Consider the following 72089-nt stretch of genomic DNA (forward strand, 5'->3'; position numbering starts at 1 on the left):
TCCTATCCCACCCTTACCTGACGTACGCCTCTGCCTCCTCACAGGTTCACTCTATGTCCTGCATTGTTTATGAGACGAGTATTTGTTACGATTCCAAGTGTGTTGATCCTCACTATTGTGCCACTTCAGCTCCTGCTGTGGTTTTCTTTTTGTGCACCCACTTTTTGTTGTCATCGAAACCAATTTCCTCACTCACCACATCATATCATTGATCAAAATAGAGACTTAAGAAGCAAAACTTAGAGAGTAGAATATTCTAGCAATGTATCTATATAATTTTTGAGGTGAAAAGATTGTTCCATCTGACATCTGCTAGCTTTCATCGAAACTTGTTTTCTCATCCACCGCCCAGCAGCGTGGATCCAAGAGGTTCAAGATGCTATACCTGAAGTGCAGAAATAGGTGTGTTATAATGTTGTAACACTGATGTTGAACAATACATTAATCAAATACTGGTACATAACCAGCACAACCTCTTGAAACACTCCAGCAGTTACGACCCTCACGGCTTGACTTAATGACGCCTGCTAGTGTTATGTAAATGATAATGGCACTTTGTCGTTAGCCGTGTTACTCAGTTTGATAGCAAATTATTCCCTGCCCCGAGAGGCGCTTTGACGATTGGTCGCACTAACGAAAGACGCCTTGGTAAATTATTATCGCGTAAAAAAGGATGGACTCGTAGGTTCTCTCTCTCTCTCTCTCTCTCTCTCTCTCTCTCTCTCTCTCTCTCTCTCTCTCTCTCTCTCTCTCTCTCTCTCTCTCTCTCTCTCTCTCTCTCTCTCTCTCTCTCTCTCTCTCTCTCTCTCTCTCTCTGTGTATGTAGAGGCTGAGATACAAAGATCCCTCAGAAGTTACGAAAAACATCCTTATAAAGGCTGAGATGCTAAGGATCGCCCCTTTTAATAACACTGAAAACCTTCCTTAATGAGCGTATACATCAATGGAAATATAACTGAAGCATGGCCATTTGTCTTGGTCTAGAATGGAGGCGTGTCGACAAGAAGTCAAAGGAAACCATAATGAAAACTCTTAAGTTGCTAATTCGTACATAATTCCCTCTTTACCCTGAGGAACACCAATACAGCCACAGGAAGAGAAAGGCGACAGTTCCTTTTATTTTCTCCGCCGTTCTAGTCCCAAACGCCCTTCTTCCCGCCGCGTCGTCAGCACAGAGGCAGCAAACACGCCGTCTGCCGCCTCCAGGTCTCATCACGCTACTTGTCACCCACTTTTTACATGTTAATTGGTTCAGCAGTGTTAATATCGCCAGCTGAGTCATTTCACTATTCCATCTTCCTTTCCCTCGAGGCCCTGGTCGCTTATGGGTCTGGGAGATCGTGTAGGTTCTGAGAGGAGAGGAGAGGAGTATGGGACATTTAGGGTAGAGAGTTCAAGGAAAGAAAAGAAATGAGGTATTGAATTTCCGCACTGCAACAACGTGGTTATATGGCGCCGTATAAAAAATAAATATATATAATCTTTGTGTATAACGTCTGTAATGTTAAAATATATATCATACTCCATTTTATTCATTATTTAGCTGAAAACACTGCTGGTTTCTCCTGTCACACACACACACACACACACACACATACACACACTCACGTTCTGTTAGTACATCTTCCAAGGCATTCTCTCTCTCTCTCTCTCTCTCTCTCTCTCTCTCTCTCTCTCTCTCTCTCTCTCTCTCTCTCTCTCTCTCTCTCTCTCTTGTAACCTCACGACACGACGCGGCACTGAAACTTTCCACATCCCAAAAGCGACACCGGAGGCGATGTTGTAGATGAGTTAATAGTGACTTACAGTACTCAACTTGCAGGCGTAGGACGGAGTTTGAGATGCGTGTGAAGGAAGGGGAGAGACAGGAAGGGGATAGTCGTGGTGGTGGTGGTGATGGTGGTGGTGGTGGTGGTGGTGGTGATGATTTAAGAGTGAAGTAAATGAATAATGACTGCGTGTGCTTAGATAGAGAGGTTCTTTATGGGGTTCTTAATCTGTGTGTTGAGTGTGATGTTTGTTGTTAATCGTCCACACTCCCTTTGTAGTAATTAATGAAAGGAGGAATTTAAGCTAGTTTATTATTAGTATTATTGATACTATTACTACTACTACTACCACTACTACTACTACTATCATTACTACTACTACTGCTACTACCACTACAACCACTACTACTACTACTACTACTACTATCTACTACTACTACTACTACTACTACTACTGTTGCTGTTGCTGCTGCTGCTGTTACTACTACTACTACTACTACTACTACTATGCTATAACTATACAACTTTCAAAATTTCGCCATCGTGCATTTAGAAATTAACCAATAAAACGTCTTTTTCCTAATTTAATGTAAAGCGTTCAAGTTTTATACCAGATAACTAGGAATAGGTCAGAACATCAACACGAGACTGGATTCCCTTCCTCTTATACCTTATACTCTCATCCCTGATACACAGTTATATTTCTTCCCCTTGTACTTAATAACTTCAAACTGACACAAAGCTAAATTATCTCCCCTTTATTTCTTATACTCTTATACCTTATACAAAGCTAATTTCATTCCCTTTATAACTTATACTGTCATCCCCGATACAGAGTTATATTCCCTTTCCCTTATACCTTATACACTCAATACTGACATACGTGCATCGTTGTATTCCATTTTCCTTATACCTTATACTCTCATCTCAAACACAGTTGTATATCCTTCTCATTATATCTTTTACTTTCAATACTGACACGTCTTTCGTTGCGGCAACATCAACACACAAACACACACACACACACACACACACACACACACACACACACACACACACACACGAGTCTTCACGTCATTCACCTCGTCTGCGGGGACTTCGGGTGGTCGTTTCTCAACCTTCTTATTTCTGACAGCGTTTGTGAGAATACAGATTTGGAGGGATTCCCCAGCTCATCCGGTGCAATAAAGTAAACAAAGGAAAAGAATAAGATAGTGGTTGTTTAAAAATATAGCTAAGTGAAGAAAAAGAACTAAAAGGTCGCATAGAAGTAATGAAGTTAAGGAAAAAGAACAGAGTAGATCTGTACACAGGTTACAAATATAAAAGGAGAAAGCGGAGATTGTGTAGAAAGGAAAAACACTAAGAGGTTATATCAAAAAAGAAATCTTAAAAATTGATACTCGTGTAAAAAGCATATAGAGGAAAGTAAGAAGTCGTTTAAAACCAGATAAATGAAGGAAAGGAATAAAACCAATAGGTGTGTTAAAAGTAAAGAAGTAAAGGAGAAGGAAAATAAAAAAGCAAACGTCGCGTAAAAGTAAATTGGGGGGACAAAATGTCATAGTTCATGAGTTAATGTAAAAATAAAATAAATAAAGAAAAAAAAGGGAGGGGGAAAAGGAAAAATCAAATCCTTTGGAAAAGTAAATTATGAAGAAAAATAAGAGATCCGAGGTTGTTTAAAATAACTGAAGGGAAATTGAAAAGACGAAATCGTCATATAAAAAACAGAGAAAGAAAAAAATAAAAATTGTATAAAATAAATAGTGAAAAAATAAATCAAATGTCAAAAATAAAAAAAAGAAAAAAGAAATCGTCGTGTAAGAAAATAAATAAAAGAAAAGAAATGCGAGGAGGTGTAATCATAAGGTCATCAGAGGAAGCAGCGGGCGCAGTGGTGGGTACTCAGCTCGTTACCTGACGGAGGGAGAGGGCAGGAAGAAAACGTGAAGTCTTTTGGCCCATTGGCGGTAATAATTACACGGATGGGGCTGAGGAGAACAGAACACCAGGCATTGCGAGGGACTTTCATCTTTATATAATCCGATCATACGACTCAAGCTACCGTCGCCGCTTGGTATATACTGAAAGTAATCTAAGTAATCTTGACTCAGCGGTGCGATTAAAGTTCAATAAGAATCACGGGAAATTGATGACTCGTTGTAGTGGAGGTCATTTCAAAACAACATCCACTCTGGAGCAGGACTGCGGGCACTGCAGAGAAGGAAGGTTGTTTGTGGTTGTAAGCTGAAGAAGGGATGTTTGGCAGTTTATTTGGAAAAGAGTTATTTAAGAAAGATTGTTTAGTAAAAGCTACTTGGAAAGAGGTATTTGTATTTGTTTAAAAAGGCTATATTGGAAAAGCTGTTTTCGGAGGCAGTTTAGAAAAAGCTTTTTGGGTAAGGCTGTTAAAAGTTGTTCAAAAAAAAAAAGGGTTATATTGAAAAGTCAGTTTTTATTATTATCGTTGCGTGTGAAAGCCATCCAAGAAAACAGAATATAAAATAATAAAAAATATAAATATAAATAAACACATTAAACTGCCGCTCTTAAAGTAAATCGTAAAAGTAAGCTGTATGGGAAAGTAAGGTTACTTGAGGAATAATGCTTGGGAAAGGTTATTTTGTGATATGCTATTGGAAAAGGTCATTTTTCTTTATATCCCTGCTGGATTGTTTCCTCGCCGATGTAAAGGAAGCATAATAATGTATGCGCCTCGTAAGCTGAGTGGCTTACAGCACCATCAGGCACCACCACTTATGACTTGTGTGATTGTATTTGTTGGTGCATTTATCGTGATACGGGAAAGGGAAGAAATGACGCATTATGATGTAAAAAAGCGTAAAAAAAAGTAGTATTCATGACTTAGCGCTAAACTACGATGCTTGTGATTTAATGCTTATGACGCAGAAAAGGAGGAAGAAATGTATAAATGTAGGAAAGAGATTAAAAAATAAAAAAAATAAAGAAGCATTCATGATGTAATAACTCGTAATTAGAAAGGTTCGAGCAAAGAAACATTCTAACTACACCAGGAAATGTTGGGTTTGAATGTCTGAAATGAACTAACGAAGAGACGGATCGCTTATAGAGAATAAAGTTAAAATATATCAACCAATGATGTGAAAGATCTTTATTCATGATTATTATTCTGACATAATCCTTCAAATTAAATTAACATGATGGTCTACGAATAACAACTGAAGCAATGGTGTAAAAAGTGCATCCATATCAACATTCTAACCACGTTCAACATTGTACATGAAATTCAATTAAATGACGGAGATAAGTTGGTACCCCTGACAAAGAGGCTGGATCAGGGTTGCCAACTTGCTTCCACGTTGCAGCACATCTGGCACATCAACAGTTGCTGTGACTCATAATGACACTCCAGATGGCAATACTTGACCTGTTTTGAAATACTCTTGGTGAAATGAGAAAAACTAAATAAAACAAGGATACTAACATCTGTAAACTACTCTCTCTCTCCTCTCTCTCTCTCTCTCTCTCTCTCTCTCTCTCTCTCTCTCTCTCTCTCTCTTTCAGTTGTAGGTTTAAGGCTCACAAAACTTGCAGACCTCATTTAAAGTTCATTATGTACCTTAATCTTGATCTTGGAGCTGAAAGCGGTGCCCTGATGATAATGTGTTGAAGGAGAGCCGGCGGGGATGTTTAGTGCATCATTTGAGTAAAATATATATTATATCTAGCTGCTTGTTTCATTACACATCCCACAGTTTTAGTTTCTTAACGAGATTTGCAGATTAAAAAAAATAGTTCAGAGAGAGAGAGAGAGAGAGAGAGAGAGAGAGAGAGAGAGAGAGAGAGAGAGAGAGAGAAAGAGAGAGAGGGAGAGTAGGGTCAGGGTCAATCTCTTTTCATTAATAACACATTTTCACGGTCAGAAAGATTCGCAGCCATTTATCGAAAAATAAAAACATTCCCCTCCATCGAGAATTCTTTCCTACAGAATGGTGGAGAGAGGGAGGGAAGGAGGGAGAGAGAGGGAGAGGGAAAGAGGGAGCAGAGTCTGAAAGCTGAGCGGGATGGCATGCAAATGTGGAGAGAGAGAGAGAGAGAGAGAGAGAGAGAGAGAGAGAGAGAGAGAGAGAGAGAGAGAGAGAGAGAGAGAGAGGATTGGTCATGGGTTATGAAGGCTGTAGATTGTTTTTTTTTTCTTTTTATTCTGTTGTTTTACTTTAACCTTTCCTTTCTACTTTTTTTTATCTGTTTTCTTCCTTTCCTTTCCGTCCATTTATAGGTTTAAAAAAGGACTAAATTATGCTTATCCGACTTCCTTCGTTCTCTCTCAGCCTGCAGGACCCGTTTTTAAACGATTATTCTTTCGTCTGTCTTATTTTCATACGAAAAAAAAATATATATATATATAATTTGTTTGATTCTCATGGCTGTCCTTACAACTAATAATGCAGAATCCTTGTTAACTATCACTAGAATCATGGAAACCCTTAAAAATTTCAAAAACATCTAACACAGTCTGTGAAAAATAATCGATTTAAGACGCCGAAATGTCTAAGAACACGATCCCAACACTGTGTGGGCTGTGCTCGGAAGTCTGTCATGTATTGCAAACAATGATACGAATACGATATATCGAGTTTCTGTTACCTACGAATTTAGAAGCAATCGGCAATTCATAGAATAATAATAATTTCCCCATTTAGTATTTCCTTACAGGAGTGTTATGTGCGTATCAGTGGCCACAGGGGCTTGATCGAACTGATACTATTGCGTTTGTCATTTGAGCAGCATTCAGGCTTTCGCTGCCTTATTCGTCACTTTTCACTGCTACACAAATATCTTCGATACATACAATAACTTTTTAGACACTTCTTTTGTCCTGAGCTCTCATAAATTTTTCTTGAGTGTAAGAAAACGAAATTGACCATCTGTTTTCTCTCTCACCTCTCCGGCGCCGCCATGCAAACAGCTTTCTTAGTGTTAGGAAGGATAAGGAATGGCGACCACAGCAACAACAGAGTCAAGTCTAGTCCTGCGCATCACGAAACAATTTTTTTTTTTTTTTTTTTTTTAACAGGAGACTATAATCATGAAAGCTACTAAAAGATCAATTTCGCATCAAAACAGCGCCATGTTCTACACTCGCCCACACTCCTCACGCCAGCATAAGGTGACACGTGCTGATGCCATTAATTTTTCCTCCGTCCTACTGACTTGTGAACGAGCGATTAACCCCTGCCTGATGAGGGACTCGCCCAGCCTCGGCAACGAACCCAGCCCTGCCTCTTCCCTCCCCCGCCCACCCTATCACCGTGTAATGAAGCCCCCGTGGCCCTTTTTTCACCTCCCCCTTATCTCTGCCGGGACATCTCAACAAGTATCTTTTGTTCCACTAGAGATGTGAGCGCACAGGAAAAGCATGTATGTCTTGAAATATTTATTGCAGTTTAATTTACATTGAGATTTCAAAACTGGGCTGTAACTCTGATATGCCTCTTTTTTTTTTATTTCAATTTGTATTTGTTCTATCTATTTATTATTTTCTTTATTTTTATTATTTTATATTTTATTTATTATATTTTTATTCAGTTATTCATTTATTTATTTTTATTATTTTCTTTCTTAAAATTTTAATCAAAATCTGACCTGCACCTCTGTTCCTTGAGGTCGCGTGGTTAGAAAACAATATTCTACTTTGAAACATTTACTGTAGTGTGGATTGGATTCAAATATTAAGATTTAATCTTATGATTCCAAATACGAGATGTTTCTCTCTAGGTCTGATTATTTACTCAGCTTCCACTCCCTTTTCAGTACAAGTCATATACTCGTATGAATGTAAATTTTTCCCGTAGTTTCTTTCTTTTTATTCTTTTCAGCTCATTGTCTCTTTTGGGCACTCACTTATATGAGGCTACCATCACTAAACTCACGCTTCATTCCTGTCGCTCCCTCCCGTGTTTTGATGCCTCGCTCTTCACCTGCCTCTGTTTCCCTCCCCTCTCCCATTCACTTCGCTCTTGACAGTGAAATTCGACTCTTTTTCCAGAGTTCACTATAGTCCACCTTCCTAACTTCCATCTCCCCACTTTTCACACACACACACACACACACACACACACACACACACACACACACACACACTGACACACACACACACATCAATATTAAACTGGCGACAATAACAAGTAGAAAGTAACATTCCTGCCTCTGGTATGAAATGTTTGATACATTTTTTTTTCACTCCTTTAAGACTTTAGACTCCTTCAGTAGACACAAATTTCTCTGATCGATAAGAATGGTAGCTATTTTTAACAATGTCAGATATTTTCTTTAAATCCCGTCAAGAGAAACAAAACAATAAGCAACAGACAGCAGATGGGCCTTGCACGTGCAGACCCTTTAGATTAACCTCCCCTGACCCCAATATTGAAGAGAATAAGTTTCCTGCCCCACAGATGGCGTCCCTCCGCCGCCACCAGGGAGCTGAGGGACAGCCAGGCTAGGGGTGGCGGAGGCAGCATTATGTGATCTGTAGTCAACACTGGCCACGTACTGTACTGTGTACTGTGTACTGTGTACACGTACTGTACTGTGTACAGTACGTGACTCAACATCAAGACAGTGGATGGAATAGACACCAAACGTGTATTGAAAAAAAAAATGTAATTAACTGATTAAAAATAAAGTAAATAAACGATAATGATGATGACATCAACAACACAGAATGCTACAGAACGCCTGACTTATGATCTCTCTAAAATTTTTCATTAGGGCAGAGCAAACTTGGTATTGTTCAGTGCGTCAAAAACTCAATTCCTACATCTATCAACTCGACACAAGCTTCCAGACAACTCCCCTCTTCTTCAATGACACTCAACTGGCCCCCTCTTCTACAGTGAACATCCTTGGTCTGTCCTTTTCTTATAATCTAAACTTGAAAATTCACTTATCATCTCTAGCTAAAACAGCTTCTATGAAGTTAGGTGTTCTGAGACGTCTCTGCCAGTTTTTCTCATCCTTATCCGCTCATGCATCGAATATGCTTCACATGTCTAGGGGGTTCAACTTATACCGCTCTTTTAGACAGGATGGAATCATCAACTCCTCTCTAACTGACTGTCTTTAGCCTCTTCCTCATCGCCGCAATGTTGCATCTCTAACTATCTTCTACCGCTATTTTCACGCTAACTGCTCTTCTGATCTTGCTAACTGCATGCCTCCGTTCCTCCCGCGGCCTCACTGCACAAGACTTTCTTCTTTCTTTTACTCCTGTTCTGTCCACCTCTCTAATGCAAGAGTTAACCAGTATTCTCATTCATCCCTTTCTCTGGTAAACTCTGGAACTCCCTGCCTGCTTGTGTATTTCCACCTTCCTATGACTTGAACTCCTTCAAGAGCGAGGTTTCAAGACACTTATCCTTCAAATTTTGACTACCGCTTCGGACCCTGTTCGGGGACCGGTATCTCAGTGGACTTTTTTTTTTTAAGTAGATTTTTGTTGCCCTTGGCCGGTGTGCCTCCTACATAAAAACAACAACAACAACAACAACTACGACGACGACGGTGACGACGACGACGATGATGATGATGATGACAATAATAATAATAATAATAATAATAATAATAATAATAATAATAATAATAATAATAATAATAATAATCTTTAATAATAACTATATATATATATATATATATATATATATATATATATATATATATATATATATATATATATATATATATATATATATATATATATATATATATATATATATATATATATATATATATATATATATATATATATATATATATATATATATATATATATATATATACATACATATTTATTTATTTATTTATTTATTTATATTTATTTATTTATTTATTTTCATTTATTTTTTTTATACAGAGCTGTTTGCACATTATAATTACCTTCTTTAATTTCCGTGAGCAGCAATTGTCCACTGCATACAAATGTTTGTCCTTCAGTCACTAACCACCGGACACACAAACATCGCCAGCGTAGGAACAAAAACACCATAAAAAGAAAAAAAAATGCAAATGAATATTATCAAACAGAAGAATTCAGTACAGAACAATGGCCGTGCAAAGACCACCGAAACCACTGTAACCAATCCTTCGTCAGCTGGTTATGTGCGTCAGCAGGTATTGAATGAAGTCACACAGATAGGGAAGGTGTGGCCTCGCGCAACCTTAACCACTAGACCATACATAATCTCTCCTTGGTGCCGATTCTGCGGTAAGTATTAACACGTGTTTATTTGTATGATTTCCAATAATGTTCAGTACTCGGTCTGTATAGGCGAAATACACAACCCCTAAGGAAGACTGATCACTCTTGATCTACCCTTAAAAAAAAAAAAAAAAAAAAGTAACAGTATAATTTCATTAACATTCGTTTCTGATACTGTATTATACTTTTTTTTTCATTATCTACTTATGTATTTGTAGTAGTAGTAGTACTAGTAGTAGCAGTAGTAGTAGTAGTAGTAGTAGTAGTAGTAGTAGTAGTAGTAGTAGTAGTAGTAGTAGTAGTAGTAGTAGTAGCAGTAGATGATAATAGAAGTTGTCGTAGTAGTAGTAGTAGTAGATTACAATAGAAGTTGTCGTAGTAGTAGTAGTTAGTAGTAGTAGTAGTAGTAGTATAATGCAGCTGCAGTAGTTAGCCTTCTTAACGGCTCCTCTTTATCACCCTATAATTTCACTTCTGCAACATACTGATTCTTTACTCTCCACCTGTCTGCATCCCCACAAATTATAGGCCACTTTTCCTACCTGCTATCATGCCCCAAGCCGAGTCGAGTGGCAGGGCTACACGTGCCCATCACAAGAGGACTGGATCGCCTGAGTGGCACCGCTGCGCCATCTATCCACCGACCGCTCACAACAACACTGCCAACACCTCCACTGGGCTGAAGGCGACAGAAGGGAAGGAGTTGGTACCGAGACCTTAGCATCATGTCTAGCAATGTGTCTGAGAGTTCTGAGGTGGTGGGGTGCCCCGGGGATGTGCAGGATGAGGTGTGCGTGGTGTGCTTCAGGCCCGTCGAGGTGTACAGCGTCGGGGAGTGTGACCATCCTGTGTGCTACGAGTGTTCCACCAGGATGAGGGTGCTCTGTGCCAGGAACGAGTGCCCCATATGCAGGAAAGAAATGTCCAAGGTGAGGTATTATGGTGGTTATTTGTGGGTGGTACTGTAGGATTGGTGTAGGTAGTGGTAGTGATAGTGTTCAGGGTCACGGTGCCTACTTGTTCTGGTCACGTATTTGGTGTTGTTTAAGGTCCGATATGCAAGAAGTAAATGGCCAAGATGATTTGTTATAGGGGTTATTTGTGGTTAAGACGGAGGTTTATGTAGGTAGTGGTGCTGGTGTGCTCAGGGGCATGGTGTGTTCTAGGGCTGGCCATGTAGTTGGTATTGTTTTGAGGATGCTCTGGTTGGAACGAGTGGCCAATATGCAGGAAGAAAATATCCAGGATGTGTTGTTACCGTGTTTATTTGGAGTTGGTAGCAAGGCATTGGTGTAGATGGTGGTGGTCAGACGTTCAGAGCCATGGTACATGTTTTGGTCTTGTATGTATTTGGTATTGTTATGGGAATGTGTATTCAGTAGGTAGAAAGCCTGTGCTTATTTCTCAGTATGGGGTTTTGTAATTCTGGGTGTATGTCATAATCACTGACAAAAATATCTTGGTTTATTCAGAGACATGTCAAAACATTATGCAATATTTGTTGTTGTAAGTTATGAGTTACTAGTATGGATTTTCAGCATTAGCAGGTATTCAAGTGATTGCATAATGTTTACTTGTTGATTATGTAAGACCTTAGTATCATGTTACTAACCAAGGTCACTTATTACTTTCATGTCCATAGAGTTCCAGTGTAACAAATATCAGTGTTGCAAGTGGCCAATCTTGTCCGCCACTCTGAGGTCACTTGGAACATCACAGACTGGCTGGAGTAGTAGTAGTATTTTGGTAAATATTATCATGTAGATACTAATTCCTTATCTATATCATTATATAGATTTTGTCATTCCAAGGTTATTTATTTATTTATTTATTTATTTTATTATTTTTATCTTGATTTTTAATGTTAAGGAGTATATAGGGAACAAAGTCTCCAGTATAAGGTTGTTCATGTCAGGTTTGATTTCATCTTAAAATACCAATAACTTTTTTTTTTTTTTTTTTTTTTTTTTTTTTTTTTTTTTTTTGTAGGAAGGATACTGGCCAAGGGCAACAAAAATCCAATAAAAAAAATGCCCACTGAAATGCCAGTCCCATAAAAGGGTCAAAGCAGTGGTCAAAAATTGGTGGATAAGTGTCTTGAAACCTCCCTCTTGAAGGAATTCAAGTCATAGGAAGGTGGAAATACAGAAGCAGGCAGGGAGTTCCAGAGTTTACCAGAGAAAGGGATGAATGATTGAGAATACTGGTTTACTCTTGCGTTAGAGAGGTGGACAGAATAGGGGTGAGAGAAAGAAGAAAGTCTTGTGCAGCGAGACTGCGGAAGGAGGGGAGGCATGCAGTTAGCAAGATCAGAAGAGCAGTTAGCATGAAAATAGCGGTAGAAGACAGCTAGAGATGCAACATTGCGGCAGTGAGAGAGAGGCTGAAGACAGTCAGTTAGAGGAGAGGAGTTGATGAGACGAAAAGCTTTTGATTCCACCCTGTCTAGAAGAGCAGTATGAGTGGAACCCCCCCAGATATGTGAAGCATACTCCATACATGGACGGATAAGGCCCTTGTACAGAGTTAGCAGCTGGGGGGGTGAGAAAAACTGGCGGAGACGTCTCAGAACACCTAACTTCATAGAAGCTGTTTTAGCTAGAGATGAGATGTGAAGTTTCCAGTTCAGATTACAAGTAAAGGACAGACCGAGGATGTTCAGTGTAGAAGAGGGGGACAGTTGAGTGTCATTAAAGAAGAGGGGACAGTTGTCTGGAAGGTTGTGTCGAGTTGATAGATGGAGGAATTGAGTTTTTGAGGCATTGAACAATACCAAGTTTGCTCTGCCCCAATCAGAAATTTTAGAAAGATCAGAAGTCAGGCGTCATGTTTGGCATGAGGAGGTTGTTAGGTGGCAGTTAGGGGACTGTACAGTGGCTAGGGAAAATCTTGTAATATAGTCAAGGCAGGGTGACACAAGTGGTGGATCCAACCATTGTGGGCCAAGTTTATTATTTCAGTTAAAAACATAATTGATTTTACTGAGAAATATGTATCTTATTAATTTAAAGTATATCAGAACCTATCAAAATGAATTAATTTAATTTTGAAATTGAGAATGCAATTTAATCAAAAAATTACTGGAGTGAGAGATGCCACGTTGCACATTATTTCATGTAGCAGAGTTGCATTAGTTTTAAGGTATTTTGTCAGCTGTCACTTCAGTGTACTGAGTGTAATGTGGTGTCAAGGGCCTAGTGAGAAATAGAGAATGATGATAAGGATAGCAACGGTAGCAGTGGATGGAGGAAATATTGCATTGTAATCTCTCAGAATTTTTATGATTATTCTTCACACGTGCATTTCAGATAAATCACTGTTCTCTAAAGGTATATTTTTTGTATAGCACTAATTTGGTATAACATAAACCATTCATCTAACAGTATCACCATGCTGTCTGTAATTGCTCTGTATTATGCAATAAACAATATGTCTTAAATAACAACCTGAATTCACTGTAACAACTGCCAGATGTAGCAGACTTTTTGGATATAGCATCCACCCTCCTTCCCATTTAGTTTATTATATCAAGGGTTTATTGTGTTCAAAATGTAGAGACCCACATGATGTAGTGAAGAATCATCAAGGTTTTAGGTGGTCTTGCCAAATGTAATATCTCTCTCTCTCTCTCTCTCTCTCTCTCTCTCTCTCTCTCTCTCTCTCTCTCTCTCTCTCTCTCTCTCTCTCTCTCTCTCTCTCTCTCTCTCTCTCTCTCTCTCTCTCTCTCTCTCTCTAATCCTTAGCCTGCCTAAACAATATTTTCTACTTCATTTAGTTATGTAGTTATTTTCCTTTGGCAGATTCAGAGTACTCACACCATGTTTTAACTGTATCATTACCATGTAGAAACTGATTTTACTAAGGATCACATATTTTGATGTTATAATGCTTATCCTTCTCACATTGCTCTTGTGTTTATCTCCAGGTGGTCTTCACAAGGGAAGTAATACCCTTTGCCAGCATCCAGACCCGAAACATGCACTATGAACGTCGATATGCAATATTTTTTGAAAACGAGGGAGTCATGAGAGCTTATGACTCCTTGCTGGAGCACAGGTGTAAAGCATGTGATGACATGCCAGTGTTCAGGAACTTCACCCAGCTTAAGGACCACATGAGGAAATATCACGAACGCTTCTACTGTGAGCTCTGCGTCGACCACTTAAAGGTACCTAGTTTTCTGATAGGAATTCAGTATTGAGATATAAGTAAATAGCAAGTAAGCTTCTTTATGGATACACCAGGCTTAAGAAATTGAAAGTTTTAATTATATCTTAAAATTCTGAATCCTTTTGTATTCACTCACATCTCTCTGTGTGTCTGTCTGCAAAATACCTCAGAATGTGATCAACAGATTTCATTAAATTATTTGGAAAGGAGAACCTTGGGCCAACAAATAATTATATTGAATTTAAGTTGGATCCAGATATGTTTGGTACATCAAGCTTCATCAGATTTCCCCCCCTGGCACATGTCCATGGAGATCATTTGCAACATTAAAATATTAAGTGAGTTTGGAAAGTGGTTGCCTTCATATTGTATAGCACTGGTGTGTCTTCTTGTTTAGCACTTGTGTGTTTTCTTGTTTCCCTTTTTTTCTTTTATTATATTAATTTCAGGGTGCTGTTTTGTAACCTGTTTTTATATACAGATGAAAAATGGTTACCTAAGGTATTTTTAGAATATCCTGATGTTTGAAATTTCAGTATACACATTTGTGTGGTTCTGTGCAATAAATCCTAAACATTTTCATTATAATTGTAAAAAATAGTAATACAAATTAGATGTATAGTCATGATTAGAAGTAAATAAACCTGTCACACTCTCCCACTGTATGTAACGTTTTCAGTCAGTTGTAAGTCCTCTGATCTACTGACAGTCACCTTAAAGAAGCTGGCAGTGGATAGATTCTTAGTAGATTACAGGATTTCAGATTGAAGGAATACACTAAATTACAATGAAAGTGAATGTGGTAAGCCACTGACTATATACATATGTGCAAAGCTGATGTTACATTAAAACTTTTATTGCTATAGTGACATTGATAAGGGCTCAAATGTGGGTGTTCTTTATTTACCCTTTCTTTGTATGGGTCCATATGCTAAAATTTGATGCTTTTTCTTGGAGACTTTAGATTTTGCTGGGTGTGGTGAGCGGCACCAAATGCAGTTTTAGAACAGCCAGGATGATAGTCTAATTACTTCTGTGATGATTCATTCTTCATTGAATTTCTCTTGTCAGTTCTGGCATTGTGACTGGTAATATGTACTCTTAGGATGCTCCTATGTCATGACCTTGGTGATTGGTAACATGTATTCTTAAGATGTTCCTATCTCATGTTCCTGATAGGCTTAATTAGAGACTGCATTAGTTTGAAATTACGGTTGATGTGATGCTGATTGACTCTGGATGGGTGACACTGACAGTGTTACTTTGAACTGTATTTACCACAAGCTAAGCTGATTTAGGAGCTGTAGCCCAGCCCTCCTCCATCCATGGGCAGCTGATTGGTGGACTCTTAATGTTAGTGGTATATCTCTGATTTATTTATTATTATTATTATTATTATTATTATTATTATTATTATTATTATTATTATTATTATTATTATTATTATTATTTATTATTTATTTTTTTATTTTTTTATTTTTTTATGCTTAAAATTCATTCATAACTGGTGGCTGATCTTTATATGTATTCTGTATCTTACTGAAGGGTGGTGCTGGGTTGGGAATCTATCCACCCTGATACATTTTTCTGTGTGCCAATTGGTGATGGGGATATACAGGTGCAGTGTGAATTTATTTCTTTGAGGTGGCTGGATTTCCTCAAATGAATAGCGAATGGCACCAGGCATAGCTCAACTGTGGATAAGTTTTGTCGGGGGGCAGGGGAAGGTACTCAGAGCCTTGATAGTCTTGACTGAGACAGGAATTTGCAACCCCAGTTTCCACTTGACATTAATCCTTCATTTGCATGGACTAACATAATGCCAGCGTCAATCTCTCTTATTTGGGCTTGCCTTGGACATAATTGTTCCAGTGTGTTTCTCAGCTGTCCTTGAGTAAGATGTCGGGTGCTGCCTTGTGGAACATTATGATGGCCATCAAATGTAGGATAGAAATAGAAAATATTTCACCTTATCAATTAGATTTAGCCAAAAACAATTTTCAAAAATATCAATAGAAAAACAGTAATAATATCAAAGTAATAACCCTTTAGAAAATCTATCAAAACAAACGTATACTAGTGATAAGGATAAGAAGTATTTTCAATAAATTGTAATATTTTTATATTGTTTTTGTACAGGATATAAAATGAAATAAGATAAAAGGCCAATCAAACATTAAAAATATGTTTTTCCATGATTTGCACTAACTGTTACTGAAAACATTACAGCACATTGCAGAAAAAAATAAATAATAAGACATGTATAGAGAAGCAATGGTTTTATGTGTAAAATTATCATCTGAAGAGTTGATAACTTGCTGGGTGCAGACAGAGACACAGGCAATGTCTCCAGTGGCTGTTCCACAGAGCATCCACTGTTTTGTGAACTTCATACTTCTTGCTCGATTTTTTTCAGCAATATGCTGTAATTATCTCAGCGACTTACAACATTGAATAGACTCATGTCTTATTTTGTTTTACATTGTGTACAAAAGCAATACACAAATAGTAGATTTTATTTGAAAGTAATACTTGTTGTTACTTGAATTATCACTTATATATATTTGTATCCACAATTTTTCTTTGAGGGGTTAGTACTTTGACATTATTATTATTTTCATGATGACATCTTTAACATTTTATTAAGAGCAAGGTTCAGTAATATGACTTAAAATATTTTAGTCTAGAAATTTATGAAAATGACAAATTTTATGAGAAAAGCATTGAGTTGCTCCCAGGAAAGGGGGGAGGCAGGAGCATGATGCCTAGGTCAGGTCACCTGCAGGGATGGTAGTCAGTAAACACAAGCTGTCTGCTGTATTGCTTTCTAATATGGATAACTTTTTTTTTTTTTTTTTTTTTTTTTTTTTTTTATGTAGGATGAACACTGGCCAAGGGCAACAAAAATCCAACAAAAAAAATGTCCACTGAAATGCCAGTCGCATAAAAGGGTCCAAAGCAGTAGTCAAAAATTGATGAATAAGTGTCTTGAAACCTCCCTCTTGAAGGAATTCAGGTCATAGGAAGGTGGAAATACAGAACCAGGCAGGGAGTTCCAGAGCTTACCAGAGAAAGGGATGAATGATTGAGAATACTGGTTAACTCTTGCGTTAGAGAGGTGGACAGAATAGGGATGAGAGAAAGAAGAAAGTCTTGTGCAGCGAGGCCACGGGAGGAGGGGAGGCATGCAGTTAGCAAGATCAGAAGAGCAGTTAGCATGAAAATAGCGGCAGAAGACAGCTAGAGATGCAACATTGCGGCGGTGAGATAGAGGCTGAAGACAGTCAGTTAGAGGAGAGGAGTTGATGAGACAAAAAGCTTTTGATTCCACCCTGTCTAGAAGAGCAGTATGAGTGGAACCCCCCCCCCCCCCCCAACATGTGAAGCATACTCCATACATGGAAGGATAAGGCCCTTGTACAGAGTTAGCAGCTCGGGGGCTGAGAAAAACTGGCGGAGACGTCTCAGAATGCCTAACTTCATAGAAGCTGTTTTAGCTAGAGATGAGATGTGAAGTTTCCAGTTCAGATTATAAGTAAAGAACAGACTGAAGATGTTCAGTGTAGAAGAGGGGGACAGTTGAGTGTCATTGAGAAGAAGAGGGGATAGTTGTCTGGAAGGTTGTGTCGAGTTGATAGATGGAGGAATTGAGTTTTTGAGGCATTGAACAATACCAAGTTTGCTCTGCCCTAATCAGAAATTTTAGAAAGATCAGAAGTCGAGCGTTTTGTGGCTTCCCTGCGTGAAATGTTTACCTCCTGAAGGGTTGGACGTCTATGAAAAGATGTGGAAAAGTGCAGGGTGGTATCATCAGTGTAGGAGTGGATAGGACAAGAAGTTTGGTTTAGAAGATTATTAATGAATAATAAAAAGAGACAGGACAGAACCCTAAGGAACACCACTGTTAATAGATTTAAGAGAAGAACAGTGACCATCTACCACAGCAGCAATAGAACAGTCAGAAAGGAAACTTGAGATGAAGTTTCAAAGAGGATAGAAGCTGTAGGAGGGTAGTTTGGAAATCAAAGCTTTGTGCCAGACTCTATCAAAAGCTTTTGATATGTCCAAGGCAACAGCAAAAGTTTCACCAAAATCTCTAAAAGAGGATGACCAAGACTCAGTAAGGAAAGCCAGAAGATCACCAGTAGAGTGGCCTTGACGGAACCCATACTGGCGATCAGATAGAAGGTTGTGAAGTGATAGATGTTTAAGAATCTTCCTGTTGAGGATAGATTAAAAAACAAAGACACAAAGACAGGTCTCTGACACGGAAGCAGTAATCATTCCAAGGATTTAAGTATTTAAGTATAAGCTTTTCAAATAACAGCATAAATGTAAATTTTTTGTTTAAACAAAAAAAAAAAAAGGAAAATCAACAAAATACCTCCTCAGGTCCCCCCAACTAGCAGAGGCAAAATGCCAGAGGCACTTTCGCTTAGGGGGATCCTGAGGAGGGATTGGAGCGATAGGACAAGATACAGATATGAGATTGTGATTGGAGGAGCCCAACGGAGGAGAAAGGGTGACAGCATAAGCAGAAGGATTAGAGGTCAGGAAAAGGTTGAGAATGTTGGGCGTATCTCCAAGACGGTCAGGAATACGAGTAGGGTGTTGCATCAATTGCCGTAGGTCATGGAGGATAGCAAAGTTGAAGGCTAGTTCACCAGGATAGTCAGTGAAGGGAGAGGAAAGCCAAAGCTGGTGGTGAACATTGAAGTCTCCAAGAATGGAGATCTCTGCAAAAGGGAAGAGGGTCAGAATGTGCTCCACTTTGGAAGTTAAGTAGTCAAAGAATTTCTTATAGTCAGAGGAGTTAGGTGAAAGGTATACAGCACAGATAAATTTAGTTTGAGAGTGACTCTGTAGTCATAGCCAGATGGTGGAAAACTCAGAAGATTCAAGAGCGTGGGCACAAGAGTAAGTTAAGTCATTGTGCACATAAACGTAGCATCCAGCTTTGGATCAAAAATGAGGATAGAGAAAGAAGGAGGGAACAGAAAAGGGGCTACTGTCAGTTGCCTCAGACACCTGAGTTTCAGTGAGGAAAAGAAGATGTGGTTTAGAAGAGGAGAGGTGGTGTTCTACAGATTGAAAATTAGATCTTAGACCGCAAATGTTGCAGAAGTTAATGAAGAAAAAGTTGAGGGGGGTGTCAAGACACTTAGGGTCATCGACAGAAAGGCAGTCCGACCTGGGGACATTTATAGTCCCCTCCCCAGATGGGGACTCCGAGGCTGGTGTAGGATTCGCCATGATGATTTTCAAATTTTTGAGTGAAGGGTGTGTGTTATTAGGTGCTTGTAGTTTTGTGTGGAGGAAGAGAGTTGTCTTTAGAGGGCAGGCTGTGACTGCCCCCTTGTGTTGTGAGACACAAAGGGAAACGTTCAGTGAGGTCACAGCTGGGTTTAATGATAAGTTCACAGCACCCCCTGAACAGTGCTTTAGACCTCTTTGATTAAACTCTCTTCACAATGTGTTTATAGTTGTGAGATGGTTCTTATTTTCTGTCAGTTTTATTTTAATATGGGTTCTAACTCAAGATTGACTACTAAACTACTTAGCAGCTTACTCACTGACCAGCAAAATTTCATTGAAGGTTCCTAAGAGAAGTTTTGTTTTGTTTTGTAGATTTTTACTCATGAGCGACGGTCATACTCAAGGTCACAGTTGGCTCAGCATCGCCGCAAGGGTGATACTGACGACCGCAGCCACAGAGGTCACCCACTGTGTGAATTCTGTGATGCAAGGTTACATGGATAATGATGAACTTTTCCGGCACTTAAGGCGGGATCACTTCTTCTGTCATTTTTGTGATGCTGATGGTTCACATCAGTATTATGAGTAAGTTATGCTAGTTAAATAATTGCACTATCATGTATTGTGCTGGTTTGATGATCTCTTAAAACTGAATCATAAGCTGGTTATCATTATCTTTCTTTTTGAAAAATTTAAAAAATTACATGAACCCTTATTCCTTAGTGACTACAATGCATTACGGAAGCACTTCCGAACCGATCACTATCTCTGTGAAGAGGGAGACTGCCAAGAGGAGCGGTTTACATCAGTGTTCAGAACCAAACTTGATTTACAAGGTAAGCAACACAGATAACTCCACTGTACAGTAGCTTTTTTCTAGTTCTATTCTACATTGGATTCATGCAGTACTGATGTAGGTAGTAAGCCTTAGATGAGACTTCCATCAAAAGTCAGGCATGCATTGTGATATATGATTTTGGCATCTGCTTTACTTGCCTCACTCCTTTAGGCAGGGACTGAGTTTGCTCTCTCTCTCTCTCTCTCTCTCTCTCTCTCTCTCTCTCTCTCTCTCTCTCTCTCTCTCTCTCTCTCTCTCTCTCTCTCTCTCTCTCTCTCTCTCTCTCTCTCTCTCTCTCTCTCTCTCTCTCTCTCTCTCTCTCTCTCTCTCTCTCTCTCTCTCACACACACACACACACACACACACACACACACACACACACACACACACACACACACACACACACACACACACACACACACACACACACACACATATCTGCATAGTGCTGTTCCATGGTACATGAACTTGAATTCTTTTCTTCTTTTACCTCTTTGAGTAAGTCTTATGCTATAATTCCATATATTATTTTGTACTCTAAATTGATTAATTTTCTGACTAATTTTTCTTACCAAACTGACCAATAGTTATTTTCTTTCTTTTCCAGCTCACTGCACTCAGAATCACAGCCAGAACATGACCAAACAGGCAGCAAGACAAGCACGCACTGTGGATATTGAGTTCACTCTCAATCCCCGGCCACAGGACAGCCACCGGCAGGAGGAGCGAGGGGGACGAGGCAGCAGAGGGGGCAGGGGGAGAGGAGGCAGAGGTGGAAGGTAATAACAACTAGTTTTTATTATAGATACTCACAAATTATTATGCAAGTCTCTCTCTCTCTCTCTCTCTCTCTCTCTCTCTCTCTCTCTCTCTCTCTCTCTCTCTCTCTCTCTCTCTCTCTCTCTCTCTCTCTCTCTCTCTCTCTCTCTCTCTCTCTCTCTCTCTCTCTCTCTCTCTCTCTGTATTCATAAGTAATCCACAGTTTTCAGCTGGTATTCACCAATTATCTAAGATAACATTTTAACATTTGAGAAATTATTGAACCTTTTCAAGCACCATATCCCAACAACCAGCTCACATGAATTATAATTGATGCAATCATAAACCCTGAAAGTTAACATTTTTAGCATGACAAAAGTAAATATTTTCTTTGAATTTGCAGAAGAGATAGAGAGAGAGACTTTGAAGACCAAAGAATAGCAGATGAAATTGATAGCAGACCACCTCCTAACCAACATCAAATAGATATAAACTGCGTACAAGATTTCCCGTCATTAAATAGCAATGGCCCAGGATCAGGAGGTGAGGCTGGTGGGGCCAGTGGCTCAAAGTCAATGGCCACACATTTGGCACAGCAAAACAGATTTACAATAAGGGCAAGAGGAAGAACAAATCTTTTAGAAGAGGAATTCCCATCACTTCGATCAGGATCCACAAGTGTCACAGTCAGTGCTGCCTCAGCTACATCTCAGTCTCCTTCATCACCCACAACATCAGTTCACCTCAAAGTTAACACTAAAAAGCCTTCCCGTGATGCTCAGGGATCCAATTCTAGAAGCAGTAATGTTTCAATACAATACAACCGCACTGTGCCTGCTGCAACTAATGAGGCAAAGACTCCATCCTCTGAAGGAGAGAGCAGCAGGGGAACAGGACCCCAAATAGGAGTTATATCACACAGCAGCAATATAACACTTCAAAGCACAGGGAGTGGTAAACCCAAATCAAAAAGTCCAGAAGAAGATTTCCCAGCACTTGTTACTCCAAAGACAAAAGTTATTGGCCAGTCCTCTGGTGGGTGGGGAAGTGCTATGACTCAACCATCTAATAATGTACCAAATAAGGTGACCACAAAAGTTTTTACAAATGATTTTCCATCTTTAGGACCTTCTTTAGGTGCCCCATCCACAGCCACATCAAAACCAGGTAAAAAGTTTAATGCAAAGGACTTCCCAACCTTAGCTCCTAATAGTGATAGCCAAACACACATGCAGAATTATCACGGACATTCTAGTGTCACGATACCAGTGAGTAATGCTTGGACGCACAGTGTAGAGCACATGCCCAAGCCATCGGAACCTAATGAGAATTTAATAGGATCGAAAGGTAAAAAAAGAAGAAAGGTCCCAATAAGCCTGCAACGCAAAGCACCCAAGGTGGCAGTGGGAAACACAGCTCAGAGTAGCTTAGCAAATGGCACCAGTAAGCCTAAAGCAGCACCAAAGAAGAAACCTTTGGGGCTCCACAATATATTTGATGACAGTGATGATGAAGAAGCTCCAAAAATTGACTTGTCCATGGGGAAATTAGGTGATTATGAGTCTCTAGCTCCACAACAAGGTTCTAATGTTAAAATGATCACTCAAGAGTCACTCACTCAAGAAAGAAAGAAATCAGAGCTGAAAATTGGTACCTTAAAATCACCACCAGTAATGGACAGTGACGAAGCCTTTCCCTCACTGGGAGCAGCCACTTCTTCCCCCTTGACAACTTCCACTTGGTCATCACCTGCAAAAAAAATCAGCACCCCCAGGATTCTCAGGAAAGCCCCAAGGTCCCTCCAGGCTTTAGTGCCACAGACATGACTTTCACCAGTAGCTCAGGGGGAAAAGTTCGCCATTTCACCCACTTCAGAAGGTGCTGTGTCCACTGATTTTACACAGCAGCCACGACCCCCCTCATCATACTCATTTGCCCGTCCTCCTGACTTTGAGCAGCGTAATAAGAACTTGATCAGGACAATCCAGAACGAGTGCCAGGGAGAAGAGGAGAAGTTTGCTCAGTTCAAGCACTTGGCAAACCAACTTAGGAGTGGAGAACTGTCAGGCCAAGTGTACTATGAGTCCTGTAGGAGTATGATGGGTAAGGACACCTTCCTCAAGATCCTTCCAGAGCTGCTAGTACTTCTGCCAGACATAAAAAACCAACAGGTATGTTTGTGTAGCAAGCAAATGTTGTGCATAAGTACCTCTATACTTCAGAGGGATGGTTGGACAGTGGATGAAATTTTGCATAGAATGACAAACTTTATTACTAAAAGCAAAAAACTTGAACAAGCAAGGAGGGACTGTTTGGATAGGAAGAGGTGGAGGCTTCTCTGCTGTGGTTATCCCAGCAGGGGGTCAGAGAATAAGATCTCTATCTCCTTGAGTGAATAATAAATAACAGATATCATGACAGATATACAATAATATTGTAATAAGCCAGACAAGTGTTAATTAAGACTGAGTATGTTTCTTCCTTAGAGACACTTCAAAAAAGCCTAGTTAACTCCTTGACTACTATGGATGAAAGAAAATGTTCTGTTGCAAGTTTAGAACATAATTTCAAAAGACATGACTGAAAATGGAGTGAACAATGGAGTGGTTTAAATCTCCTGGTGTTTGCTGCTTTATTTTGCCTCTGTACACTGCCTAAGGTTAGCCTAAATGAAGTAAAAACTGTCATGAGCAGTCAAGGGTGAAAGTGTTCCGTTCCATGCTGACTATTGAATTATGTTTTTTATTCCATTCAGGAAGTACTGGGGGCCTATAGGAAGGTTGATGGTGGACGGGGCTGCTCCACCCTCTTTGCCGTGTGTGTAGTGTGTCGGCAGGTTCTGAGCCAAGGGGACTTTGCCCAGCACATGGAGTTACACGACAATGTTGCTGCAGACTTTCCCTCCTTGTCTCAGGCTTCATCTCACATTCTGAAGAAGTGATGAAATTGATCTCAAACTTTGGAAATGGTGAGCAGACAAGACTGTGGGAGGAAGTCACAGCTTGACTAGGAGGTAGATCATTGTCAGTGCTGGTAGATTACTCAAGTCATCTCTCTCTCTCTCTCTCTCTCTCTCTCTCTCTCTCTCTCTCTCTCTCTCTCTCTCTCTCTCTCTCTCTCTCTCTCTCTCTCTCTCTCTCTCTCTCTCTCTCTCTCTCTCTCTCTCTCTCTCTCTCTCTCTCTCTCTCTCTCTCTCTCTCTCTCTCTCTCTCTCTCTCTCTCTCTCTCTCTCTCTCTCTCTACACACACACACACACACACACACACACACACTTTCATCCATAATGTACTACCTCACATATGATTGTTTATTATTTAGAAGTTAATGGATAATGTTTATTTTTAAAGTGAGGGCACTGGAAATGGTATAATACTGATATATCTTTATATCTGTATACCAGGCTAACATTTCCAAAGAGGGAGGTAGCAAGAACAAGGTGCCTGCCCACATTCACACATTCACACACAATTGCAAGCATCCCCTCTTATCCAGATCTTCCAAAATCAGGAATTGCAAGTCCTTGTATTGTTAGGACAGCATCATACAGGACAGATTTCTTCCAACATGACTGCTGTTTTTGTTGGCTGTTGGGCAGAATGAGCAACAAATATTGTGATTTGGGATGTCTGGAAGAATGGAAAATGGTTGTGTTGCCACACGTGTTAGGAGTATTTGGAGTCAAAGGACTGTTGTGCTTCAAGCTATAAATGTAAATTGTGCATAAACTCTTGTACTTTATGAGACAAATTGTCAGATATAACACTAAAAATAAAAAAAATTAAATAAATAAAAAAAGTACATGTGCAATTGCATGATTGTGACTTGATTGCCTGGTGTTTGAAATTATTTATAGTGCTTATTTGACAACTGCAGTTGGTGAGATAAATGATGTATTTTGCTGGAATGTGCTAGCTTTTATGCTGACCATGGATGCACCCACTACCTCTTCTGGGGCTTCTGCAGTTGCAGCACATGCATCATTATGTGCAATGCAGTAGCACAATCTTCCAGTACTTTAATATCCTTGTGATTCATGATGATGTGGCTGAAGAGATGCTGGTTGGGGGTTTGTTGTTGTTAGAATGATGAAGTATCAACATAACAGTTCAGTCCCTGTGTGACACCAATCTTATAGGGTTCATGATATCACCAACAAAAACAGCCAACATGTTGGGAAAAATTAATCTTTGTAATGCTGCCTTTAAGATGCATACTAGGCTATCTCACTTCAACCTGAAAATGTAAGTATTCATGTGAGGGTGTATGCATGTAGCCAGCCCACTACTTCATGCCACCACTGCCACCTGGTCTTTCATATGTTCGTTTTATTTCCTCTTTATAATTATTTTTCGTTTCTGCTGCTTGGGACATGTTTTCAGAGATTCTTGGGTTATGATTGCTTAGATATACAAAAAATGCAATATGAATTAATGCTTTGTATACATTTACCAGTCTTTTTTTTTCAGCATGGCATATTGAGTCCAACAGTAAGACACTATCTCTTCTAAACAGTTCACTGTGGTAATAGAGTAAATTTTTCTGGAGGTCTGAATGGGAGGAGGGATTAATTGAAATAATTGAGTACACCTAAATAACTTGCAAATGGACTGTGCAGATTTTTCAAAAATGCATAAATATATGAAGATATGTAGAGGTGGTTGTTTGACAGCTTGGTGTTCATCTCCCTGCTTCTTGTTTATGGAGATGTTTAAATGACTGATATTCTTATTTTATTGCAGGATTCATGAATGCGGCAAGTGGCATGAAGAGGTTTCCAAATGCTTTGATGTGGTTTGAATATCAAGCTTGTTTGCTGGTTATTTTTGTATTCTTTGTTTACCTTGTATATATAACACAAAAGATATAGGAAAATACTTAACTCATTGTGTAGAAATGCTCAGCAGAATTACCCACTTGCATACTACATCTATGATACACATCTAAGTAATTTCAGACGTTTACAAAATGATAAATGAAATGAAGTAGAGGGTTCCCTGGTCACTATTGTTTTGGTGTATTAAGAGCTTCCTTACTGCATTTCTTTTAGATGTTACACACTTGAGAGTTCTGTTGTCCATTGAATGTTTGGTTACATTGACTTGGTCTGTGGTCAGGCCAATAAAATCTTTTTTTTTTTTTTCTCTCCCTCTTACTAAATTGGTTATGTATTAGACCAAGAATGAATCTTGACATTGGGTTTGGACTTTTAAAAGATTTATTTATTTTTATGTGGAACTTACTCAAAGAAGTTCATAGTTATTATATTTATATTTGTATGCAATAAGGTTATTTTCAGGATGTGACATTATGAATGTCCTTGTAGCTCCTGTTTCATTTTCAGGGAAGTGCCCCTCTTTAGGAATATTGCTGTGGCTGTTGGCATATCTAGTTCATGGGCTATAAGTTTGCTTTCAAAGAACTCAAACAATTTATATATATATATATATATATATATATATATATATATATATATATATATATATATATATATATATATATATATATATATATATATATATATATATATATATGATGCCCTCAATATTATGAACATTAATGCAGAAAAGCATGGAGTACTATTGAAGATTCATGTCAGTTTAAGAAATCAGATACTTTTCAGAGCATGAGCTTTTTCTTGGGGTGAGTAACAATGCAGGTGGTCAAATCAAGGCAGCAAGGCACACCTGTGAGGGAGAGATGTTGTAGTATTCATGTGAGAAATGGAAGGAAAAAAAAATTATGAGAGCAGTAATGCAAAAATCAGTAATATGGAAATAGAACAAATTGATAAAGAGGAAGGTTTATTAGGTGTTATTAAGGTTCAAAAATATAATGAAATTGCAAAGCTGTCACTTACATCATAGTATTCCTGGAAATAAGGGTATTGTTTGGTTAGTGGGCGTGATGTTGCTTACCAATATTATCCTGTAGAGATCTCCCCTTTGAGTGTGTGTACATATATACAGTGGTGACCCTGCAATTCGAATACCCAATTCCATGAACAAATTATATATATATATATTTTATTTATTTTTTTATATAGAAAATTTTTCTTTGAAATCTGGATGCATTTTCAGAAATCAGACACCAACATAGTGTATTTCCCAACTTCAAAGACACTTTGCCCTTGAGGATGCACCCTAGTTTTGACGACCAAAAATTTGAAAAAATAAAAATAAAAAATAATAATAAGTAGAATAAAATGCAGCAATTATAAAACATATATAAATAACATCACACAATTTTAACAAGACAACCACAGTGCAATGAAAATCCCACCATGTCCTATGTAATTTTGGAACTGATAGAGAGTGAATCTTGATGGTGGCAGGCAGCAAGTGATTACATTAGTCTTGTTGTTAATAACATTTACTGGTAAACCTTGTTAACAGTTTTACTTCCTTTGTCACTTAATAATGTTCCCTTAAAATCAGGATGTTTTGAGAGAAAATACCAACAATACTGATACAAAACATGTAAAGCACCATTCGTTTGTTGCCTCATGTATACTATGCCCATACAGGAAAAAATTTTTGTGATTGCATATAATTCCTCTTTATGATACTTTTGTTTGTTTATTATTTAAACTTAGTATATTTTGTACACTTCATTGGGAGACCATATACAGTAGTTCAGATTACTGTCTTAGGTAATGGGTTTTCATAGGATCCAGAAATGGAATTAATTTGTTATTTTGTTTGGGGTAAATAGTTTTGGAATCAGCAATGCTGGGCATTGGCATCATAAGGATGTTACTTGATTACACATCAAGGTTTTCATAAATAAAGATATAATTGAATTCAAGAATGTAGTGTATCATTGTAGCAAATAACAGCAAAAACATAACAAATGGCAACAGCGACCAGCTGGACGGTACTGGATGGCTTATGTGCAGCCACTTGCCATTGAGGTGCGTTCATATTGAAATGTCCTGCGACTTCTAAACCGTGGTGTTAACAGCACTTGACCATAGAATATTTTCTACTTAGAATGACATGACCTTTCATTTCTGAGAATATACAACTTTCCTCTTGGGTCACCCTATATATGTATCTATACTAATATCCTTGTAAGGATGTCAACTAAAGGTATCAATTGCAAACTGATGGTGTAAACATTGCGTATTTTTATAATTATCTGTGTTTGAAATGAGATTTGCCATACAAGTTACCATATAAGATAAAATTAGATTAGTTGATATTGGAATAAGTAAAATTTAATTTATTTAAATCATTGTAAAATCCAAACCAAGCTGCAATAAAATTTTAAGGTCATTTATAGAAACATGGTCCCCATCCTTAGAAAAAATGGTTATTTGAGAGAGATATAGTAGATGAATTCAAAATTCATGGTATGTCAGAATAATCAATTGTTCTCAAAACTGGTGAATGCCCACTAACCAAAATTTACTGGGGCAAACTGAGTGGCAAGTATAATTTTGATTTCTGGGGAGGAAAATGTATGTATGCTTTAACTGAAATCCATTATCATGGATACTCAGTCTCACAAAAACTTAACTGTGCACAAAAGTTGAGGTGCCCTTACAAAGGCTGTGATGTGTCTGAGGACAATAAAGAAACCTCCCAGACCAAAACCAGTGTCCTGCTGTCTTGCATCATGACCATTGTCCCCTCTATTACACAGTACCACACCATGTGTCTTCTCTTTGTCAGAGAATGTGCTTCACATGCTAACTTGTACTGTTCTGGTTTCTTGCTTAACAGGCACCCTAGAAAATGGGTATTGCTGATATTCATGGAATTGTGCAATTTATAGAAGCACTGTTGAAACACAGGCCATTTATTCTTTTGCTATGTTCTTGGTGTCAGGGGTCGGCACCTTGTATGAGTCTTCTCCAGGTTATTTGATACTAAGTACAACAGTACAGGAGATACATGTCATGCTGAAGGAAACAAAAACATAATGAGTAGTATGTTTTTTATTAAAAAGAAAATAGTCTGAGTAACATGGGATTGGATCTTCAGATAGAACAAATTTCTGACAAGGCAACCACAGCTTGGTGTTCCCTTACAATTAGTTCATTTTATTGAGGGATATATATATATATATATATATATATATATATATATATATATATATATATATATATATATATATATATATATATATATATATATATTCCTAGTTTCATATAAAACTTAATGACCCTTGAAATATTACATCTATTGAATTGCATTTTAAAGCCTGTGATCAGGAAGTGCCTACATTATAAAAGAAGAAATTTAAGATATATGTATACTGACTGACTTTTGTAAATTTGATGTATATAATTGAATAAATTGCTGATATTTTTTATATGTAGATAATTTATCTTACTTTAGGTTAGAGCCCTAAGCATTTGTTTTCATACAGGTTTGTAATACACAAAAAAAAATTATGCTGCCCAAGGATTAACCTCCTAATAGAAATGTATGTATTACACAGAGGATTGTAATTTGCCCAAAATTTGTTATTTCTTGCTTGTAGATTCTCTCTCTCTCTCTCTCTCTCTCTCTCTCTCTCTCTCTCTCTCTCTCTCTCTCTCTCTCTCTCTCTCTCTCTCTCTCTCTCTCTCTCTCTCTCAACAACAATATAGTGCCACATGATGGCTGCGATGTTGTAGCTCCTTAACCATTTAAATCAATCAATGAATCTATTATATATATATATATATATATATATATATATATATATATATATATATATATATATATATATATATATATATATATATATATAAAGAAAATTGGACAGCTCTTTGAAAAAGGGAGAATTTACGAATTGCTAATGCTGACTTATGATCACCTTAAATGAAACATTATATATATATATATATTTTTTTTTTTTTTTTTTTTTTTTTTTTAAGGTTTATGTAGGAGCGTCACTGGCCAAGGGCAACAAAAATCTAATAAAAAAAAAACCCACTGAGATGTCATTCCCGAATAGGGTCCAAAGTGGTGGTCAAAAATTGAAGGATAAGTGTCTTGAAACCTCCCTCTTGAAGGAGTTCAAGTCATAGGAAGGTGGAAATACAGAAGCAGGAAGGGAGTTCCAGAGTTTACCAGAGAATGGGATGAATGATTGCATTAGAGAGGCAGACAGAATAGGAGTGAAAGAAGAGTCTTGTGCATCGAGGCCACGGGAGGAGGGGATGCATGCAGTTAGCAAGATCAGAAGAGCAGTTAGCATGAAAATAGCGGTAGAAGATAGCAAGAGATACAACATTCTGCGATGAGAAAGAGGCTGAAAACAGTCAGTTAGAGGAGAGGAGTTGATGAGACGAAAAGCTTTTGATTCTACCCTGTCTAAAAGAGTGGTATGAGTGGGAATCCCCCCACCCCCAGACATGTGAAGCATACTGCATACATAGATGGATAACGTCCTTGTACAGAGTTAGCAGCAGGGGAGGAGGTGAGGAAAATTGGTGGAGACGTCTCAGAATGCCTAACTTCATAGAAGCTGTTTTAGCTAGGGATGAGATGTGAAATTTCCAGTTTAGGTTATAAGAAAAGGACAGACCAAAGATGTTCAGTGTAGAAGAGGGGGCCAGTTGAGTGTCATTGAAGAAGAGGGGATAGTTGTCTGGAAGCTTGTGTCAAGTTGATAGATGGAGGAATTGAGTTTTTGAGGCAATGAACAATACTAAGTTTGCTCTGTCCTAATCAGAAATTTTAGAAAGATCAGAAGTCAGGTACTCTGTGGCTTCCCTGTTTGAACTGTTTACTTCCTGAAAGCTTGGACATCTGTGAAAAGACGTGGAAAAGTGCAGGGCAGTATCATCAGTGTAGGAGTGGATAGAGCAAGAAGCTTAGTTTAAAAGATCATTGATGAATAATAGGAAGAGAGTGGATGACAGGACAAAACCCTGAGGAACACCACTGTTAATAGATTTCGGAGAACAGTGACCGTCTACCACAGCACCAACAGAACAGTCAAAAAGGAAACTTGAGATGAAGCTTGCTTTCCCAAAAGCCATTAGAAAGCTTGCAGCCTGGGGTTGTTGTAAGGTTCTGAAGCTCCTAGGAGACCTGTGTGAAAGGTATGTGTTAGAAAATGCCTGTTTCCAAGGCACTTGCAAAGAGCTGAAGAAGATCCCTTAAATATATGAACGAAAAATATTTGTTTTGACTAACTTCTCTTAAACTTATCCATACAAGACATTTGAAAGTTGATGCGGATTTTTTAAAATATCATAGTGATTGGTGTTCTATGCATCTGCATGCACGTGGGATTTACAATAGCAATATTTTTGTTCATATTACTAGGAGACAGGCAGTAGTGACGACATATGACGGATTAGTTCCAAAAACTCCCCATTGGATAGAGAATAATTAAAGTGAATGCACATAGTATTAATTAGGAAAACTAAATATAAGCACAAAGTATCATCATGTGGAGTTGCAATGGTATGGGATGTTATCCATAGTGTACTGTGGTACATTAATAAGTAAAGTACCGTTATAGAATTTAAAGGGAATCTTCCAACTATTATCACTGGAGAGAAAGGTCAGTGTATTCTACCAATCCAAATATGAGGATTACGAAAATGAGTCACAGTATCCAAAGGGAAATGAGAGTAATATATATATATATATATATATATATATATATATATATATATATATATATATATATATATATATATATATATATATATATATATATATATATATATATATATATATATATATATATATATATATATATATATATATATATATATATATATAAATAGATTAGGGAGCCTAGCAAAGTTAATTAAGGGCATTTTGACGGCAATATTGGAAAAACTCTCTCCCTCTCTCAGATTTTCCAAGGCCAAGCCGCGAGAGAGTACTCTCTCTCTCTCTCTGTTGACAGTCAGGCTGCATTACGTGCCATTCTGTCACCTGCAGCTATAGACTGTGATATTGAGCACATGTGCCTTGGGATCATTCGCACTATTGAAGAGACTGGTGCCAGGGTTCGCTTCACATGTAGGCATCCTTTTTAATGAAAGGGCAGACCACTTGGCCCAGCTTGCCCTTCTGGATGAGACAGTGGAACCTGGTATTGAGTACACTTTCCACTATGTAACCCATAGCATTAGGGACTATGTAAATAGTAGCATTACTGATGATGCAGCACAGTGCTGTCATAATGGCAGTCCTAGCCGCCTCCATTATGTACAAGTCTCCCAGGATAGTGATCACACCTATGGAAGATACGGTACATCTCTGGATAGTGTGGCGATGCGTCTTAGGCTAGGCTATAAGTATTACTGGGAGGTTAGTAACCCCCCTGCAGTGTGCTGTAAGCAGTGTGCAGTGCCTGGAGGACACACACTGCATCACTGTTAGGGATTGTCCCTGTATCGACAAGTTTCGGCCCCCAAGTATTTTTGACCTGCAGCAGCAGCTTATCTTCTGGCTAATAAACACCAATGCTCTTATGGCTATTCTGCAAGAATATCCGAACTTTGCTCCCAGTTGGTGATGCAGTGTGTGTGTATACATACCCTCATGGGCCCCCTATTGGCTGTACGTAAATCCGTCATTAGTGTTTGGGTGTACCACTATTACCTCTCCTCATTACTCAGATCTCCATTTGACTGTGAACAGTTTGTTTGTTTAGATTTACCACTCCATGGAGTAGCCCGGGCCTTTACTGTCTCAAGGACGGCCCGGAGGACATGTCTCCCCTTATATATAGTGTATATGTGCTTGTGTACACGTATCCCCTTTTGTATATACAGATCTAATATATGTAAGTGTATGTGTATATGTATGTATGTCTATGTGTGTATGTATGTATATATGTATATGTGTACGTATGTATGCATGTAAATAAATGTGTGTGTATATATGTATGTATGTATGTGTGTGTAAGTATGTATATGTGTATGTGTATGTATATGTACGTGTATGTGTATGTATGTATGTGTATATTCATATATGTATGTCTATGTATGTATGTATATGTATTGTATGTATGAATATGTATGTGTATGTGCAATTTTGTAATGTGGATGGAGGCCGGCAGGACCCGTCTTCCTCCTTTGTTGTAATTTTTACTACAACAATAAAGTTAATCAGTCAGTCAATCTCTCTCTCTCTCTCTCTCTCTCTCTCTCTCTCTCTCTCTCTCTCTCTCTCTCTCTCTCTCTCTCTCTCTCTCTCTCTCTCAATTGATCAATTGATTGATTGACTGATTGACTGTATTGTTGTAGTAAAAAAGTACAACAGAGAGAGAGAGAGGGAGAGTACTCTCTCGTGGCTTGGCTATGGAAAATCTGTAATAATTGAGAGGAAAAGGGTGGGTGAGGCCTTGCACTGCAGTGACAACCTAACTTGCAACAGGCTGCTAATGATTAAAGTGATTTGAATCTCCCGCCATCATCGATCTACCTCCGATAATAATAAGTATCATTATCAGTTTATCACCTACTGTTTACATAATAATCTGATTCAAACGTATTTGTATTCACGCATCTATAATGTTATGTAAGTAGCTAGGTAGTAAGAACAGCAAGGAAAGTACTTTTATATAATGAGTTTGAATGTTTACAAATATTAGGTGTCCATTTTATTATGTATTTCAAGGGCATTTTCCGTGAGTTCCTTTATTTATTTATTTATTTTTTTTTCATCCTTGCTTGAATATATCAAAATAATAATAATAAAAAATCACAAAATTACGTTCATAAGTACTTCAAAACAATACGACGTTGAAGTAGTCTTTAAAAGATGAAAATAGATTGAAATATATTGATATTTAGATTTTTTTCATTTCTAAGTAATTAAAATATTTCAGTGAAAATAGATGTCTTAAGAATTTGAGTTTTTTTTTTTTTTTTCTTTGTGAACAGTGAATGAGCGTTCCCGGGCAAGGCGGAATAACAACACGCCGCATCAACGGGAGGCTTGAGGACTGCGGCTGAGATTCTCAGAGTATCCACGATGAAGGAGGAAGTGCCGGTGCTAGAGTACAGCGATGTTACCATGGAGTCGCGGGGCACTATGGTGAGCATTTCTACTCACACATAAAAGGCTCAGCTCTTAAAGTTATCTGTAATTAAGGATGGTAATGTGTTACTAAAGTTATGGCGCGGGTGTTTTGCGGCGTTTTCCCCCCTCCGCTTTTACTGTGCCGTGTGATTTAATGCATTCCGTGATGGTTTGGTGGTTGTAGACAGGCGGATGATAATATTCAAATGACTCAGGCTTATCCATCTGAGGGCTAGGATGGTTTAGATTAATTCAGTTCATTAATTTCATTGCTAATCCTTTCATTGTGTAGATCATGATTTAAAAGAAAAAAATAATATTTTTGCCACCAAAAAGTAGTCACTGTTTCGAAACTAGTAGGCCGAGGCAATTTCCACAAATTCTGGAAGTAATGATGCCTGAGAATTAACTCGCTAGTTACTTGGAGCCCAAGATTGTCAGGTCGTGGTGTTTCTGTTGTGGGTCTCTTCAGCTGGTGGTAATTTAGGCCGCAAGATTCTGAGGCTGTAAGACACTTTATTCTTTCCAGCAGCGTCTAAGAGTGTAATTATCAGTATTATACATATTCAACCGTCTCATGGCTAAAAAAGAAAAAAAAAACATTGTTCTCAATGAAGTACTTGGGTCACATATAACACAGTGGTGTATATCTTTACTGTCACAAATTTCTCTTTCCTGAGATATTAATTTTTATCAAATTCACAGTTAGGGTAGGTTAGGTTTAGTTAAGTTAGGTTTGATTAGATTAGGTTTTGTTGATGTTTTTTGATGGATTTCTGCTTGTTTATGTGTGTGGTGGGGGATATATAACAAAAAAAAAAAAAAAACATTTGTGATGGAAATGGTTACTAGATTAAATCAAAGCACATCAAAATCTACCATAAAAATAGTATTTCATCCAAAATTGTTAGACAAGTAAAAAAATATGAATGTACCCAATTATCCCCCATCTGATAGTTAATAACAATGTCACTCTTAATTAATTTAGGAGTAGGATCATCTCTGTTAAAAATTATTCAGTTGGCATTAGTGTAGTGCAAAAGGTGGTTAGGCTGTAAGATATGGCATTTAGTAAATTTTTACTCTTTCACCAGTCTCTCTTTCAGACAAAATTTTTTCTGGTAGTTTTTGGCCTGTTTTCAATTAATCTGCTAGTTCCTTTTTCCACAAATCATCAGTTGTTATTTTTTTACTGCTCCAACCCCCTATCCCCTCAGAAACTAATGTTTTGCAATATAAATGGAAAGCAGAATAATACAAAGCTGACCAAAATGTATCAGAAAAAACAGTTTGATCCTCACAGATAAGTAACACAGCAATAACACTCACTGGCACTTTTCACCCAGAGAGGACCAGCCACCTCTCGCCTTGGCTGCCAGCTGGCAGTCCTGCACCACCATCTAACCCAGCCCATCCAAATTAACTTAACCTAACCAAACTAATCTAATCAAACCAAACTAACTTTGCTTCCCCCAAAAAACAGATAAATCTTTAAAAAATTGCTGTCAGCATTATAAATAATTTGCAGTATTTGCAGTGGGTACATGTAGGGTTCAAATTACTCAGAATGAGAAGTGCAAACTGATGAGAAGGGTAAGAAAAGCCACATTGAGACTGGTGAAAGAGCAAAAGAATATCTGGCATTCTTCACAGCAGTGCCCAAGAGTTCACCATTTCTTATCTCATACAGTTGATGGCCACACAGAAATTGGTTAATCAATCATCGCTTCATCAAGCCTAATCAAATTCTTTTCCTGTTTTCTATTCAAAATTCTTACTCCCCACTCCTTACAAACTTTAATGCTTTGCACAAGCCCAGCACCCTACAATGCATGTGAGTGACTCTGCAGGATCTATTTGGGATTGAGATTGGCTTTATTTATTTATTTGTTTTTCATACAGTGCAATAGCTGCTAAAATTAGGTATGATGATTTGTTACACTAAATACAACATACAAGCTACTTAAATTTGTATAGAGCCACAGAGTACAGTATACTATGATTTATGATATGTGCCTGTATATTGTGTGACATGGAGGAATTATAATGGAATGTCACTCCAATTTCTTGCCCTGCAGGTGCCAGTGCGACTCAAGCTTAGTGACCAAGGCATCACCTTCCGCAATGTGAAGACTGGCAAGGTGGAGTCTCTGGGTGCCACTGACCTTGAGGTGGTCAATTGGCAACGCCTGGCAGGTGGCTATGGCCTTCGCATCTTTACAGAAGCTGGGAACCTATATCGCTTTGGGGGTTTCAAGGAGTCGGTGGGTGCTCACCTTACTTTTGTTATCATTCAAGTGTAGAAATGGGTTTATATATGTAATCCATTCCTTTAATTAATTTATATTTATTGAGTCCCAAATGGGCTTGCATATTTATCCATTCCTTTATTTTGTTTAAGCATATTACTGCAGCATTTTCATCCAACATTAGATGTATGCAGATGACATGATGGGGCTGGAATTTTATATAATATGAACATAACTGGAGATTTGCAACATCAATATTAAAGGGTGATGATAGCTCCTTAATGAGAAAAGTATGACATCATAAGTTGAGTGGTTCTCTGAGCTATCTATTTTTTGTCATTTTTTTTTATTATTATTTATTTATTTGTTTCTATTACATATTCATTTATGACATTATTCTGGTTAATGCTGGAAATGAAGCTGGAGGAGCTAAGGATAATAATGTTACCAAACATTCTTTTTACCCACCCTGAACATTCTATATCATATAGAATAAAACTACTTTGTATACTGTAACTTAAGTAAAGAATAAAAGAAAATATAGAGAGAGGAAATGAAATTGTGTATTGCTTAAATAATAAATGATAAATGAGCAAGTGATTAAATAAAAATTATTAATGATTTTGGTTTTTCTAATAACAGGAACAGTCAAAGCTAGAAAAATTCTTCAAGAACACATACAGCAAGACCATGACTGAGAAGGAGTTTTCCGTCAAGGGCTGGAACTATGGAGCAGCCAAGTTTGAGGGAGCTGTGCTGTCCTTCGATGTGAGCTCCATGCCTTCCTTTGAGGTGCCCCTGAATAATGTATCCGGCTGCACCACAGGAAAGAACGAGGTCACGCTAGAGTTTCATCAGGTGAGTCTTGGATATCTGTTAGTTTTACACTGCTTCTCATGTATTCATTCATAGTATAAAGCTAGCATAAAAAAAAAAAGAAAAAAAAAGCAACTGGGATTTAAACAACTGAATTTACAGGTTCCATAACCTAATCAAAGTTCTGATGAGATTTTTTCCATCTTGAAATAACCACAGCAGTGATATCTAAAGAAAATTTCCTGAAATTTTTAACAGCATCTGAGGATCAGCTCTTAGTAATTTTGTCTCATTGTGTTTGGTAAATGATATATCTGTACAATTTGATTTGGTATATGATGTACCTATTCGGTTATGTCTGCCAAGAATTAGCCATTATTTAATACAATGGCTGGTGCTATCCTTGCATGACATAAAATGTAATCATCAGGATTGTAAGTGACTTTATCCTAGGAAAAAATAAGTATGTATTCAAAAAAAATTATAATAGCAATTACAGATATTGAAATAACCATCGTCCCTGTTTTCACCATCCTTCACACAGCATGATGATGCAGCGATCAACCTGATGGAGATGCGGTTCCACATCCCTACCTCAGAGCTGGCCGGAGACGACCCTGTGGAGAGCTTCCAGCAGCGTGTCATGTCCAAGGCCTCTGTCATCACTGCCACGGGTGATGCCCTCGCCATCTTCAGGGAGGTGCAGTGCCTCACCCCACGGTATGTCATTGCTGTTATCATTGCTGCAACTGCTCCTCTACTCACCATTTCTATCTTTTTTGGTGTTTGTATGTTGTATTTAGTTGCAGCTTAATCTTAAAATAATTATTCATTATAGCAGATTGTTGACTCTAAAGCAGGCCTGTTATTTAAAAAAATCTGGTATAATGTAAAATCAATCCATGGGATAGAAGACAATAATTTCTTGCCCTTAAAATTATTTTAAGAATATAACAACATAAGAAGGGACTGCAAAAAAGCCTGCTGATCTACAATAGGCAGTTCCTTTCACCATGCATGTGTTGTTGAAGAAGATTTTAAAATGGACAAGTGCCATTGTGAATTTAGTTGGCATGTTAATACTAATGTTAATGAATGTGACTTGAATGCTTTGAAATACACTGTGAATGTTATGGATATATCAGTTATCATTCCATCTTAACATGACTAGCAAAAGTATTTAATATTTTTCATTCTTTGCAGTGGTCGCTATGACATCAAGATTTACCCAACCTTCATCCAGCTCCATGGTAAAACTTTCGACTTCAAAATCCCCGTCACCACTGTTCTGCGTCTCTTCTTACTGCCTCACCCAGACCAGCGGCAGCATTTCTTTGTTGTGGGTATATAGTCCATTATCTCAAATGACACAATTAATGCTTTACAAATACTCTTTGTTCTAGTATAAATAAATGTGTTTCTGCAGCATAAAAGAAGTATTCTGAATGGTACCTTTATTAATTTAGAATTCATTATCTCCAAAACTGTAGTGTACAGGTTTGGATTTCTAAAATTTGACAATATCCTTAAAAGTTCTGAAAGTGAAAAAAAAATCCTGTTTAAGAGAAACATGGTGCTGTGTATGTATGATGAAAATTTTAGTAGCATCCTTGTAGCCCTTATGATCTTTTTTGTGTGTTAATGGTTGTATGCTTCTCATATACTTATTTTACTACTTTTAATTTGTTTCCCCTGTACAGGTATCTCTGGACCCTCCCATCAAGCAAGGTCAGACCCGCTATCCTTACCTCATCCTGCTCTTCTCTGGTGATGACACCGACTATGTTGAACTGCCCCTTGAAGAGTGAGTGGTGGTGGTGGTGGTGATATAGAAAGTATTACAGTGTCTGCAAAAAAAGAGCACCTCTCCCCTGCCTTTCCCTGACAGGCAAAAATCAAGGTTTCACTAACAAAACATTGATACATGGAGCTAAAGTATGTTTGTTAACACTGTCATCTCTCCTTTTTGCTTTAAGGACCATTTTGATTCATTTAGGCATGGAATCTGCTAAGTTTGTGAAAGTATCTGTCTCACTTTCAAGTTTCCACCTCTTAACTATGTTGTTGATTTCTTGGATGAGGTGTGGAACAGATGGTGTGTTGCAGGTGGCAGGTTGGTTTTTCATGTTATTCTACAGGTTTTCGATTGGATTAAGGTCTGGTGAGTTCCCAGGCCAGTTCAACACATTGATTTTTTCGCTCATTCAGCCACTTCTTAACTGATTTTGCTGCATGGCAAGAAGCATCATCTTGCATGAAACTCCCACAGCCATGCAGCTCCATAACAAGTAGTACTTAGATATACCTGTCTCATCTCATTGTCTCACCTTTTGGCAGGAAACACAAGCCTCCCCATCCTCCTACACCACTAAATGATCCCAAAACCATCTACTCCATCTGAGTGTTTGACAGACTTTTCCGTGTAGAGTGACAAGTAGCAGTCAGAGCCCTTCAGTCTTCTAATTATTTCTGGTTGTTTTCTTACACTTAAAACTTGCTTTCATCACTTCAAAGAACCTTATGCCAGTCCTCTTCTGTTCATTGTTTGCATTGCCTTGCAAACTTGAGCCATTTCTTGGCTATCTGCTTTGTGAGGAGTTGGTTTGCTGGCAGGCTTGCGAGTGGGCTGGCTCAGGTTCTTCAAAATTGTATTGGATTGTCCTCTCAGATACTTCCCCCAATAATGCTGGATGTTTTTTTCTTGAATTCATTGGCAGTAACTCATGGGTCTTTCATCACTTCTCACTTGAAGAGGATATCTGTCTTCTTGGAAGTCTTCCTTGGCCTTCAAGAAGATGTTTTAATGCATGAGATCATACTTGGTGGCAGTCCCCTTGCAGCTGCCACAAGCTGCCTGATGGTTGACTTTCCTTACCCAGCCCTCCTTGATATTTCTTTTGTCAGGACTCTTTCTGCCTTTCATGCCAGAATTCTACCTTTTCCTCATGAGACCCACTTTCACTTCTGATGCAAAGTACAGCTGAGAAAGTGTTGCAGATATAAACAGGCAGTTGCACTGTGTGGACAAGAAATGGTAATCTGACCTCTATGAGAACTCTGAGGGCAATGACACATGAGTGAAGGTGGGTGGCGTGCCTAAAATGCTACAGTGCTGCCAAGCGTATGATCAGCAGAGAAATGAGGCAGCAAATCCCACAAGAATCCATGCGCCATAATCCACTGTCATCATGGTCAAATGCTCTATCTTTTTTGTGGACATTGTATCATAGTTGTATCATAGTTGAAGGCATGTAGGAAGTCTTGATTGTTGTGTCCATGACAGCCATATTATAAGTGTGGCTGTGATGCTGGTGATGTGGGTTTAGTTATACTGATTTAGTTCAAGGTCCATTTGCTTATTTAAAATAGTAAATGAATGAATAAAATTAGGATGATGAACTGTCACTTGGGAATTAATTCATAAATATGACTGAGTATAGTAAGATACTGTTAGTAAGTGCTAAGAGAATTGAACTGTGGAAGAGATTACAGAAAGATGGTGTGTGGCACAAAGCTCTAACATTCTCTAAAAAGGATTTCCCTAGATTGGAGCAAGGCATTGATGATAATTGTGGTGATGACAACAAAGGACTTCATACCCCTAAGTTCTTATTCTCAGGATACACTTATTAACTTGTTAGTATTGTGTGTTGTCTTTGGGTTGAAGAAATTCATAATGGGATTTACTATTAGATATGAATAGTGCATCTCCCTCTGTTTTATCTCTCTGCTGCAGAGGGTATTTTGAAAAAGTGATGCTAATTGTTACTCATGTTGTGGTGTTCTACATGCAGAGAGGAGCTGCAGGAGAAGTATGAAGGTCGGTTGGAGAAGGAAATCACAGGTGCTCAGTTTGAAGTCATCAGCAAAATCTTCAAGGGAATTTGCAACCGCAAGATTGTCACTCCTGGGAACTTTACGGGGTGAGTTTGCAATTGTGTCTGGGTTTAGATCTGGTTTTGTTATGTAATGTACATATGTTTACATTATTTTCATAGCCATGTGTGTTTAGTAGGAAATGAGGATATGGGTGGTGTTAAATTTTAATTGTTTAAAAAATATAGTCAATCTCTGAAATAATAAACCTATTTTACACTACAAATGCAAAAAACTGTACCTGTAGTATTAAATTATTTCAACAACCTCACATATGTGAGCAACAGCACTTGCACAATAAAACTTCTAGTAACTGACTTAATAATCAGTCAGACTTCAGCTAACATCTGAACTATACTTTCAGATGTTTGTTCATACTTCAGTAATATGTACACACAAACAAATTGCATATTTATAATAACTGGATACATACATCTATCATTTCCTGTACTTGATAAAAGATTGCTGTAAAGATGAAGTGAAGGGACTTAGGACCCTTTCCTCTTTATTGTTATTCTTACATTGAGACAAGGCATGGTACCTTGTCTTGATAACCCTAGTTTAAGAGTGACTTTAGTCGAAGATATTTAGTATAGAACTCCATATGCCATAAGTAGAAACCCATCAGCCTCCTATATCTCTCCAGGCACTCAGGAAGTCCAGGAATCAGCTGCTCCTACAAGGCTGCTGCTGGCTACCTCTATCCTCTGGAGCGAGGCCTCATCTATGTGCACAAGCCTCCAGTCCACATCCGCTTTGACGAGATTTCATCTGTTAACTTTGCTCGGTCAGGATCCACCACAAGATCTTTTGATTTTGAGGTGGGTGAGCTTGGTGGTGGTGTCGGTTTTAAGCTGTGTCTGCTCCATCACTTGCAGTAATGTTATGTCTTTGTTTTATTCCTGTGTACCATGTGACCTCTTTGTTACTTTCCCATTTTCAATTAATCAGTTGCTTACTCTTAAATGCCACAATATCTCTCCCTGATTCATCTTGGAAACTGGATATGATCCCTCCCCTCCCCACAAAAAATTGTTCTCAACTTTTATTTAGGCCAGAAATTATGTAGCATTCACTCCATCCTTGACATTGCCCCATACACTCACATAGATCTTACATTAAACTCACTCCTTTTCTCATCCTAACTCTTCCTTAACATAACCTTTGCATATAGTTTCCTGTCTCTCCTCTCCATTTCCTTTTCCTGATCATGTGGTATCACTTGAGTTTCACAGTATCCAAGTTTTATGCTGATTCCTAAATTCTTACCATCCTGACTTTCGTACATTATATCCTCGAGTTTTGCGTTTTTGTGGTGTATGGGTCATGCATTTCAACCATTGGTGTTACAGATAGTAAAAATAAATACATGTGTGCTGTGTATTATATACATATTTCTATGTACAGTTCTCACATCTGAACATATAAATTAATGAAGATAAACAACCTCTTTGCCACAACATTAGTCATGCCAGCTTGCATGTGAGAGAAGAGGGAGAGGAAGATATGGATAAACCACTTGTTAGCCACAACACCAATCATGCTGACTTGCATGCAAGAGAAGGGTAGAGGAAGGCTGGTGATAGCACTGCCACATTGTGAAAAAGCACAAACAAATGAGAGGTGTCTCACCACTGTGGTGGATGCAATGGTGCTTTGCGGCTGCGTCATGGCATTGCATTTGTGATCCGCAAGTTTAGTGCTATACCTTTGGAAGAAAGCAATTGCAAAACTCGAGAGGATATTGTAGTTATTTATGTCTTTCTTTCCTTTTCTATTTTGGTTCTGGCAATTCACTTTCATCTCTTTCCCTAACAGGTTGAAATAAAGAATGGTGGTGTCAACACCTTCAGCAGCATTGAAAAGGGTGAATACAACCGCCTCTTTGACTACGTGAACCAGAAGAAGCTGAGGATTAAGAACCGCGGCAAGATGGTAAGTAGATTGGCATGTTGTTGGGAGACGACGCCACGCCCGAGATGGTCAAACAGCTGCAGCTTGTTAAGTAAAAATGTTGTTCCTTTTCTCCATTTACTTGATGGCTTATTCTTTTTATTTAGTGATGTGGTGTTTTCATGATTCCCTATCCTTACCCTTCTTCCTGTAGTTTATTACCTTGTTCTCTCATGTACACCCAGCAGAATGGACATGTTGAGCTTTTACACACTTTGGGGTCTATCTATTGGTTACATCACCACTCTAGGCATATCCCAAGTCATGACAACAAAGATCATGAAATTATTGAATGTTTTTTGGAAAAAATTGGTTGCAAACTTCTTGCTCACATCTGAAGTGTGTATAACATAAACAAGAATTTCAGATGGCAGGGTGATGTCCTGAGGTTACTTTTTTTTTCAAAAACTATAATAATTTCAGTTAACAATTTTTCTCAGATATCTGAATCAGAAAAAAGATTGTTTGATGAAAAGATGTTAACTTTCCCAAAGTATCAGTCTGAATGCATTATTGGAAAAATTGTGATAGTGAAATATCTGTACTCATGGGCCAGTGGGTACAAGGTTAAGGAGGGCTGAGTGTACACCTCAGGGACTCTGCATTATTTTGCAATGAATTAGATGTCATGAGGAGGGAATGTTGAACAGCATCTTTATTAGCAGGAGTTTACTAACACGTGCACAGTGAAATATTGAGATTTCTCATTTTCTTCTCTGGTGGAGTGTGACATTGCCACATCTCAGATTTAAAATTTATATCAATCTGAAATTTGTTAAATTCTATGTAGTAACAAAGCAATGAAGACAATAAGTGACTGCTTTATTGTCTTTGACGGTGGCACTGCCATGTACACTACTCTGTCATTTCTGTTTACCTTTAAATCCCCACATGTAATGAAGTGCAGTTTATTATATTGTATATGAATGAATGGACATCTGATGTCATTGTGCTCTCATCAAGTGAAGTACAGTATTTAAATGACTTTTATTATCTATGAGCATCATTGCAAGGAATACCACACAGAAATCTTTGTAACCATCTGCCACAGCAAGCACCATTACATTTCATAAGTCTGTTGATCACTTTTGAACCAAGAAAGTTCATGGAAATATTTGTAAACTTTTTTTCTGAATAAACCTTTGGTTCCTAAGCAGGAGCTTGGTAGGATATGTTGTCCTTTAAGGATCAAGTAAAAAAAAAACTTAGGGAAGTTATAGAATAGTTATTCTGTGAGAGATATAATCTGCTGTGATAATGATGAACACCAACAAGCTGTCACTAAACAGGCACGCCACTGTCAGTAACAGTTGTTACCTGCCACATGATGCAGTATTTATTTTGATATTTTTAATATGTTTTATCCTTTGAAATAAGAATAAAATTAGTGTGATAACGGGAGGCTAAGGGAGGCAGCTGCTGTGCTCCCTCCAGTAACATCCCGGAACATGAGCATCCTAACTCCTGCCTCTCCACAGTTTGTCGTGAGTATTCCTACCATCCAATGAAGCTTAGATATTTCCTTTCTCTTTTTATACATACTATCATATGGCCTCAGAAATATACTTGTGTTGCTGACTAGCAGAAGTACTTTTGAATCTCCTTAGCTGTTGCTGTGTGGCATTTTGTGGTCCTGTTGTCAAGCATCACCATGTAAGCAATGTTGGTTGTGCTCTTGTGCCAGACATCTCGCTGCACCATCATTCCATAGACTAATAGCTCTTGTTGATTTGTGCCTTGTGCGTGTGGGTGGCTTCCATCCCGACCTTTGCTTACCTTGAGCATACCGTATGGGACTGTGTGTCTTCATGTCAACATTCTTACATGCTGCAAGCGCTGATGATGCATGTCTTGGTTAGGTTGTAGCACAGGTCACCCTGGGTGAATCAGGACCAAGCACCATTGCTGTTTTATAAGCCTAGGTTGGTACACTCATACCTTGGAGAGTGAAGCGATAATATCATTAGAGCATGTGAGGTGCTCAACAGCATAAGGGGTTTTCATCCCAAATTTCAAAAACAAGGAAAAATATGATGAAAGTTCTCCAAACTGTAATTAACTACATGTTACTTATTTTCAAGAAAACTGAAATATGTTCAAAGTGAATTGCCAATGGCATTTATCAACTATGGCAACCAGAGGCATTTTGCTCAGTCTGGTGGAGCTCCTATGGGGACCTTGGCAATAGTTATGTGTTCCCTGAGGATGGTCATTATTTCTGTTGTGTCCCAACCATTCTCTTGGAAGATCATCACCTTCCACGTCGTACATCCACCCTTCAGTAGAGCACAGAACATTATGTTGTACTCCTCAGAAAAAGACATTGTAATGGATTTTGGTGATTGTCTATACAAGTCAGTGGAAGGCTTGTCCTGTGTTGTGATGGATTGCACGGCACTCATTCACCTCCCTAAGGAGCTGGTTCCATTACAGTGTGTGGGAGGAGTATTATTTTTCATTGACTTGAGAGTCAAGAGAGTGCCTTCCAACATAACCTGTGATAGGCTGCTGGTGGCATGAAATCCCTCTAGCTACTAAGCACCTCAGTTGTGAAAGTATTTTAGGGAAAAATTTTGATACAATAGAGCTGTATATATTACCCTTGGGAATGCATCTGTCATTATATAAAGGGTATCAGTCAGTGGGAAAAAAAAAAAACTTGAGCCTTGGATTTTTCTCAGTATGGAATCTGATGCATCCATCAGTTGAAGGTTGCCTAAACTCCTATGTTACCAAATTTATATATTGGAAACTTTATGTTAACTAACCTGGTTTACATTCCTGTGACTTTTGATGTGTATCTGCAACTTGCTGAGATATATGAGCACCAGCTTGGTACTGTAGTAAGGCTGTGGATTCAGTAGATCCTTTTCTCCATTATTGATATTTAGAAAAAAAAAAAAAAAAACTACTACATAATATAAGTAAGAGGTGCTATGTATATATACAAAAAGTATGAAGACAAAATTTTCTTTATTTGCTTCACTCAAACAATTTCTCTCATTATCTTTTGATATGAACAGATACTTTCCATTATATCTGTATATTTTTTTGATTTGACAGAAGAGTTGTGAGCTTTTTTTTTTTTTTTTTTTTGTGAACCTGTGAACTTTCCCCTTCTGTTTCTCATACCATTCTCTCTCTCTCTCTCTCTCTCTCTCTCTCTCTCTCTCTCTCTCTCTCTCTCTCTCCTCTCTCTCTCTCTCTCTCTCTCTCTCTCTCTCTCTCTCTCTCTCTCTCTCTCTCTCCTCTCTCTCTCTCTCTCCTCTCTCTCTCTCTCTCTCTCTCTCTCTCTCTCTCTCTCTCCTCTCTCTCTCTCTCTCTCTCTCTCTCTCTCTCTCTCTCTCTCTCATATGTATGTGTGTGTGTGTGTGTGTGTTTCAAGAGTCCTGGGAAATGTCTGTCTGTCTGGATGACCATGTCATGATCCTCATCATACTTCATAGATCTTTATCCTTATCTCTGTTTCATTTTTTCCAGTGCCCTCAAATAACTTGTTTGCTGTCCTCTCCCCTTCTACAATGGAAGTTGTCTCAGTATTTAAGCATTAAAAAGGAACATAACCAAAACCATGTCCATTCTTTTTTCATGTACCCAGTTATCCCCAATTCCTTTTACATTTCCCATTCCTCTTTGTAGCAATCAGCAGTCTTCCCACTGTGTGCATTCCTTATTTCCTATATAGTATCCAACTCCCATAGTCCCCATCACCATTACATTCTTTTACCATTGGTTGTCTTCCACTTACCTGTCACCCTCAATAAACATCACCCTGAACACAATTCAGTGGACCTCTAGTTGTTCTCCTAAACTATCCCTTATTAAATACACACTTCTGTAGCTTTCTTCACTCCCTAAACACCTTGACAACCATGTGTTTCACCACTGGTAGTTATTCTGTTACCCTCTCTCTCATTAAACATTTTTGTAATCTGCATCACCCTTAAACACTTCCATCATTTCCCCTGCAGGAGATGGGTGGCGGCCGCAACGATGACTTTGATGACAGCGATGCAGACGAGCCAGATCCTTACATGCGTCGGGTGCGTGAGGAGGCCAAGGAGCGTGACCAGGATGATGAGGACAGTAGCGAGGATGAGGACTTTGTGCCCAATGAAGGAGGCAGTGATGTGGCTGAGGAGTGAGTAGAGGAAGGTTGTTAGTGTGTGTGTGTGTGTGTGTGTGTGTGTGTATCAGTCTGTCAGTATTTAATGCTTGTTTCCATGAATTTCTCCAAGTGTACCTGCCTATTTGTTTTGTGGAGGATGTATTGTTATGTCTACTTTTATTTGCTTAGTCCTAGAAAGTTTGGTGTGTATGTGTGTGTGTACACACACACATACACACTTCAGAAATTTGCTAGTTGCTGTTATTTTCACATTACATTATATATATATTATTGCCTTCTGTTATACTTAGTGTTGATTGATTTCACAATTTAATCCTCATTAATAGGAGGTATTAAGAGAGAGTTACCAAACAAGTGAAGGCAAAACTGTTGTGTGGTTGCTGTGAATAGGCTCTTTACCATATTCTCTCATTAGCATTGAGAAACACATCTTCCTTTCTTCACACAAACACTCCTCCTCCCCACAGGTATGACAGTTTTGCTGGAGATTCTTCAGACTCGGGAGGAGACTCAGAGGATGAAGGTTCTGGTGAAGAGAAAAAGAAGAAAAAAGAGAAGAAAGAAAGGGTGAGTAAAATAAGAGGCATAGACAATACTGCAAAATTGTTGTCGACATACTTAATTGTTGTGCTAATGAACATTTTTGCATTCCTCCTTATTTTAAACAAACATTTTTCAAATAACATTGAAGATGGGAAACAAATAGTTGATACTGTTTTTTTTTTTGCTAGTTTTATTTTCTGTTTATTTATTTTTTTATTTTTTTCTAAATCATTAATGTCTGATGATTTTTCAATGCACATCATGACATTCAATTTTATTTATTTTTTTTTCCAAAACTTTTAATGTGACCTGAAAAGAATAAAAGGCAAATAGGACTCATCATATGATAATACTACATTCAGCCCATTGTTTCCTCACCTCCTCCCTCAGACCAAACCAAAACAAAGACAGTGTCTGAGAAGCCCCGGAAACGTAAACCAAAGAAAGAGAAGGACAGCAACAAGCCCAAGCGTCCCCAGTCAGCTTACTTCATCTGGCTAAATGAGAACCGTGAACAGATCAAGAAGGAGAACCCAGGCATCTCCATCACTGAGATCTCCAAGGTGGCTGGACAGAAGTGGAAGACCATTGAGAACAAGAAGGTGAGGCTTGAAAACAACAACAGTGTATTAAGAGCCATTGATGAGATGCATAAAATACTTAGAAGTGCTGTGTGGGTGGATTTCATTTGCAGAAAATTGAAAAGGCTTAGTCACCATCTTAAGAAATTTACTGAAAAATTTACTCTTCTCATATAGGTATAAGAAAATTTTTTTTATGTAAGGACTGCCATACATAGACCTATTGACTTCCTGCAGTTGTCTTAGTGTTATATTCCTTCATTCATCCTTTTTAGGAATGGGAAGTCAAGGCAGCCAAAGCCAAGGAGGAGTATGAGAAGGCAATGAAGGAGTACAAGGCTTCCCTCAAGGGGCAACCATCGTCATCACCAGCAAAGAAATCCTCCAAGAAGGTGGCAGCAGTAACAGTGTCGCCGAGCAAGGCTGGCTCAGGATCAGGATTTAAGTCCAAGGAGTTCATCGATGAGTCCAGCAGCAGTGAGGATAGTGATGACAAGCCCCTCAAGAAGAAGGCCAAGAAGGAACCGAAGAAGGAACCAAAGAAGGTATGTAGGAACCAGTGCAGAGAAAGGTGAAGGGAGAGAGGAGAGCCATTCTTTCCTTGATCAAGTGAGGAAGAGTAAAAAAAAAAAAAAATTTTTTTTTTTTCATTTTTTTGTTATCCCATTATAATGTAGTCTTTGGAATCCATTTATGTGCTAAATGAAATTTTTTAATAATGAGAAAGAATAATATAAATTCACACATGATTGGGGAACAGTAGTGCTTAAGATTTTTATGCATGATGTGCAGTTGAATGCAATATAGTTTATTTAACAATGGTAAAGTAAGCTATAATTTCTCTCTCTCTCTCTCTCTCTCTCTCTCTCTCTCTCTCTCTCTCTCTCTCTCTCTCTCTCTCTCTCTCTCTCTCTCTCTCTCTCTCTCTCTCTCTCTCTCTCTCTCTCTCTCTCTCTCTCTCTCTCTCTCTCTCTCTCTCTCTCTCTCTCTCTCTCTCTCTCTCTCTCTCTCTCTCTCCATATATGTAGAACAAAATAAACAAAGTGATGTCTGCTAAAAATGAAGTACTAACAAAGGTATCCTTTTCTCAGGAGGAATCTGGAGGAGAGAAGGAGGAAGAGGAGGAGGAGGAGGTCACATCAGACGAAGCATCAGATGAGGACTCTGGGTCAGGGTCTGATTGAGATTCCAGGTGTCAGCTGTAGCTTAGGGCTGAGTGATTCCTGATATTCAATGACCATAATATTTAAGGTCAAGTTAGTACAGTGTATGTGTGTGTGTGTATGTGTGTGTGTGTGTGTGTGTGTGTGTGTGTGTGTGTGTGTGTGTGATATTCTTGCAGGTGTGTAGTAATGACATTCCTGATATTTACTTTTCATTTTTTATTTTTCCTCATTATCTATGATTATTTTTAACAAGCTACCTATACACTATCTGTAGGTGAAATGTGATGGCAAATAAACATTAACTTGCAGTAGTAAAGATTTTTAACCTTTCAGAGCAATGAAAATGACAAAGAAAATGTTTAAAACCTTTGTGAACTTGAAAATATCATGCAATATTATTTTGTTTTCGTTCCTTGCTATATTCCATCCAAGAATGGTGCAGGGCAAAGGGCCAGTTCACTCTAGTACATTTTTCCTGTCCTATCAAGTGATGTGGATGCAGAGGAGCAGCTCTGATTTGCTTAAAGTCGGACGAGATTCTTTGATTTAACTGGCACCAAGTTTAGTGTTATGGGGAACACTTAAGAGTTGTCAGGATGGTGGGATAGTTTCTGGGAATTCTCCAGGATGTGTATCCTTGTGATGTTCCCACTTGATATAAATCTATACAAGGTGTCTAGGTATGTCAAAGATGATGGAAAAATTTTTACTGCCTTATTCACATTGGGCTTGAATGTGCATATGGTGTGAAATCACTGGCTTTTTACTTAGGATGTTGATGGGTCTCAGTCCAACCAGCCATTAATTATGGGCATTAATGCAACATGGAAAAAAAATTACTTTTGAGTAACATGTTATACAAGGCTTGTATTGATATATATATGTTACAGTCAATACCTGAATCCAGACAATTTGTAAAGTGACTTATTTTTTCAGGCAATTTGTGAACTGCCTGGTTAGGTTAGGTTAGGTTAGGTTAGGTTAGGTTAGGTTATAACCTAACCTAACCTAACCTAACCTAACCTAACCTAACCTAACCTAACCTAACCAGGCAGTTCACAAATTGCCTGAAAAAATAAGTCACTTTACAAATTGTCTGGATTCAGGTATTGACTGTAACATATATATATATATATATATATATATATATATATATATATATATATATATATATATATATATATATATATATATATATATATATATATATATATATATATATATATATATATATATATATATATATATATATATATATATATATATATATATATATATATATATATATATATATATATATATATATATATATATATATATATATATATATATATATATATATATATATATGTGTGTGTGTGTGTGTGTGTGTGTGTGTGTGTAGGAAATAGTATGATAAAGTGTAAAGATGAAAAATGGTAACACTTAGGAGAATGGCGAACAAAGTAATTGCAATATAATTCATGGACTGTGCATCAGGAAATTTGCTGGAGGAAGAGGGAGATAAAAGGATGATGGAAGACATTCATATTGAAAATGTTTAAGTCAAGAACCCAGATTTATTTATTTATTTATTGTTTATTTGCTTATCTTTAATTATTTACTATTTGTGGGGTGAGATGGAGTGATGGGAAAATAACGGTATTAAGTGCAAAGTAATGGTCACAAATATGAATTGTGGAGAAGATGCTAATAAATATCCATCCATTAGAGAAGTTTCAGTGTTACATAAACCCATGACGCGGCAGACTTCAAGTTCACCCGCGCATTTATCACGACTGCGCACGCGCTACCGATGTAAACAGTTTTATCCCGCGGTGTTGAAGTGTGGATGTGCACAAACCTCTTTCCTCATGTTGTGGTGTTGATATTAAGTGCCGTGGTGATCCATGAAAACAACAATGCCACATTGTTGTTGTGTAATTGGGCGTGGAATTAAGGCAGACAAATACCCAGATAGTTCTTTCATCACCGCCTAGTCACCACCACGGCACGGTGCATGATAGAGGTGGTGGTGGAGAGGTGTGGGGTCATTAAGGATCTACACCTGAAGATTTTGAACCTTGAGCACTGAAGAAGCTGTTGAAAGTATTAGGTAACAGGCAAGTATGATGTGTCATTCGTAAGCAAGTTTAAAGTTAAATCTTGAGAACTACGACTCTGCCTCTTTACATATGGCAGCGCATGGTTCGTAAAGGTAGGTTGCCACACGCGCACTTTTTGGGCACGACGTGGCACGAGGTGAGTGCGCGCCACACCACGAGTAGAAACAGTACAGAAACAGAGACGTCGGGTACATTGCGCGCAAGGGTGTGGCGATGTGGCACGAGGTGAGCCCGATCTGGGCACGAGGTGTTGCGAGACGTGACACGAGGTGATCACGACGTGGGCACGAGGTCATCGCGACGTGCACACGAGGTGTGGCCCAACCCGACGACCCGTTTTGAGGGGTCGCACAGGCATTTTAATTAATTACGAGGTTGTTGCCGATGTACTGTCACGATATGTCACGGGGTGTTGTGAGGATGCGTCCAATATTTGCAGCGCCTCCCAAGCGGTATATAAAGGGTGGGGAATGATGATCAAGTCACTCAAAGCTAGACTGGCAAGCAGGGAAGATGGAGGAAGAAAACTACAGACAAGAGGCTCAAGTACTGATGGCAGGAATCCTGATGGTGGCTGCTGCATTGCTGCTGCAAAGAAGACGTCTACAGCAACCTCCCGTGCCACCCCAGCCACGAGCAAGAAGACCCAGAACAATATGGTGCCGTGAATGGCTTACGAGACGATCGATGCATGGCGATTTTCACCACCTGCTGCAGGAGCTCAACCGAGAAGACACCAAGGGCTACAAGAACTTCCTCCGCATCAAACCTGAACTTTTCAGAGAGATGGTGGACCGGCTTACTCCAATCCTCGCCAAAAAAGCCACCAGAATGAGAGAGCCCCTGTCAGTGGGGTTGAAGTTGGCTGTCACCCTCCAATTCCTGGCATCCGGCGATTCATATACGAGTCTGCAATACAGCTTCAGGGTCTCCAAAACCGCCATCTGTAGATTCGTACCTAAAGTCTGCCAGGCCATAATTGACATATACAAACCTGAGGTGCTCAAGTGCCCAAGAACTCCAGAAGAATGGAATCAAGTTGCCGAAGGATTCTCAAAGAGGTGGAACTATCACAAGTGTGGAGGTGGTCTGGATGGCAAGCATGTTCGAGTGAAGAGGCCCTGGCATGCAGGATCACTGTTCTTCAATTACAAGAAGTTCCACAGCATTGTCCTCATGGCCGTCGCAAATGCAAACTACAAGTTCCTGTACGTCGACGTAGGTGCTGAAGGAAGTGCTGGTGATGGAGGAACTTGGTTCAAGTGCACCCTTCACGATGCCATCGCGCAGAAACGAGTGGGATTTCCAGAGCACAGCTTCCTGCCGAGTGACGACACGCCAATCCCATTCCACATTGTTGCTGATGATGCCTTCGCCCTCAAGACCTGGCTTATGAAACCTTACTCACATCAATCCCAGGTATACGAAGAAAAAATCTTCAGCTACAGGTTGTCTCGCGCCCGTCGTGTGGTGGAAAATGCTTTCGGTCTCCTGCAGTCACGATTTAGAGTCTTCGGCACTACCATGCTACAACGACCTGCAGTTGTCAAAATTGTCACCATGTGTGGGTGTGTGATGCACAACCTGATATTGGACCGCTACTCAAATTTCCATCCCCAAGAAGTCGACTGCGAAGATGGTGACCATAACGTGATTGATGGATCGTGGAGGAACATACCAAATCTGATGCAACGCCTCCAAACTCGACGGGGAACAAATCCAACGAGAGAAGCAAAGGCCGTCCGAGACTACCTGGCTTTGTACTATGCATCAGAAGCAGGCGCAGTTCCCTGGCAAGAAAGGATGGTATATCCAAGAGGACGACCAGCAGACGAACAAAGGATGGAGCAATAATTAAATAAATAAATAATATATATATATATATATATATATATATATATATATATATATATATATATATATATATATATATATATATATATATATATATATAAGCTGTGTTAATAAATGTTATCTGTGTATTTGATAATAAAGAAACCGATTAAGCTTCCTTGACTTTGAATTATATCCCAAAATATAAACTATATACATTATAGGAATATCATATTTGGGTGGGAGGGAATGGGAAAGGAAATAAGAGTAAAATAGAATATATGTTAAAAAAAATTTTAAATATGAATTTAATGTTTACAAAAATTATTAACTTATTAAGTAATAGGCAAATCTGGATAATTAAACACCTTCATTTATTAATTACATAAGACTTTGGTCTAAAATTGTTAAGATTGTCTGGTTATAAGATTAAAATTTTAGCAAAGAATTTTTCATATTTACGACATTGAAATAAAATCTATACTTGATGGATATATCAAAGCTATAAAATGTTCATATATATATATATATATATATATATATATATATATATATATATATATATATATATATATATATATATATATATATATATATATATATATATATATTATGGGGACAGTACCTTTTCCATGTGTGATTCTCTGATTTAATTTTCCAAGTGTTTTACCTTTTACCAGTTATTATTTCAATACCTTATTTATATATTCAGTTATTATTTTCCAAGTTCTTTATTACCAACTCTTCATTATTCCCTTTTATCTGTTATCATTTCAAATCCTCAATTTTCAATCCATTTCTTAACTTCCCAAGTTTTAGTATATTTTTTTTCTCTTTTACCATTTATGTCCCAATTATTTATATTCAGTTTGTAGTTTATAATTTTTTTTTACTGGTAAAAGGAAACATTAAAAAAGTGTTTTTAATGTCTCCTTTTACCAGTTATTATTTTATATCCATACTTATATTATAAATGAAAAGGGAAAAAATATAGTTGTTTTTTTCATATTTATTTCATACATTTTAACATATTTTTATATGCAATACATTTTTATTTTGTTTACATTTACTCGTCGCTATCCTCCGCCTCGTAGCCCTTCGGCGTCTCGATCATGGGGGACATTATGGCCTTTTTCGCCGGCGATTTCGTCTTCTGGCCCTGGAGTTTGGTGGTCGTACTTGTGTGCTGCAGGGTCTTGACGGGGGACGGTGAACAGCCGAGTATAGATTCCCACTGTATTGGGGTGGGCACCTGCTGCTGCTGTGGCTGCTGAGGGAACTGTTGCTGTTCTGATTGTTGAGGCTGGTATTGTTGTTGAGGCTGTTGGTACTGTTGTTGTTGAGGCTGTTGGTACTGTTGTTGTTGGTATTGGGGCTGCGAGTAATGTGGCTGCTGGTACTGCGGCTGATGATAGACTGGAGGAGGAGGAGGAGGAGCAGGAGCAAGAGTAGGCGGTGCAGGAGGCTGCCACAGGTGCGATGGGCTCGCAACTCCTAGTGGCATGGGCACAGAATCCAGCAACCTCCTCGGGTCTTTAATAGCACTCCTGGCCATCACTGGTTCCTCCATGAGGCTGATCATGTACGCGATCTTGGAGAAGAGTACTCCATGATGCATGGGGGAAACCTTCTTCAGGCGAGTGTACATAAATTCAACAAACTGCCGGATATCAGCGTCAGGTCCCTCGACTGGTGGTTTTCGTGTAGCTAGCAGCTGTGCACTCTGGAGTAGTTCTTGGATGGCACTGCTCTCCTGGGTAGATTTGGTGGATCGTGGGCTGGATAGTTCCTCCTCCTGCCGTTCCTTCTTCCTCTTCCTCCTGGCAATTGAGTGGGCCGATAGGACAGACTCATGGCTGGAGGAATCTTGATCGTCACCTTGTCTGCCGAAGTCATCACTAGGGTGCGTACTTTCGTGGGCGATGTGACCTGCCAGGAAGGCCCAAACCTCGACGATCTTCTGCTCCCTCTGCGTCCTCGGCCTGGCTGCTGATCCACTCTTGCTCTCCCTCTTCTCGATTTTCCCAAAATCTGTTCTCTTCTTGTCCACCACCTTCTTCACCTGCTGGTGAGAACAGTCCGAGAAAGTTTGGGCCAGGTCCTTCCAGAGGCTCTCCTTCCACGCCGGATTCAGCCACTTCTCGTTCCGCTTATCGTAGAGCTCTGGATGCAACTGGACGTAGTTTGCTATCTCCCTCAGTTGGTCGTCGTTGAAGGGGTAGTCCTGAACGTCTTTCTTGGATGGCCGAGTGCGTTTCCTGGAGAGCCCAGCAACAGGTTGTACCTTCACCACTTCCACATCAGGAACGTCAGTGTCGTCAGGAACCTCAGGAGGAACATCACCAGTTTCTTCCTCCTGCAGACTCGGGGAAGACTCCTGCTGTGGTGCTTGCTGCTTGCCTTTCTTGGGCATCTTGGAAAGGTTGGCTGGAGATGGGAGGGTTCTTCTTCTGTCTGTGTTTGCGAGATAAGTGACCATGTGGCCCACGGGTGCTGTTTATATACCCCTTGGATCAGGTCACGTGAGAGGCAATTATACAGCTCGCCACCACCTCGCGCTAACTTCGTGCCCACCTCGGACTAACGTCGCGCCCACCTCGCACTAACCTCGTACCACCCCGCACCACACCTCGTGACACCTCGCGCCCAGGTAGCACGAGCTCGCACCACTGCGCGCCAGGCGCGACGTCGTGCCAATAGGCGCGAGGTGTCTCGAACAGGGTACGAGGTGTCACGAGGTGATGGCACGAGGTGGGGCCGACGTCGCCACTTCGTACCACGTCGGGAAAAAAAATGAAACTGTTTTAATTTTAACGCGACGTCGTGCCACCTGCCTCGACTTCCCCGACTTGGTGGCAAGAGGTCTGCACGAGCTGCCGCGCTGTTGGGCACGAGTTGGCGCGAATTGGGTGCGCACTCACCTCGTGCCACGTCGTGCCCAAAAAGTGCGCGTGTGGCAACCCGCCTTAACGCGTTCGACCTAACCTCAGGGATTTGGCGGGCATCCTTGAAACATAATGGTATTATTTACTTTCAGCTTGCTTTCAGACCTTAAATGTGAATCTACTTAATTTGAGAGATGCAGGCAGTGTGGGGAGATTTTCGTTACGGGTCAGTGCTTCCGAAAAGATGAACACCCAAGGAACGGCGTGCCTGGCAAGCTGTAGGGCAGCAGGGTTTCCACGTGGAGGAGGAGGCAGCCTTAAAATTTTTCTGACGCATTTTACATTAACTAAGCAAGAACTCTTTTGGTAAATATTAAGAGTCACGCTGCCCCATTTCCTATTATTTTTATTTATTATTATTATTTTTTTTTTCGGCTCCTACCCCCTACAATGTTGGTGAACTGGTGGGAAAGCAAGATTTTGCGGGTGGGGAAGGCTAAAATAGAGTCAGATTCCGCCTCTTACCACAAAAAATAAATAGGGTGCTGCCTTGTACTGCTTCTGTTCATGTCATTGCACTTGCTGCTAGCATCTTAACTAAACCTAATTTAACCTAACCAAACCTGATCTAACTAAACCGGTAAATGTGAAATAGAGCCGCAGCAACAGTAGTAGGCAGCTCCTTATTTATTTTTGATGGTAAGAGGCGGCATTTGGCTCTATTTTAGCTTTCCATACCCGAAAACTCGCTTTCCCACCAGGTCCCCAACACTGTAATGGGTAGAAGCCGAAAGAAAAAAATGGGAACGCGCGACACACACACACACACACACACACACACACACACACACACACACACACACACACACACACACACACACACACACACACACACACACACACACACACACACACACACACACACACACACACACACTCTCTCTCTCTCTCTCTCTCTCTCTCTCTCTCTCTCTCTCTCTCTCTCTCTCTCTCTCTCTCTCTCTCTCTGGTGCCACACGATCTCGTTGATGCGATATTAAAAACGATCAGTCAATCTGTGTGTGTGTGTGTGTGTGTGTGTGTGTGTGTGTGTGTGTGTGTGTGTGTGTGTGTGTGTGTGTGTAATCCGAGATTTTGCGATTTGCAATGGCATGAATTGAATTTATTTTGTAGTGTCATCCCGTAATAAGTCATGTTCACCACAAATTATTTAAATGTCGTGTGTTGCAGATTGGACAGCGTTTTCTCTTCGAATGGAGAAACCCATTACTCGGGTGTGTTTAACTATAGACTTTGCATTGGCACTGAAAAAAAGTAAATAAATTAATTAATATTTAATTAATTAATAAGTAAATATCCACTGAATTTGGATAATCGACTTGGTTGTTTTCTAGTGGGACTGGCATTTCAGTGGGCTTTTTATTTTTATTTTTACTTTTTGCACTTCCTTCTTGTTGCCCAAGACCAAAGCTCCTCTTTCATAAGAAAAAAAAAAGTAGCCGCGCCCTATTTTGTTCACTAATGAAATAAGCGACAGAGGCTTCTAATTTTAAATTTCACTTATTTTTGTTTATTTACGAGAAAAAAAAAAAAACACGGATAAGGCGAAGTGTTGCAATGATCGTTGACAAAAACTACAAACAGGCTGAATATTAATGTTACCTACAACATCATCAACAGGAACACGGCAGATAAAGAGCGCGTGCTTGTAAGAGGGAAGGAGGAAGGGAGGGAGAGATGCAGTAGCCGTGAAATGCAAATCCCCTTACTAACGAGCCATCTACACACGGGGGGTGAAGCTGCTAACACGGCGAGCTGCCACCCGTCACGAAATACAGTGATATGTAGCGGAAGAATTAAAATGGCTGCTTCGGCAATAGCCATCAAACATATCTGAAGCTAGTCAGAGTCAAGAAGCTTTCTGCCTTGTATTATTATCGCATTTAACAAGTAGACAAAGAAATAAGTAAATGAAAAGATAAATAAGATAATGTGATTTGCATTATATTTCTATCATTATTATTATTATTATTTTTTTTTTTCAAGACACGATCTGCCAAAATTAAGTGGCAGACAAAGAAAAAAAAACATGATAAAGATACCGGCAAAAAAAAAAAAAAAAACACTTAGAAATCTGTATTTAATGTTTATTGGAGAAAATGGGAACAATAGGTTTAATAATAATCTAGAGTACGTGGTGTCTTTAGGTGTTAGACAATATTGTTAACTTGTTAGTATTACAGATCATTTTCAAGCGGCATGACTTGTTAGTTGTGATAAAAAGTCAAACTAATTAAGAAAGAAAAAAAAAAGTAAATATAGATACAACAGAGATCATTTTCAACGCCTTCATAACAACAAATATCATCGTGAAGTTAATGCAGTCTTGTAACGGCAGTCTTGTAACGGGCTAAAGGAATGTGGCTTATTTTTACGTTAAGTTAAGTAAGGTTAGGTCAGGCAAGATACTCTTTAAGATAGGATGGGTTAGGTTAAGTCAGGTCAGGTTAGGTCAGATGAGGTTATGTAAAGTTAGGTAAAATAAAGTACTGTTAGGATGGGATCAGGTAGGTTTGGTTAAGTTAGGTAAGGTAAGGTACTGTTAAGATAGGATAGTTCAGGTTAAGTTAGGTATAATTACGTCAAGCAAAGTAGTGTTAGAACAGGATAAGTTAGGTTAGGTTAGGTTAGAAAGTTACGTTAAGCAAAGTAATGTTAGAAATGGATAAATTAGGTTAGGTCACTTTATGCTAGATAAGGTTAGATACTGTTAGGATAGGATAGTCTTAGTTCAGTTCGATTAGAATACTCGTAGATAAGATTTAGGATTAGAAATAGATATGCGATTGTACATCATATTACTTGTACATCAAATTATTGATCTGATACGATTTTAACAAGGAAATATAGAACTACAGACACTGAAAGGCTCTGGCCCCTCGATTGTTCAGTACTAGCGTGAGTGGTTTCTCCTGTTATACTTTCAACTTTTTAACCATTTCATTAAGAGGAACCACAGCAGTCCAGGGGGTAGCAAGCTGCGTCTCGAGGAACACGTGGCGCTTAGAGCATACAGGTACATACTCTTCAACTTTAGCATTCTGGGCCCGTATTCAAAAACGCTTTGCTCTCTCACCACTACTATTTTCAAAGGCCACAAATGACAAGCCGGGTTTTTAAGGAAGCTTCTCTCTTTAATGTAGAAATTTTGTTAATCTGTCACTAGAACTGTAAAAACACCCTTAGGAAGCTGTGTACCTTCAACTAGAGCCTTTTGAAGATGGTGGAGGTGCGGCGCAGGAGTTTCAGAATATGGCCGTTGGCATCTCACCGTGACTGCTTCTAAAGAGGACCTAGTGGACGTTGTTGGGGGTTTGAAGGCTTCCATGAGTGCAGTCCTAGTTCAACCCTTTCACTGCTATTTGAGACACGGTTTCTGAATCACAAGCCACTCTGAAACATTTCTTCTCATTATGCAGGCATTTTAAACATTATACTGGTTAGACATTGGAAAAAAAAACAGCCTTTTGAAATCCACTTCTCTCACTTGTAGGTGTGGGTAAAGAGCGTGTGCAGTGCTTCTGATGCGAGTTGTTGCACGTCACGGTGAAAAAAGTTAAAGAGCGACTGCTTCATCAGTAGTAAACACCAATGCCAACCCTTCCGATCATCTCTGTGAAAATAATCCTTGTGAGAGAGTAAAGTTGGGTACGGATAACTGTGCGGCCTCGTGGGATCAGAGCTGCCCTTGAGAACAGATCGTGAACAATAGGGTGTTTGCGCTTCATCTCTCGGCATTCACTCTCCGGCTTAACATTCCGCGGCAGTGGGGAATGTAGGTGGACTGGTTCATTGTTAGCGGTGGGCAGGATAATTGTGTTACTACTGTGCTATATTTACCCCAACATTCTCTCTCTCTCTCTCTCTCTCTCTCTCTCTCTCTCTCTCTCTCTCTCTCTCTCTCTCTCTCTCTCTCTCTCTCTCTCTCTCGATGCTCTTGCTCGGAAAAATCAGAGTAAATATGGAATAGTAGTAGTAATATTATCTTACTTGACACAATAGTCTGTGCAGCACCTTCCTCTTATCACCTGCTGTTGCTGACGTTTGTGTTACCAACGTTTGTAATGCCAGAATAATGTCAGTGTAGAATGCTGTAACGTTTTTATTCTTTTTGGGTGGATTTTAAGACGGTGGTTCGGGAGTTAGGCAGTGGTTCGGTGTAGTGTTCTGTAATCTTCTGCGTTGCGTCTTTGCATTTGCATACAATTAAAAGTCGATGTTTCTTCATTTGATATTTTTATTCATTTATTTTATTTATTTATATATTTATTTTTTTATTAGTAACATCTAAGGTTCGCCAAGTCTAGGTTTCTATTTTGGGTTTCAATAAGGTTAAACAGTAGCTGGGCGGCAGATCCTGGGGTTAATTTCCTCTGCGCCTCGTCTGCATTCCGGCCGAACCTCTAATGCGCCCTATGGGTCTCCTTGTGCCTTTGATAACCGCATGCAATCTAAAAATGCTCATAGCCGACACTTCTGACTTAAGCGGCTAACATGACCGCTGTGATGTTTGACCAGCTCGCTGTGACACCCTGACATCAAGTTGAAGGATTGATGAGGAGGTGAAAAGAGCGACCTTCTCCCTGACAATTTAAACACCGTCATACCGGCTTCTTGTGTGTGTTTAATTTGTTATCCCGTTGCGAAAGGGTAAACACGAACGCTGGGTGTGGCTGCGCGCGAACTCTCCTCCTCACCACCCTCCCCCTACTCCTCCTTACCACCACACCGCCACCAGTACCTTCCCTCCCTCCCTCCTTCCCTCCCACCCTTCGATCAATATTTTCTGTAGAACGTGTGTGTGGTGTTAGTTTGTGTGTGTCTGTGTGTGTGAGAGGGAGGAGAGACCTGTCCGTGGATTTTGGCGTCACCCAGGTCAGTAGAGGAGGCGGTGTGTGTTGGTGTGCGGCCAGTGAGTGTGTTGGCCAGCCCGCCGTGACCCAGCCCAGGTAAAGGAGTGGTGGGAAATGCGGCTGGCGACACCGGCGAGTTGGTGGAGGTGCTGGTGGTGGAGGTGGTGGTGGTGGTGGTGGCGGTGGGTGTTTAAAGGACTGCTTGTTTATTCCGTGGGCGTGGCTGGACGAGTGTCTGGCGCAAGGATATGCTACGTATTAAATCTCTGAAGCGTATGTGTCTATCTGATTTTTTTTTTCTACCTTATTTAAGTGATGCGTATTTCAAGACACCAAACCAAACCAAGAGGTGAAAGAAAGGGGCGAAACTCAGGAGCACCATTTGAATGTAACGTAACAATGTCATTTTATGGTACACTTGTTTAGTTTAGTAGAGAATGGACACGTAGTATTATCCAAGATTTATAGGCTATTAGTTTTTCCTACCTATAGCACCGGGTAATAGGGTTTCGAGGGGGAAAGCTGGAGGTGTGCAGGGGAAGGCAGGCTGGCTAGGAGTGGAGAAGGCGAAGGAGGTCGTTGGGGTAGAAAAAAAAAAAAAAGAGACCTGTTTGTGTGGAATTTGAGGTGTCAATGGAGGATTCTTTTGTCTTCCCATTCTCTATGAATAAGAAAGTGTAAGTGTGAGGTGGAGATGCATAAGAGAAGTGAGGTGATGGTGAGATAGACGAGGTATTGTGTGTCATTGTTCCAGCTTTCCATTTGCATCTGTCAGTGGGTTGTTTTGCTTGCTTGGTAACAGTGTGTGTGTGTGTGTGTGTGTGTGTGTGTGTGTGTGTGTGTGTGTGTGTGTGCAGTTAATTAGCATACATGAGTGAAGGGTACAAAACAACAGGTGAAATACATTAAACATGGAGGAGTATGCGGAATTTATAGTAAGACCTGTTGATGACTTTTCTTTTTCTCTCTTGTTCGTTTTGGGTAGTGGTGGTGGTGGTGTCGTGTGTGTGTGTGTGTGTGTGTGAAAGGATAATAGCATTGTGTGGGTGGAAGTGGATTGTGTGTGTGTGTGTGGGAGGGTGTAAAGGGATTATGAATTTTGAAAACAACACGGCATAAACACCATGTACTGTTACTACTATTACTACTGCTGCTGCTGCTGCTGCTGTTGATGCTGGTGCTGCTATTGTTATTACAGTACTTCTTCTTCTTCTTCTTCTTCTTCTATTATTGCTGCTGTTGCTACTATTGCTACTGCTATTGCTACTGTTGTTGTTGTTGTTGTTGTTGTTGTTGTTGCCACTGTTGTTTACCTTTTTGGTGGTGATGGTGCTAGTGGTGGTATTTTTACTATTACTAGGTACTGCTATTGATGTTGCCACTATTGTTGTTGTTGAGAGAGAGAGAGAGAGAGAGAGAGAGAGAGAGAGAGAGAGAGAGAGAGAGAGAGAGAGAGAGAGAGAGAGAGAGAGAGAGTAGTGATGATGTCCTGAATGAATGAACACACTTTATGTCATCAAATTATCACTTATTACATTATAAAATCTTGTCCTCTTTTCACTTTGAGCTTCATAATCCTCTTCCCGTTTTCTGTCCTTTCCACCACAACGCAGAGATGAGGTGCGTATTCTGTAAGCGAGTCCAGGGTAGGCTCAAATAGTTATGTTCCCTTAACTTAATAAAAATATGTTAATGGCAGCAGACAGAATCGTATGGAATTGATAATGTGTAACTGGGAAGGAGGTAGTTCTGAATTTGCGTTTCCATGTACAGTACCTTATATTTGTACAAGTGTATGGATTTACGTTTCCGGATTTAAATTTGTAGATGTGCGTTTGAGGAAGACGTTTGAATTTTTGTATTTGCGCGTGTGGTAGATAAAATTTTAGTTTGAATCTGCGTTTGTGGAAGACAGGATTTGAATTTGAATTTCCGTTTGTTGGAGACAGGATTTGAATTTGAATTTGTCTTTGTGGAGTCAGGATTTGAATTTGCGTTTCCGGAAGAAAATATTTGAATTTGAATTTGTGTTTGTGGGAGACAGAATTTGAATTTGCGGATTTGCGGTAGCGGAAGTGAGTAAATTATTATTATTATTATTATTATTATTACTATTATTATTATTATTATTATTATTATTATTATTATTATTATTATTTTTATTTTTAATTTTTTTTTATTTATTTTTTTATTTATTTATATTTTTTTATCCTTAGCTCTGAATTATACAGTGATTGATTTCATTACTAAATACATGTCTTAAGCACATAATAAATGACACGTTTCCCTGGACAAACTATGCCTCTTTTAGCTCAAACTGTGTCATAAGTTTTTAATGTTACTTATTATTTAACGAGGGACAATAGAGTTTCATAATAAAATAGACAGCCCTCGTGTTTCCTGCTCCTTAACCATTTGATTGCTAATGACTATATAACTATTATTGCTTGAGTCACACTGCATGATTTTACTGAGCAGGACATATAACAACTGATGTTACTACTCGATCACTCCTTTCGTTATCAGAGGCGTCTTGCAAAATTGTATCACGGACTTCGACTAGACCATTGTGTTAAGCTTTGTTCTTTTTACTATTATGACTCTCCTTTGTTAACATCCTGACCATTACGGAAAAAAAAAAAGTTTGCAAAGACTGAGAAAAAAAAAGAAAAATTAAGTTTGCCTTTTCTAAACCACACACAAAAAAAAAAAAAAAATTAAGATAAAAAAAAATGTAGGAAAAATGAGTGACGATAAAGTTGTAAGTGGTGATGAGAGAAACTATGCAGCAGTGGAAGGATGAAGAGGTGGTGTAGCAATCACAGGATTAAAGAGGCAGGAGGTGGATGGGTGGGGAAGTTAGTGGTGTGTATCTGTGCCCTTCATGTTGATCTATGCACGACTGACAACAGGCATCAGGCGGCAGGGAAGGCGGGGAAGGTAGTAAACACTTGAAATATCATGAGTTGGTGGTCTTGTTATAGAGTCAAGGGTAGCCGTGTGTCTGTGTGTGTGTGTGTGTGTGTGTGTGTGTGTAAATGTTCTTTGTTTTGTCTGTTTGGTAGTGAATATTTTATTGAATTCTATGCGTATATATTTATTTTAGTGCTGTTTTTATCATATTTATTGTAAATTGGACCAAAATGAGTTGAATTATATCCATAAATGTATACGTCCCTGTAGTCAATAAATTACTTGTGTTTATTTTATATAAAATTTTTATATAAAAATGTTTATATTTATCTGTCTATCAATGTCTATCTATCTATTTATCTATCTACCTATCTATCTATCTCTCTCTCTCTCTCTGTCTGTGTGTGTGTGTGTGTGTGTGTGTGTGTGTGTGTGTGTGTGTGTGTGTGTGTGTGTGTGTGTGTGTGTGTGTGTGTGTGTGTTTGCAGGCGACAGTGACGTGTGGCACTTCAGCAGGGCGCCAGTGGGAATCCTCGCGGGGCGGCAAAAGATAGCACCTAGAGGATGAATGAATGAATGAGAGGATTACAGTGCTATTAATGCGCAGCCCCGGCCGCGAATGTTGTCACAGATTTCATTCATTTTCAGTCACGTTGCGGTATCACGTGTCCCTTTTGATTGGATGCGCTACACAGATCCTTATCAGACTCGTTCCTTTGAAATCCGTGACGTTACTTGTGACCGGAACTGTGCCTCGAAACTTATTTTAGTCAAAGTCCCTGAAAAAAAAAAAAGACGTCCTGTATTTTCAAACGTTTTGGTCTGTTTTTTTTTTTTCTTTTTAACATTTTGACCTTCCGCAAAAACTTTAATTTTGGATGTTCGTAAGGATTTTTAAATATTTTGACCTTTCGAAAGAATTTTTAAAGGTTTTTGTCGCTCATAAAGACTATTTTTAAACGTTTTGGTCCCTCATAAAGGCTTTTTAAATGTTTTAGTCCCTCATAAAGACTATTTCTAAACGTTTTTATCGCTCATAAAGACTATTTTTAAACGTTTTTGGTCCTTCATAAAGGCTTTTTAAACGTTTTTATCGCTCATAAAGACTATTTTTAAACGTTTTTGGTCCCTCATAAAGGCTTTTTAAACGTTTTTATCGCTCATAAAGACTATTTTTAAACGTTTTGATCCCTCATAAAGACTTTTAAACGTTTTGGTCCCTCATAAAGACTATTTTTAAACGTTTTGGTCCCTCATAAAGACTATTTTTAAACGTTTTGAGGTGTCATAAGGGCTAATTTTGAACTGCTTTGCCTCGTACTTTTAAACGTTATGATCTCATCCAGTGAGTATTTTCTCTCATTAGGACTACTTTTTAAATGCTTTGGAATCTGATTAATATATATATATATATATATATATATATATATATATATATATATATATATATATATATATATATATATATATATATATATATATATATATATATATATATATATTTTTTTTTTTTTTAATGTTTTGGTTTTAGATAAGGACTAATTCGTAAACATTTTGATCTCTCATAATGATACATTTTTAACGTTTTTCTTCTCACGAAGCAATTATTAAAGGTTTCAATCCCTGACAAAGACTATTTTTAAACGATCTGGTCCCTCATAAGAACAATTTTTAAACGTTTTTGTCTGTCATGAGAATTATTTTTCGAACGTTTTTGGTCTCATAAGAGCTATTTATTTATTCATTTATTTATTTTTGTTTTACTTTCCGATCTCTTATAAGGACTTTTTAACGTTTTGGTCATAAGGACTTTTTAAAACGTTTCTCTAAGGATTACTTTTAAACGTTCTGGTGTCTCACAATGATTTTTTTTAAACGTTTTGGTGTCAGAAGAATTTTTTAAACGTTTAGGCCCCCTCGAAAAATTTAAATGTTCTGGACTCATTATGATTTTTTAAACGTTTTGGTCTCATGAGGCTTATTTTTTTTTTCAACGTTTTGGTCTCGTAAGAACTATTTCTTAAACGTTTGGGTCTCTCACAAGGACTGTTTTCAAACGTTTTGGTCTGTCACGAGAATTATTTTTAGATGTTTTGCTTTCTCATAAGGACTTTTAAATGTTTTCGTCTTATAAGGACTGTTTTTTAAACGTTTTGGTCTCATGAGAACAATTTTTTAAACGTTTCGATCGTGAGGATTATTTTTAAAACGTTTCGCTCTCTAAGAACTATTTTTAAACGTTTTGGATTCTCACAAGGATCTTTTTTTTTTTTTTTTTTTTTTTTTTTTTTTTTTTTTACGTTTTGATCTCTCACAAGGACCATTTTTCAACATTTTGGTCTCATAAGCAGTATTTTTCAAAGGTTTCAGAGATACAGGTCCTCATGGATGTCTCCTACTGGCAAGGAAGAATCCTCGTTAAACTATCACTAGAATCAAAAAACATCCTTGAAACTCCAAATATACCAGTCTGTTAAAACAAACAAACAAACAAACAAACAAACAAACCCGAGGAAAGACACAGAAACGTCTAAGATCGCGGAGGAATGACTCGTCGTGGTCTGGAGAATAGACACTGTAGTTGGGATTTAAGAAGTGGTCATCTTGTAGTGTCCCATTCCTCGAAGACTTGTTAGGTAGCATAGGTATTTACTTAATTTATGTGTTTGTCACGTGTCCTTAAGTGTGGGTATTGGCAAGTCGAAGAAATAGATAGTTAGAAGTTGGGATTTGAGAAGTGGTCATCTTGTAGTGTCCCATTCCTCGAGGACTTGTTAGGTAGCATAGACATTTACTTAATTTATGTGTTTCTGTTACGTGTCCTTAAATGTGGGTGTTGGCAAGTCTTCGTGCTCAAAGAAATAGATAGTTAGGAGTTGGGATTTGAGAAGTGGCCATCTTGTAGTGTCCCATTCCTCGAGGACTTGTTAGGTAGCATAGGTATTTACTTAATTTATGTGTTTCTGTTACGTGTCCTTAAATTTGGGTATTGGCAAGTCTTCGTGGTCAAAGAAATAGATAGTTAGGAGTTGGGATTTGAGAAGTGGCCATCTTGTAGTGTCCCATTCCTCGAGGACGTGTCAGTTGGCATATTTACCTCATTCCCAAGTTTGTCACGTGTCCTTAAATGTGTGTATTGATAAGCCGTCGTGCTCAAAGAGACAGTTTGGATTTGAGAGATGGCCGTCTTGTAGTGTTCCTTTTTCTTTTTGTCTGTTGGCATATCTACTCCATTCCAGCGTTTCTGTCGTGTCCTTAACTGTGGCTCTTGTAGGGGGACTAACCACATTCACAGGGGCCTGATACTAATCACTCTCGTTCTGATGATAACCAGCCTCCCTGTTAGTAGGTATGCAAGTTAGGTCTATATGTAAAATTGAGAAAAAAGGCAAAAAAGGGTTATTCTGCATTTCTCTTATCAAACAGCATCATTTAAAGACAAGTCAGGAGATCTAGGCTTTAACAGAAGTAAAGGCTGTAAAAGTAAGAATGTTATATTTGTTTCCTGTAAGATCTGTCAGTTGGTATAATATTTGCTTTACTTCTGTGTTTGTGTCACGTGTTCTTAACTGCGGCTCTTGTAGGGGCACTGACCACGCTCACAAGGCCACTCCAGCGACCAGTCACTCTGTCACTCATAATATCCGGGATTCACATTATGCAAGTTAAGTCTAGGTTAAAACTGAGAAAGAAAGTAAAAATACGAGTTATTCTGCATTTCCGTAGTCGCATCATTAAAAAAGAAAGAAAGAAATATCAGTAGGAAATACCGGTTACTTTGTATTTATTTATTCAGACAGCATCATTAAAAACGTCAACGAAAATACGAGTTACATAAGTATGTCTTTTATCAAGCGACATTATTATCATCGTCATTAGCAGTAATAATTCCAGATGTAATATTAATAAGGTTAGGAGATCTAGACTAAAAAAAAAAAAAAAAATATGGCTTTAATATTGAGAGAAATATAACATTGCTGTAGTCTAACATAAATATTAACAACATCATTAATAACAGTAATTGCAGAATTCATATAACGCGAATTACGAGACAGCATTAAGCGAGATAGGAGATCCTGACTCAACACTGAAAAATAATAGCAGCAAAAATAGGAGTCATATTGCACGTCTCCAGTCACACAGCACCGCTCATATCACCGTCACTACTTATAGTCATTGAAACCTTCATGTGAAACGAATGTGGCGATCTGGACCACAAATTGAGATAAAAAAGAGTAAAAGACCACGAGTTTTGTTTTACTCCTGTAATCATGCAGCGCCATTATTATCTGAAAGGATTAATATTATACGAATACTGTAAACACACACACACACACTCACACACACACACACACACACACACACACACACACACACACACACACACACACACACACACACACACACACACACACACACACACACACACACACACTAAAATTATGAGATATACGTCGTTTCTTGACTCAGACAGCATCGTTACCATCGTCCGCCATTAGTGGTGATAACTCCAGGCTTCATATTAAGCGTGTCAGGAGATCTAGGCTCGGAACTGAAAGAGAATGGCGGTAAAAATGCGAGCTTCATTGCATTAATTTAATCGAACCTCATCGCTGCTATCACCGCCGGCAATGAAAATGGTTCCAGGCTTCATGTTAACCGGTGCGGGAAATACACAGATTCTCTCAGTATTAAATAACGACAGTAAAATATTAGTATGACTTGTATTTCTCTAATCAAATGTCATCATCATTATTATTACCGTCATTAATAATCTCTGAGCTTATATTTATGAGTTACGAAATCCAGGCCAAAAAATAAGTAGATAGATAAATAAATAAATAAATCTGTCCATCCTGCATTTCTATAACCACTCATCATCATCATCATCATCATCATCATCATCATCATCATCATCATCATCATTATCATCATCATCATCATCACCGTCACCCATGATAATAATTTCAAGCTATCTACTACACGAGTTGAAAAATGCAGTTTATACTCAGAACTGAAAGAATAAGTAAGTAAATTAATTAGTGAATAAATAAAATATGTGGTGCATTTCTCTAATCCAGCAGCATCGTACGTCATCAGTAATGCCAGCATTCACCGCGGCATCAATTTCATTTCGTTGCTGGTAACACTGGCGGTGACTGCCTGAAGCTTGGGGACTATCGGCAGCAGGGAAAGAGTTGAACGCGTCATGAGATCTAGACTGAAAAAGAAGAAGAAAGCGAGAGAGAGAGAGAGAGAGAGAGAGAGAGAGAGAGAGAGAGAGAGAGAGAGAGAGAGAGAGAGAGAGAGAGAGAGAGAGAGGAGAAAAAAAAATCAAATGTACTGCATCTCAGATATCAAACAGAACTTATTTTTACCACCACGACTCTTAATAACTCCAGGCTTTGTATGAAACGCGTCAAGGGATTGAAAGCTAGACTCAGAGAAAAGGAGTAAAAATCAATACGATTCCCACTGCATCTCGCAAATCAGACACAGGCTATTCTCGTCACCATCGCCAGTAACACGAGTAACTCCTGCCATATGAAACGAGGTGAGATCAAAACACCGCCTCAAAACTAATAAAAAAAGAGGTAATAAAAATATCACGCAAATCAAACAGCTTATTTTTTTATCACCATCACTAATACCACGAGTGATTCCAGGCTTATGAAACCACCTGATATCAAAATCCCGTCTCATAAACTGAAAAAAAAAGGCAGTAAAAATAAATGCGAAACGTAGTTCATCTCGCAAATCAAACACAAGTTATTCTCATCGCCATAACAAGTAATACGAGGAATCTAGGCTGTTTATAGGAGCTGAGACCAAAACACCTCAAAAATAGAAAAAAAAGGCACTAAAAATATACGTCAGTCACACTACAACTCGCAAATCAAACGACGTATTCTCATCACCATTAATGATAACACAGGCATACAAAACCAGTTGAGACCAAAATACGACCCCCCAAAAAAAAACAAAAAAAACAAAGAAGGCAGTAAAAATATGTACGAGTCACGCCGCGTCCCTCACACCAAACCTAAGCTAATACTTGCACAAATAAAACACATCCCTGCCTAAAAACACACGTGTCTATTTGACGTTAGTAAGTCCCCTGCAAACAGGTGGTCATGTTTCAACACTCAGTGACTTGGTTTTGGAGAGAATAATGGAAGAGGGAAAGGAGGAGGAGGAGGAGGAGGAGGAGGAGGAGGAGGAGGAGCCAACCAGACCTCAACCTGCCACACTTCTTGCATCGTAAGAGCACAAGAGGCTGGGTGTCTTGTCTGCACCACGCAAGCGCCACTTTCTCAATGTGACCCAAAGCAGAGATCGATACCCGAGAGAGCTATTTTGGAATTTGATACCAAGTGAGTAAGCAGGTCTGTGTCGCGGCGCATTTGGGGTGGCTTGTCCTAATGGGCGTGAGCATCAAGGGGAGGGAGGGACGTGCAGGTGAAGACTTGTTTGGGGGATCTTGATGGCGTGGAGAATCGTACGGTGGGGAAAAGTAAATGGGTGTGAGAAATGTTGGTATGTAAAGATTTTTATTTATTTATGTTTTTATTTATTTATTTATTTATTTACTTATTTATTTTTATGGTTTTGTGGATTCATGTTGCTTTGAGGGTAGGGATGTAGGGATCTTGTGTTTGTAATGAGTTTATTTTGTTTAGTTTTTTGTTTGTTTTTTTCATTTTTTCTTTATCTAATTTGTTTATTTATTTATTTATTTGTTTTTTATTGTTTTGCCTTTTGGAATAGTTACGTGGGCTTGTGATGAGATTAAGGTTGTTGTTGTTGTTGTTGCTGTTGTTGTTGTTGTTGTTGTTGTTGTTGTTGTTGTTGTTGTTGCTGTTGTTGTTGTTGTTGTTTGTTTGTTTGTTTGTTTGTTAGGGGTGAGTTTCGGATTGATGAAGTTTTGGATTGTTGTTTTTGGTTTGATCATTATTATTGTTACCATTTTCATCATAACTACTACTACTACTACTACTATTATTACTACTACTACTACTACTACTACTACTACTACTACTACTACTACTACTACTACTACTACTACTACTACACACCACCACCACCACCACCACCACCACCACCACCACCACCACCACCACCACCACCACCACCACCGCCACCACCACCACCATCATTTATACTTTTCACACGCTTCTGAGAGTTCCAAAATTTTCGACCCCATCACTTCCCCTACTGACCCAGATGGAAGCGTGCCAAGAGGTGGATGAGAGGAGGTGGAGAAGTGAAAATAAAACACACTACTGACGCCCCATCAAGATTAAAAGAGCCGGGATATGTTGCAGGAATATCACTCTAAACGCTGCCTGTGATGGGATGAGAGAGAGAGAGAGAGAGAGAGAGAGAGAGAGAGAGAGAGAGAGAGAGAGAGAGAGAGAGAGAGAGAGAGAGAGAGAGAGAATGTAATTAAAGCTATTTCACTAATGTTTCTGTGTGTGTTTGTTTAGATTACACGTATGTTTGTTTGTCTGTTAGTGTGGCAATAATACTCTCTCTCTCTCTCTCTCTCTCTCTCTCTCTCTCTCTCTCTCTCTCTCTCTCTCTCTCTCTCTCTCTCTCTCTCTCTCTCTCTCTCTCTCTCTCTCTCTCTCTCTCTCTCTCTCTCTCTCTCACACACACATGCACACACACACACACACACACACACACACACACACACACACACACACACACACACACACACACACACACACACACACACACACACACACACACACACACACACACACACACACACACACACACACACACTTGCAAACAAACTGAATTACCCGCCCCACTCTTTACCTGCTTAGGGCTTCTTTCAGCAAGGCGGGTGACAGTACGCAGTGAGGAGAGGGGAGAGGGACTGGTGGGAGATGAGCTGAAGGCAGGGAGAGTGAGTGTAGAGGTGAGTGGATGAGTGGGTGTCTGGTACGAGGAAAGTTGAAGTGACTGGAAGGAAGGTGAAGGAGATAAAGGGTGTCGTTTCTTAATTATAGATGGAAGGAGTGCTTGGTGAAAGTAAAAGTATAAGAGTTTAAGGCTTTAAGTAAAGTAGAGAGGTGAATTTAGAGGCTTCAA

General features: G+C 38.8%; 3 protein-coding genes across 3 annotated transcripts; 2 read left to right on the forward strand and 1 right to left on the reverse strand.

Moving 5' to 3' along the window:
* Positions 1-10613: 10613 nt before the first annotated feature.
* LOC135109115 (E3 ubiquitin-protein ligase ZNF598-like) lies at positions 10614-29354 on the forward strand. Its single transcript, XM_064020197.1, is given in 9 exon segments — positions 10614-10943; positions 13940-14182; positions 19813-19932; positions 19934-20025; positions 20164-20276; positions 20886-21057; positions 21441-23208; positions 23793-24005; positions 25778-29354. Coding segments are annotated over 8 exon segments (2898 nt in total). The 5' UTR covers positions 10614-10739; the 3' UTR covers positions 23979-24005; positions 25778-29354.
* A 4526-nt stretch (positions 29355-33880) lies between these two features.
* LOC135109116 (FACT complex subunit Ssrp1-like) lies at positions 33881-49643 on the forward strand. The gene is made up of 14 exons (XM_064020199.1): positions 33881-34039; positions 36103-36288; positions 36916-37131; positions 37634-37809; positions 38293-38428; positions 38790-38893; positions 40884-41012; positions 41612-41786; positions 42784-42900; positions 46890-47059; positions 47515-47614; positions 47998-48192; positions 48447-48716; positions 49263-49643. The coding sequence occupies exons 1-14, from the start codon at positions 33977-33979 to the stop codon at positions 49353-49355; spliced, it is 2130 nt and encodes a 709-aa protein (XP_063876269.1). The 5' UTR covers positions 33881-33976; the 3' UTR covers positions 49356-49643.
* Positions 49644-54341: 4698 nt separating this feature from the next.
* LOC135109358 (uncharacterized) lies at positions 54342-55754 on the reverse strand. Its single transcript, XM_064020748.1, has one exon. It carries the CDS (start codon positions 55752-55754, stop codon positions 54342-54344), a length of 1413 nt encoding a protein of 470 aa, XP_063876818.1.
* Between the last annotated feature and the right edge of the window lie 16335 nt (positions 55755-72089).

This window comes from Scylla paramamosain, chromosome 18 (genome assembly GCF_035594125.1).
Source record: "Scylla paramamosain isolate STU-SP2022 chromosome 18, ASM3559412v1, whole genome shotgun sequence".
Classification (NCBI taxonomy): domain Eukaryota; kingdom Metazoa; phylum Arthropoda; class Malacostraca; order Decapoda; family Portunidae; genus Scylla; species Scylla paramamosain.

Coding starts and splice junctions, on each gene's coding strand:
- LOC135109116 (XM_064020199.1), top strand. CDS start 33,977: ATGAAGGAGGAAGTGCCGGTGCTAGAGTACAGCGATGTTACCATGGAG. Junction 38,894..40,883: donor GTTGAACTGCCCCTTGAAGA/GTGAGTGGTGGT, acceptor TTCTACATGCAG/AGAGGAGCTGCAGGAGAAGT. Junction 47,060..47,514: donor GGCAGTGATGTGGCTGAGGA/GTGAGTAGAGGA, acceptor TCCTCCCCACAG/GTATGACAGTTTTGCTGGAG.
- LOC135109358 (XM_064020748.1), bottom strand. CDS start 55,754: ATGGTCACTTATCTCGCAAACACAGACAGAAGAAGAACCCTCCCATCT.